Source organism: Passer montanus, unplaced genomic scaffold, assembly GCF_014805655.1.
Source record: "Passer montanus isolate IOZ18808 unplaced genomic scaffold, ASM1480565v1 scaffold39, whole genome shotgun sequence".
Lineage (NCBI taxonomy): Eukaryota > Metazoa > Chordata > Aves > Passeriformes > Passeridae > Passer > Passer montanus.
The window spans coordinates 1,288,862-1,360,950 of NW_024368707.1; the positions used below are offsets into that span (position 1 = coordinate 1,288,862).

The 72,089-nt window shown below is 41.0% G+C and overlaps 1 protein-coding gene across 1 annotated transcript; it reads right to left on the reverse strand.

The window, feature by feature from the left end:
- Nucleotides 1-7,606: 7,606 nt before the first annotated feature.
- DPT (dermatopontin) lies at nt 7,607-35,888 on the reverse strand. Its single transcript, XM_039717921.1, has 4 exons — nt 35,553-35,888; nt 25,946-26,071; nt 14,972-15,079; nt 7,607-8,957 (listed from the first exon to the last, which is right to left on the reverse strand). Exons 1-4 carry the CDS (start codon nt 35,849-35,851, stop codon nt 8,891-8,893), a joined length of 600 nt encoding a protein of 199 aa, XP_039573855.1. The 5' UTR covers nt 35,852-35,888; the 3' UTR covers nt 7,607-8,890.
- Nucleotides 35,889-72,089: the final 36,201 nt, after the last annotated feature.

Below are 72,089 nucleotides of genomic sequence, written 5' to 3' on the forward strand. Positions count from 1 at the left end.
TCAATATATTTATCAATGGTCTGGATACAGGAGTTAAATGTACAATTAACATGTTTGCCAGCAATACCAAACTGGGAGGTGCTGTTCACTCTCTTCAGGGACAAGAGACTTCCAGAGGGATCTAAATAGACTGGAGCATTGGACTGTGATTAATTGGATGAAATTTAAGAAGCTGAAACGCTGTATTCTGCATGCTGGGATGGAGGGATGAGTATAAATAGGAGATTTCACTGTTGATGCTAATGCTTTTACATTAATAATGTTTCATCTTTTTAGTTGTTACTGTGGTGTGAGGGGAAAGCAGATGAAATGACATCTTGGTGGGCTTGGCAGGAGCCTGGTCAAACTCATTCCCTTGGGTTTAGGCAGAGCACAGAGGCTGGATGGAACAGTGGCAGTGACAGCGGCAGGCCCTGAGCAAGCAGTGTGGCCATGTGCTCAGTTCACACCAAGGGGAAGGTGCTCTCCTGTTGCTGAGGAATTCTGTCCAGGGCACCAGGGGGTTGGTTGGGTTTAACAGAGAAAAGTAATAACCTGAACCCATGAGATGCATTTCTTGCTGGTGATCCTGAGACTGTGCTGTATGTGTATGAAGTGGGTGCAAAGCACCAAAGTACTCTCAGTCACCATTTAAAATTAATGTCACGGAGATCTACATATTTACTGTGCCTGCCAAACAGCACTTAATTACTCAGAGCCCTTTTCCTCTTGTCTGCTTTGTTAAATAATGCAGAAAGTAACTGCAAATGATGGCTCAGGTTATTGGGCTGTGAGTGCAATGTTTGCTGTGCTGCAGTGTTAAGTGCAGAGTCTGTGATGCATGTGCTGTAGCTTCCATCTGCATCAAAGGCAGATGTCAGAGGCACCTGGAAATCAGGTAATGTTAAACCAGCCAAAGAGCAAACTGCAAGTTTTCATGCTATAAAGGTTCAGGTTTAATGTTTCCAAGCAGTACAGAAGGGTGTTTACGTCAGTCTTGTCTCGTGTAATTCTCTTTCTGAATTGCAATTAAATATGTTGGAGTAGGTGACTTTGCCCAAACCACTGTGGCACATTCAGCAAATAATATCCTTGGGGAAAAAATTATTCTTGATGATGCTACACTTCAGTGTAAGAACTACAAGTCTGTTACAATTCAGTGACTATTTCATTGCCAATTTAAAGTTCGTTTTAAGGTCATAAGTCAGTTTTTAGAAGAGAAGTGATGGCGGCTAGAGTTACTTATGCCCTTTGTTGCTTGCCTCAGCAATACAGCTGTCATTGAGTAAGCCACAGACACTCAGCAGTTCTCCTAAACACCAAGGAGGTACCCTAGGACCCAGGGGAAGGCAGACATATGAGACAGAAAAATGCTTTGTTATACAGATAATAGTTTCTTCACGGCCACCTCAAATTCTCCATCAGGGTCAAATTCACTCTGAATAAATTAATAAAGATAAATAAAGGAGGAATTATTATTACATCTAACTTTCCAGGTAATATCATGGTCTGAATTTATTTATTTATTCTAGCAGGATCTTCTTTTGGTGATGAATATATCCATTTCCAAGTCAAAGCTTGTTCACTTTAACAGGGGTCTGAACCCAAGCCAGAGTCTTAAGTAACTTCAACCTTTAAAGAAATTTGAATAATATGTTTATATTAACTGATGCAAAACCTTGTATGCAGCGTCACACAACCATGGACAAATAGAATTTCAGTTCAGAGGCCACAGGTTGTGCCAAAGGCCCATTTTCATTAGTTTGTGAGAATTTATTTGCTTTTGTTCTTTTCTTGCCACTTTCTTAAACTGTGATCACATCTCCTCCTTCCACTTATGCTTCATTGTTAATTTATTTCTTCAGTTCTTATTTCTCTGATTTCTTTGGTCAAGGGTTAAGAGCTCTAAACACAAATTAAAATATTTATATCAACATTATCAGTTGGTTCTACTTCAATTGCCAACTCCTCTGCTTTTCAAGGATGATGTTTGATGTACTGTGCTGGCTTTTTTCTTTTCAAAGTTATTTGGGGAGCTTTCTCCAAATTCTTTGCTGGTATTAAACTATCCTAGTAATCTCATCTCCTAAGATAGAGGAGCATGCACTTATTTCAAGAAATTACATAATGGCATAGTCTTCAGGTGGCTTCATATCTCTTTCATTGTTTTCACTCTGGTTCTTCTCATTTCCCTCATTTTTCTCTAGATAGAACAATCTCTTCTGCACTTTCATGTGTTCTTCATGATTTGGGATGATCTCTTTGGGATCAGGTTATGCAGTGTGATGATTTGTCTTGTTCAGACAAGACCTGGAAAATTTGACCCTGCAGGTAAACCACAGCTACAAAAATGTAGCTGTGACCTTTTTTGGTATACTGAGATTTATCTATGACAAGATAATTTAATGTTAAGCTTAGCAAAACTTTTTTTACTTTTCTTAAATGATTGAAAGATAACATAAGGCAAAGTGAGTCATGGTCTTCATGAGGTTAAGTCAGATTTTCCAAGCAGGATAGAAGGGAATACACTGTTTGAATTGGAAGTGACCTACAATGACCATCCAGTGCAATGGCCTGACCAATTCCAGGCTTTTATGTCTTAAGAAAGTATGTACAGAATACGTGCTGCCTTGGCCATTGACATGTCTTTTGGCACACTCTTTGACTGATTCCCATTAACTTGCATTCTATTTTATCCAGTATTCCTTGCAGAGATATATCAGCTGAGATCCTGAAAAGTATTTATGTGCATGACTCTTAAGGCTGAATTCAGTTGAGTTTGGCCAAGCTGCACAAGCTGGTGAGATTGAAATGGTTTTTGTTCAGGTATGGAGCTCAGAAAGACAAAGACAAGCCTGTTGTCTCTGATCTGCAGGCACTTTTTTTAGTCTTTTATTTTCAGCATGTGGGCAGTCCTGTGCCTTTTCTAAATTTCTCTATCATAGGTCCAGCTTGCTATTCAGGACATCAGCTGAACACATATCAGAACCCTGAAAGGTGAGAAATAAAGTAGCAGTCCCCTGCGTAACTACTCTGTCTTGAAAAGTAAATCTAAGCACAAGCACTGTTTTATGTTTGATAATGTGTTATTAGCAGAACTCCTCCTGCCTACAGTTCACGCCAACAACTCTGGCACAAAGTGCTACTACTAGTGATGTTCATACTCTCTGATTGCAAACACTACTGTAGCTTTAAAGATGCAGGCCAGCACACTAACCTGTTGCTAATGCAATGGACTTGAAATCAAGTTTTAAAATAGAAAAAAATCAGTATCTGTGCATTAAGGGTCAAACCTAAGTAAGTTTTCCAAAGAGCCATCTGGTCTTCTGCCATATCTTCTGGTTCACCCACAGACTGGTTTCCCTTCACCTTGGTTGACATCTCTCTGCTTAGGTAATGCCATGACTCTCTGCCAGGTTATCTCATATTAAAAAAATCCTTATTACTGGACTAAAAGGTCTCTCTTGATCTTACAGGAAAGACGTATTTCAACATGGCTACAGGTTTGTTATTTCTTTTTTTCATCAGTGCTATGTTGCCGTGGTGTATTTATCATGACATCAAGGTGTATTTTTCAGGACATCAAATACATGATAGTATTTGATGTCCTGAAAAACAGGACCTAGAATATAAGATCTAATATAATAGAATATAAAAACAAAGTGCTGATGTCCCAGCTCTCATTTTCAGGTGGTTACACAAGAATCTCAGCCTTCACTAAAGAAACGCATTTCAAGGCTCAGCATTGTTGAGAAGTAATTGGAAACACTGTTTGAACACTTGAAAATTACTGAAAGTGAAAAATACTGGAAGGGCTTATATACTCTGCAAATTGAGAAATCAGAATATCTTTAAAAACAGAGGTAATTCTTTTTATTTTTTAACAGAAGTCCCATGGTTTTTAAGTTACTCTTGAGATTCAGGAACAAGAGTAGTCCTTCTCTTTGACTGTCTGTTTTCCCTAATTACGCTGTTCTGTTATTCAAACCTGTCCTCACATTGAGTGGATTCAATGGAGGATGTGGGTTTGTCTTAGCACCTGCCTTTGCTGAGTTTCAAGTTAAAGGAGACCCACCAAGGGAGTCTGGTGCCTGTTGGTGTTTCTCTTCCACAGCCAAGCCACCTTACTCCACCTTTTATATTTCCATTTAGAAAAGCTCAAAAGGTTCTATCTGTTTCTTGAAGTTTGCCGTGTTTCCCTTTGTGAATGCAAAGATTTTCCTGCCCTAGTTAATCTAAAACATATTGCTGACAAGTGTGCCATCTGCAGCCCTTGTAGAATGGCTAGGGCAATGCTCAGTATTTACAAGGGAATGTTTTTCTCTCAGATATTTGAATTCAATCCATACTGTTATTTATTAAATAGATGAAACTTTATTTCCTGATGTCTTATTTATTAAAGACTAAGGATTTATTTAAAATGTTAGGCTTTGTGTTTTTGCTCTCAGGTTAGGGATGACTTTTACTCCATATAGTACAAGTGCAGGTGTGGTGCTTCTGTGCCTTGGAGCACAGGAGAATGAAGAAGTGCAGTGAGCTCCCTGCACTTAGCATCTGTGCTGGGCTGTACTTGGTCTGACTGGGCACAACTCTTCATTTGACTGCAATGGCATCTGATTTGTGCCAGCAGGAGTGAAAAGTGGCTCAGGTTTGGTGTCCTAAGGTGTCCTAAGCAGGTTGAAAGGCTCGCTTTCCCAGAATGGCTTTAGGAAAGTTAAAGCAAACTTGATGAGGTTTTGAAGCAGGCAAACTTTTGTGAGACAGCCTTGTCATCACCTCACATTGTGCTAAGGAATTTGGGCTGGAATCTTAACAGCTTTGGAGCAGTGTTTTCCCATACAGAAGAGTTAAGTCAACATTAAAACTGGATACTGCAACTTAGATAAAAACTTATATAAGGGCTCAGTTTAGTTCCTAGTTTTGCTAACTAGTTGTCTTAGGACTTCATGGGAACCACTCTTTCTCTGCCTCTGTTCTGGTTTTGGGTTTTTTCTGGTCCATATCCCATTTCTGTCTTCCCCCAAGATACATTCCATTTCCCACCCACACCTTTCCTCATCTGAGAATTACTTAACTTTCTGAAGAGGAGTCCTGTGAAATGTATCCTACACAGATGCACTGCTAGGGTGGAGCTGGGAATAGAGCATGGGTAGAAACAAGGGACTGTGGGGAGATAGAATATAAGAAAATAAAGATATGATATATTTAAAAAAGTGCAGAAAGTAATCTCACCCCTAAGGAGTTGCAGCTGGGCTAATTACTAAAGATTAGGAACAGGCCTGACTTCAACAGGCCACAGCTGTAACCAATGAGAAGAAGAGTGTTATAAAAGAGTGGGTTGGCTAGGTGAGAGGGCAACTGGAGTTGCTTGTCTACTGTAAGGAAGAGTCAGTGCTCAGAAGAGCTGCCAGCGAAACCACACCAAGAAGGAATAAAACTTATTTGATAAGGAGACAACAATATGAAACTTTTGCAATAATATGACAACAATTGGTGACCCTGACATGATGCAGGGGAAAAAGGACTAAACACTAAACTATATGACCCCATGGATTTGGGAAAAATAGTAAATTATATGACCTGTGGATTTGGGAAAAAGGACTCAAATACTAAACTATATGATCCCATGAATTTAGGAAAAGGGACCTAAGTACTAAATAATATTACCCTGTGGTGATTTGGAAAAAGGACTTAAGTGTCAACCAATGTAATCCTGTGGTATTCAAGAAAAAAGACTTAAATATTAAGCAATGTGATCCCATGGCTAGGTGAGAGATAGAGCTGCAAGAGGAAAAGCAACAAAACTGAAAGAAGGATGGGACAATTTACTAAAGTAGTGTAAGAACTTGAAAAAGAAAAGTTCTATTATTCAGGACAATAAGTTTATTGATTAGTGGAACATATTAATTGCAGCTATTATTGTTTGTTAAGCATGAGCATAAAAGATTTTTAAAATAAGTACTTTGTAAACTGGAAAGCTGCAAAACTGAACCAACACTTAAAAATGTACATGTTCTTACTGTAATATGTTGTTTGCACATTTGTATAACTATTAGCTCTAAATGAAATATATGAATGTGTCATAATGTTAATATACTTGAACATGTCTTTCTAGAAATGCTGGTACTCTATAATTAAAAGAAAAAGGGGGAATTGTGGGGGAATAGAATGCAAGAAAATAAAGATAGGTGTGAGATTACTTTCTGCACTAAGGAGATGCAGCTGGGCCAATTACTAAAGATTAGGAACAGGCCACAGCTGTAACCAATGACAAGAGTGTTATAACCAATGAGAAGAAGAGTGCTATAAAAGAGTGGGTTGGCTAGGTGAGAGGGTAACTGGAGTCACTTGGCTACTGTGAGGAAGAGTCTGTGCTCGGAAGAGTTGCCAGTGAAACCACACCAAAAAGGTATGAAACTTGTGATAAAGAGACAACAATATGGAACTTTTGCGATAATATGACAACAAGGGACTGGGCCAGGGATGAAGGAGAACAGAGGCATGAGCCAGCAGTGTGCCTATGTGACCAAAAAGACCAGTGGCGTCCTGGTCTGTATAAAAAAATACTGTTTCAAGCAGTACTAAGGAAGTGACTGTCCCTCAGTACTCTATACCGGTGAAGTTGCACTTCAGATTCAGTGTCCAGCTCTGGGCCCCTCATGAGCAGAAATATGATGAGATCCTGGAGTCAGTCCAGAGAAGGGCAATGGAGCTGGTGATGGGTCTGGAGTACAAGTCCTATGAGGAGCAGCTGAGAGAATTGGAGATCTTCAACCTGGGAGAAGGGGAGGCACAAGGGAGACCTTATCACTCTCTACAATTACATGAAAGGAGAGCGTAGCAAGGTGAGGTCATGCTCCTCTTCCACACAACCAGAGACAAGGACAAGAGGAAGTGCCCTTGAGCTGTGCCAGGGGAGGTTTAGGCTGGTTATCAGCAAGACTCTTTCACTAAAAGGGTAATTAGACATTGGAGTGGGCTGTCCAGCGAGGTGATGGAGGCATCCTCCCTGGGCATGTTCACAAAACAACTGGGCATGGCACTTAGTGCTATGGTGTTGGTCTCGATGATCTTGGAAGTCTTTTCCAACCTTAATGATTCTATGACATAGGACAACATGACACTGGAGCTCCAGGACAAGAGACCAGAACTGCTCTTTTCTGTGGCTCTGTAAATTTAAACCAGCTTAAGATGATATTTTACTGTCCCATTAGAGGCCTTCATAAGCCTATGGTGTGCAAACAGAATGAAGAGCAGCCTAAGTAGTCAAGACAAAGTTGTGTGGGAGATGGGCTTCCATCTAGAGCAAGTATTATCGGGGATGATCCTCCTATGCCTAATTTTAGTGACAGCCTTTTCCACTGATTCCCTGGCATGAGTGCCTTCTCTTCTGGTGCTCTACTGTTCAGAGTTATTTGACTTCCTTTGCCTGTCGACTAGAGTCAGTGATGAAGCTTCTCCAGCTTCCCTAAGCTTATCAAAGCTGTCACCTAAATATCTCAGTAACTGGCTCTCACAGAATTCCCTAATAACCTTTATGGTTTCTCAGAGTGATGGAGGGTTTGTGTGCAAACTAAGGCACTGGTGAAAGCAAAATCAATAAAGAACAAGGCTACAACAAAGCAAATCCTAGCATTGCTTTATTGGACAAAAGGGTGTTCTTCTAAACATGCTAAAAATGCTTGGAATATGGAAACTCACTGGCAGACACCACTGTTTACTATGAAGCTTTGCAGCCTAAATTTGGCACGTGGAGTCATCATGGCCCTTGAGCCAGCAACACCAAAGCCACTGCTAAGTTCACCATTGAATTCATCCACTAAGAAACTGAACCCTGAATTCTGTGTTGTTCAAGAGTGAAAATCCTACCTCAGATCTTTCTGAAACAGATCAATATTCTTTGCTGTTGGACTGCAGATGCACAAGTGCTGTGCAGTTTTGAAACATGGTCAGTTTATACTTTGTAGGCAATAGGATCTGCAAACTGGAGGAACTAAGGTCACCTAAGTCACTAACTTTGTCTATTTTAAGCCAAGATTGTATTACCAAGGGAAGAGGTATGTTGTACAGGCATTCACAGTGGAAACCAAATCCACCTCAAATTCAGACTCCTGAAGAATGTCATATCTGTATTTACTGAGCGTGAATGGCGTGACCTACTGAGTTTGGCCAGACCAGGCTTCTTGGTTAGTTTTGTCATCAGAGATTAAGACAATATAAAAGAGACTCTCAGTAGAGCTGTGTTAGTCTTCTGTTTTTATTGATGGATCTACTCTCTTTTTTATCAGATACTGATGTCTTCTGGTTGTAAATACCTGGAATTCTCCTGTGTGGGCAGACCTTTGTTGCAGTGGAGTTATGCTGAGGACTGTAACAGGTAGTGCCAGATGCAGCCATCAGACACCTCCCAATGACATTTTCTGCACACTTCCAGCTGGGGTCTCTGGATTGGTTCCAAGTACAAAATAGAAGACAGGAAAGTCTAGTGCATGTTGGCAAGCATATAGTATGTTTCCACCTCATTTGGAGGGGCTATGGTGCTGGGAAGCCATTTCTATAGAGCTGCTATGTGAAAGGAAGTTGTATGTGTTGAGAATGGCTACATGTATATATAAGAAAGGTAACTGCATATGCCATAGATTTGTGTATCATAAAAAGGTATGTCATAAGCAAATTTAATTGTGGGATACAACTGTCAGTGCAGCTTGAAAGAATCCTCTGAATTCCCTGTTGCAAGCATGTGGGTTGGCAATTTATGTATTAGCTCCAGAGGGAAAGAATTATGTCTTCAGCAGACAGCTGATGAGTCTTGGTACATTTTTGTGAGCCTAATTGATTTTCTCCTGTAATCACTAATTTTATCCCACCCTGTTTGTCCCCAACATTTCCAGGTGGAGTACACTCAATATTTTTAAACATTTTGAAATGGGCAGTCATAGTCTGTCATCCTGCAGACAATAAATTTCCACTGACGATCCCTGCATGAAAGAGAGACAAGAGAGGTGTTAGTGAGCCAGAACTGCAAAAGATGCTATACAATTAAGAGTAACTTTATACCAGGCAAGAAAAACATCTGTCTGCGATTAACTGACTTTCGTCTGAGTGCTCTGTCTTTTCAAGAGCCAAAAGAACATTAAATATGTGTGATAGTTACAATTCCCTTACACTCCTTTACAAGATAAGAAAATCAGCTCTCTGAATAAGTAGGTCTCTGAAGACAATGAATCCTGATGGTGATCAGTCCTGAATTGACTTATAATCAGTGACCAAGAGGAAAAGGATAATTCTGTCAAAAGTTATTGTCATGTCATATATTGTTCAGTAATGTGTAAAAAGTACTTGGGTGATTGTAAGCTATGTCTAAGAGGGGAGTTATCCAAACAGCAAATATTGATTTCTCATCCTTGATCAAATCACATTTGAAGAAAAATAACATTTATGAATGTAAGGAGAGTTTATGCTCTTCTCAGTTTGTGATTGGTATTCTCTCTCAAGAGAGCAATAGGAAACCTAATTGTTAGTAGGAAGCCTGACTGCAGCAGTGGGATTAAACAGTGGAGGCCAGTGATTTAGTGTCCAATAGCTACAACAGGCTACAAATTTATATTTCTCTGTAGCATATTGTGCATTAAATTTTCCTTTGACCAATAGGCATGAGATCAGAGGATCAAATACTGTCCTGCTGTGAAGAGAATGTTGAATTTAGGCTGCTTGATACTGGCTAACTTGAATTTAAATCCAAACTACAGTTCTTGCAGATGGCAGTTGTCATTTATATTGGTAATGGCTAGTCCTCCGAGAGGTTTCTAAAAGCATGAATTCTGCTAAAAGTGATGTCCTAAAGCTGAGGCATAGGATGGGTAATGCTGGTAATGGGTGATTTAATAGGAGTTTGCATTTAAAGACCCCTGCTTTAAACTGGTGCCAGACTGTTGCCTCTTGGGAATGTGCTGAGAACCCTGCGCGCAGATTTTGGTATTAACTGTGCTTAAATGGTGTCATTGACTGGGTGGCTCTGTCCTAGAACAAGACTAATTTGACCCTTAAGCCCTGTAGTTATACATTTTGTACCTACCCTATAGGTATAAAATATCTCATTGTAGCTTTCATTAACTGAGGTTTTTTAATTGGAAATTTACTGTGCTGTTAAGCTACGAGTTTATCCTGAGTGTCATTTGGAACTGGGTCTGTGTTTTGCTCATCAGCAAGTATGATGTAACAGTTACGTATTTTGGCTTTCTTTAGATCTTTCCTAGATGTTTTAAATTGTAATTTCCTTGTAAAACTGTTACCAAAGGTTAACGAAATGCAAAATTCATTTTTAGGTTTATTTTAAGAATCCCTTATTTGGGCTATGTGCATGATTTTCAGAGACAGTTATTACTCTTTTGGTCGCAAAGTTACCAAGAGATATAAAAAATAAAGAGGATTTCTTTGTGGAAAGGAGGATTATATCCATCTGCTAAGATAGCACCCATTGTCAGAGAAACTTTTAGCTCAAAATCTTAGATCAAGTAGGTTTTCTAAAATAGGACATTGTGAAATGAAAAGTCAGGCTCTTTAAAAGAAATGTATTTTAGTCACCTGAATTATAAACATGCTTTAAAAAACTGGGACAGAATTATTTCTGAAGCTGTCATTTCAGCTTGGACTTGCAGACACTAGCATATATGTACATGCTTGACGCATTTATGGAATATTTTTTTTTTTTCCCCTGTTACTTTTGTTTGAACTCAAGCATACATGCCTAGTTCTCAGGATGCAGGGCAGTTACTTTGTACTATTGCTATTGTGTGCTTAATTCAGTAGTTATCAGCCTGTTTCAATTTGCAGATCTCTTACAAGTTTACTAGTGGGGATGCAGATGCCTTGTGAGGCGTACACTAGAATATATCTGAACTTGCCTTTGCAGATCTTAACACCAGTTTGTAGGTGTCATCCCCTCCCAGTTGCTAAATTAATGCATTTTCCTTGGCTTTGGGAATAAATATTGAACTGTCATTTTTGCTTTCCAGCTGTCATGTCCTGTCAGATTTGAATTTTTGATGTATGGAGAAATTTATCTCCAAATATTGTTGAATAATCTGTTTCCAGTTCAGTTAAAAAAAATCTATGAATTCCTATTCATATTGAGTTTGACAAAATCCTCTTTCATCAGTCATATGAAACATATTAGGGATCTTAAATACCCTATAATTTAGCACAGCTGAGCTTGGTGAACTCAAGCATACATGCCTAGCTTCTCAGGATGCAGGCAGTTACTTTGTACTATTGCTATTGTGTGCTTAATTCAGTAGTTATCAGCCTGTTTCAATTTGCAGATCTCTTACAAGTTTACTAGTGGGGATGCAGATGCCATCAGGAATTGCCTTGTGAGGCGTACACGAGAGGGAGACTGAACTTGCCTTTGCAGATCTTAACACCAGTTTGTAGGTGTCATCCCCTCCCAGTTGCTAAATTAATGCATTTTCCTTGGCTTTGGGAATAAATATTGAACTGTCATTTTTGCTTTCCAGCTGTCATGTCCTGTCAGATTTGAATTTTTGATGTATGGAGAAATTTATCTCCAAATATTGTTGAATAATCTGTTTCCAGTTCAGTTAAAAAAAATCTATGAATTCCTATTCATATTGAGTTTGACAAAATCCTCTTTCATCAGTCATATGAAACATATTAGGGATCTTAAATACCCTATAATTTAGCACAGCTGAGCTTGGTGGATGTCCAGCTTGTCTAGGCATTTCAAACATACTTTACTGTTGGGGTATCTGGCTGTTGATTTATTTTTCAGTGATGATGTGGGAGCAGTTAAAAAGTAACTGGCTATCCAGACGACCCAAACAATTGGAGCAGAGAAGAGTAAAAGAAAGGAGCTTATGACAGTCTGCATGTGCTATTTTTATACAACATATCAAAGGACAAGCTGTGGCTCTTACCGAGAACACCTAGTAATTCCCACCTGCCTGTCCAAGGTACTTGCTGCAGGTTGGGTTGTGAGTGTTCCAGTGGTGCTCTCTGGACTCAGGAGCGTGTCCCAACAAGATCACAGCTACCTAACAATGCTCCACCAGAAAGTCATACCATCATCACTTGGCACGTTTCAGAGCTCACGCTGAAGGTATTATGTTGTTTGGTTTGTGGGTTTAATTTTGGAAGCTCTTTTGCCAAGGGTTTGCAATGTGCATGTGTATGTGGGCAGTTTCAGTCGTTTATAGCCTGCTTCAGATAGCCCATGTCCTTCTCTGAAATTTGACTGTATCAGTCTGTCTGACACAGATACTGCCCTTCCCTGCAAATGTTCCCTTATTTATGTCCTTAGGTCATCCTGTCTGCATCAGTGTTATCACCACACTCCTGAATGGGCTCCTGGAGATACTTCAGGCCTTTTCTAATTCTTTCCAGCTGCTTTTGTCTTGCTTTATAGACAGTTGTTTTCTCCTTTTGACCTATTTAAAATAAGACTGGAAAATATAAATAGTAACCAGTTCTGAAGTCTGTTCTTCCCAAAAAAGCAGTTTGATGATCAACAATAACTGTTTCATTCATTTATTACACAGGCATGGAAACTCACTGACAGTGATTACAGAAGTGTTGGTGGGGATAGCATCATTCTAAATTTTCTCTGTCCTTTGCCACAAGCATCACACGCTGTCTCAAATATCCTTGTATCAACAGTGGCCTCACTGATGCAATGTCATAGGGAGTAGGAAGGGAAAATATGATCTCTGCAAGTTTATTGAAGAAGTCTAAAAATACCTACCTGTTTGAAGTGACTGGGAAGGTTTTAACTGAAATACCTTTGAGGCTTTTTCTTGCCTCTTGTTAGCTCAAGAACATTGTCCATATGAACTAAATAATAAGGACACAAGTTTAATGTGCTTGAAAATGAAGAGGAATTAAAAAGTGTTCACAAAAACAAGTGGAAATGTTCATGTTCCAGTCAGGCTGAGACTCAGAAGACCTTTTTCTGCACCTATTCTTCCTCACGAACGGCAAAAAATCATTAAAGATGACAAATTTGCTGACTTTTGTGATTCATCCTGCTCAGGAGGAGTGTTACAGCCTGAATCTGAATTTGGACCTAGCAAGATTTTTTTTTTCCACTTCATTCTCTTGGCAACACAATTTGTTTCTGGTTGTTCTGAAAGCTGAGAACCAGCTTCATTGGTGCAGAAAACTTTTCTACTTTGCAATTTATGAAATATTTTCTCTGTAGTTTCAACCTGCTATTGCAGGTGTATGACTGCCACCAGAGCAGAGATAGGACAAAGGTGTGCTGGTGACTTCTTCCTCTTCCAGGCACTGTGGTCCTGTGGGGACCTGTACTCCCAATGTACATTCCCATGACACTGCCTTTGCTCCTGACCAGTCACCCCACTGCAACCCTATTCTGAAGGCTGCCCTCAGCAGCCAGAGACAGCAATCTGCTCAGAGGCATAGGCTACCCTGGCTGCTTTGTTTTCCAGGCCTGTCCTTGTGATTCCAGACTTTACCCTGGTCCACATATGATAGAGTCTGGAATCCAGCTGCAGGGGAATGCACTGTCTGCATTATTTCCCCTACTCTCTGCTGCAACCATGAGGAACAAGGATTAAGGGTAGCACTGGGAAATATTTAAGATGAAAAGCCCAGAACGGGGCTGTCCCTTATGACCTTGTGATTTCTTTATCTAAAGCAATAAATAGATACCCTTGAGTCAAGTATCTATGAAATATGTTATTCTACTTGTAGGAAGAATTTGGAGACACAACTTCCATTTGGTAATAAACAGGATAATGTATTTTAGCCCGGAAATTATAGTTATAGACCTGCAGTGGTCTTACAATGTGCTGTCATTCTGGAAAAGCCTCCTTGTTTTAGTTGTGGGCTCCCTATGGTGAACTTTGGCAAGCTGAGAGCATTACAGTGACAAAAGCACTTTGGCTGCTTTGTGTGCTATTAGAGACAGCTTGAAATATTGATGTCTTTAAACTCCCACTTCTCTCTTCTCTTCCCCTTCTCATGTAGCCCATCTTGGCAGAGCAGTGCAGCACACCTTGCCTTGCTGTCTGTATTTTGCTTGATAACAAATGCTTTAATATACTGGACTGAGGTGCCTAGCAAAAGACATCAGCAAAGAAACAGCTCACAATTGATGTATTAGAGGGCAGCTTAAAAGAATCAGGATCCCTCTCCCACAATCAGGTTTCAGTGACTGCTTATACTCTTCTTAAACCTGCTCTGTTAGGATCTCTGTAGCCCTAGGCAGACAACAGTGTGGGATTTATGTTAAAGCCAAAGTCTAAAACTTTACAGTTGTGCATAGTAAAAAGGGAGAAACATTCCTTTTTAACTGAATGGAAAAATTGTGAATCCATTTGCATGACTACAACTTCACTAGACATAGGGCCTCTCCCAAGAGGACTAGCAAATGCCAAGAAATGACCAGGACTGATCAATAAAATGTAGTTAACTCATTTTCTGGAAAGGGATCAAGGTACACTGCCTGAATTCCTGGAGTGGCTTGAATCTGTAAATTGTGCTGAAATAGATTGGGCAGTTTAAAGCATTCACATCACAGTTTGTACGGTATAAACTTTGCATACTGGCAGATTCCCTGCTTCTCTGCAAAGAAAATTGGACCAAAATAGGTCCCTCATTCCCTGAAGGCACAGGGTGTTTTTACTGATGTCAATGAAATATGGTCCAAGTAGAGGTAGATGAGAAAGTATACAGAAGATCTGTTGCATTTGGTGAAGGTCAGATTCAGCCCAACCTACCACTGCTGTATTTTTCACTGCTCAGTTGGACATGACAAATTATCCCCATTAGCATGCTCTGCTCCTGGTGCACCATTCTGGACAATGAATCATAAGTACTGTGAACTTCAGTCCTCAGAATTCCTAGTGTGATACTGAGTACTACAGCAGAGGGTGTGTAGCCATGCACTGTTTGGGGGAAATAGAAAAGACAGGCATTTTAAAATTTTTAATGAAACAGGTGAAAAGCAAACCTGTGCACAGCAGAGAAAGTTGTGGTTGCCCCACGGATGTAATAGTCATAAGTGTACATCATCATGTCCATATCTTCGCCATAGTGTCCTGGATATTCTGTAGTTAACCTTTACATTAAAGAAAAAAGATAATATCATTTGCTGTCTTATAGAAGAGTCCAGTTGAATGATTACAACTCAATTAGTAGATTTCTCCTGCCTCTTTGAAAGTTCTTGTTTTTTCACAGCACTACAAGATACAGTCTCACAAGACTGCCTTTCTCCTCTATGCAACTAATTCAGGTAACTATTTGAATAAAATTCAGACCCTTAGAACAATTAAGAGCAAACTGCAATATTGGAATATATGTATATACATCTGCAGCTCTGGGATAAAACCCATCTGAACAAGAAGATAAAACTCATCTACTACTTATGTCTTTATTGCAGGGATTTGCTCCAGCAAATTTTCGTCTTGTGAATCTCTTTGGTTTGCAGCTGTAGACTGCAGTAAATGTTGCCAAATAAAAGGATTCTAAGCGTTTATCCATGTATTAATTTTATTAAGTGACTGTAACAATTAATCCATTGCTCTTTGTTCTTTCCTCTCTCTGCCTAATTTATAATGTAAAAATATGGGCCTGGACAGTATTTGTGTGGTGTATTTGATCAGAGGACCGCAAAGTGTTTCTTCAATTATTAACTAAATTATGATTGCTGCTTCCCTGGGAAATACTCACGTAATACTGTAATTCATTTTACAGATAATTAGCAGATTCAGGAAGGGCTGGAAGCTGGACCAGTACTTTCTGTCAACATTGTATTTGAAGTCTGAATGGAAGCCTGGCACTCTTTGTATTACACCATTTTACATGGGTGTTCCTACTGGAGTTGTCAGCCTCACAATGAAACAGCCAAGAGAAACCTCAGGTCCCCCATGAGGGAGATGCTGAACCTGTGGAAATAAACAGCCCAGCTTCTATTTAGACTAACAGAGTTAAGACACATTTACAGAAACCTTGGCAACCTTTTCCTGACTTAATCCAGCCCAGCAGTAGTACTTGAATGATGCTCGAAGGTGATTGAAGCACATTCCAGCCAGTACTCATGCATGTTTACATTTTGTTAAATCAGTGGAGTCTAAGCACAGGCTTAAATATTTTACTCACTAGGAATATAATTTTTGGGATGGGTTTGAGTTTTTATGAGGTGCTTTCGGTGTATTTGGAGCCCAAACCTATAACTGTTGGAGAACTCAGAAGCGGAAAGTTTACCTGAAAACTGTGGTACTCTGGGCCATTAGGTTGCTTTCCAGGTCATACTGAGCTTTTGAAAGATCATTCAGTTAGAACATCATTCCTATCAAATCATTTTTCCTTGACAAATGAAAAATGTGTCTGCATATGAAACTCAACCATGACCTTATAAGAGCCTCAAGGCTAATCAGTCAACTTCTTTGAAAATATCTTGTTCTCATGCTTCCTTTCCTTTGGCCATGGAAATCATCACACAGATTCTGACTTACAATACCAGGACACCCATCCCAAAGTGTGTTTAGAAAGCAGAAAGTCAGGCCTGGTCACAGTGTCTATTATCTGAGTTCTGACCAAGGACACATGGATATGCAAAGTCCTTGAGGTGCTCTGCCATTGGTAAGAAATAACAGCAGTATTTCACAGGTCATCCAGACAGATGCTGCAAACTAGGAGAAAGAGAAGAAACCATGAACACTGCCCACTCAGCCAGAAGAAAGTGCCCATATTTAGTTTAAATATTTAGTTTACTAATTTGAAGCCTGAATGTCTGATGGTGCATCTTCAGGGTCATAGAAGGTTTTAAAAATGAAGACCAGCTATGGACCAGCATTTAATTTTGCATTCTCCCATCAACGCCATGTTTTGACACTTTTTGTTTAGCTATTATTATGACAAACCACTAAGAAATGTGTTTCTATATGTTCTACCAAATATGTCTCAGAACATCTGTTTGGCACTTAACAAGGAAATTGTTCTGTAATCTTGACCAGCAGTGTGTGCTGGGCAGATGAGACTGTGCACCACACAAGGTTAAAAAGCTGCTTTTTCCTCTACTCAGAAACAGAACAGAGTCAGTTCTTTGAACTTCTTTCATGGGCCTCTCAGTTGAAAAATAAATCTGATGACAAACTTCTGAATTGCTGTGGTCTCACAGACCTTTTGCAGAGGCATGCAGTGTAATTCTGAAGTGCAGTGGGAGTCTTTAGTTTCTCTTTTCAGACTGCTGCCATCTTCCCCTCCCTCTCATTCTCCACATTACCATGCAGCCTCTTAAGGCTCCTCCACTAAGAAATGTTCAAAAAGCAAATCTATGCAATCACCAAAAAGAAATTATTTGGGAACTTGAGCTGCTCTGAAATGTGTCTTGTTTCATAGGCAGATGCCTAGTGACTCCTTTTGTTCTGGAGAGAAGAATTGCTGCAGTGTTCAAGTTCACAAGTCTGTGTGGTCTGTCTAATTCATTTCTCTTTGATTATTGCTGTACTCATTTCTGAAACTGTTCCCCTAAGCCCCTGCATTTCAAGGTTGTCTGGCTTGCACTGTGTCCTTTAGAATGAAATGGAATTGATCATCCATGTAGCAGGAGTGTGTGGTATGTCTCATTCCTTTTCTATTATCTCCATTTTTGGAATCCCGAGGGTAATTAACGCAAAATGTGTCTGCAGTTAGAGATGCCCTTGTGTTTAATGTATAGGGATAGTCAGTATGTGGTTTTCTCATCATGAAGGGGAGAATGAGGGTCTTCCCAAAGTGGTCTGCCTGGCACAGGACAGTGTTCCCTCAGGTTTTGTTGTAGCTTGGTCTGTACTCTTATTATCAAATATGTAACTGAAAATGTTAAATGTTTTAGTTACTAATGAATGAATACAAAGTGCATATCAACTTGTGAATCACCTACTATGACCCTACAGACACATAATTTATTTACAAACATGATAGCATTTGTGAGCCATGTGTGGCAAAGTATGGTTTGTACCCGAGTGGAGTCACAAAATGAGTGTGAGACACTTTTTGCCTTAGTTAGTGAGGATTTGCCTGCCCATGGGCTTTTCAGGTGGGAATAGCCATCCACAGTAACCTTCACAGCGCTCTGTAAGCACTTCTGGCATTGAACTCATGGCAAACAGGATTGGGCTAGGGGGAGCAGTGAGAAGCCTGGGAATTGCCAAGTGCCCAAAGTTGCTGCTGCTGTTTGGAGTGTTGTATGACCAAGCCAGGGTGCCTGTGGTGCCTGAGGGAATAGGTGACAGGAGGCCCTAGGAAAGAGGCTGGCAAAGCAGCTGTGAGAAGATGTGTGTTATAGCAATTCTGGGTTCTAGGCACTGAGTAATTTGTAACACTGAGGGGGAGGGGCCAGCAGGGTACATTTAGTGGAATTATTTGTTAAACCCAGATACACACAGGTGTTAAGTTTGTGGAAGGACTTGTAGGGCAGAAAAGAGTAATGTGAGATGATGGTAGACTTTTCAGTCTGTATGATCTGTTTGCAAGAAAATACAGAAAACAGGAATGCTGGTTCAGCTTTTCAAATCTACTTCTGTATAATACTGGGTGTCTGATGTCTGGGAGACTTGAAGCACCAGTGGCATTGTCGAGAGAGAAGAAGGTAATTCTGTATTCAGGACTGGGAAGGGAAATCTTGTGATAAGGGGTGTAAGTAGTTTGGCCTGTGTGTGAGCTGGAAAAGTTGACAGAAAAAGGTATTTTCATAATGGCATTTTTAGCTAGAATGGGGTTGATGTGGAATGGTTTATCTTTTCAGTGGTTACATTGCTCCAACCATCCACACATTTTTCTAATGTATTTCACTATAATCCTATAAATTTTGCTCAGGGTAGCATATGTACTCATAAAAGGCATTAAATCTTTCTCAGGGTTACTGTTGTTTTTATTTTAATCTGAAAACAGCTGTGTTGTTTATTTTCCATTGTGAAGAATTTCTATGGTAGAGATTAATAGAAAACACAGAGTTACTCATTTAGCACTGAGAAGAATGTTTTGTACTAATCTACAGTGATCTGTAGCACTCTTTTAACAATTGACCTCAGAAATAGTTATCATGAGTCCATTATTTACCAATAAGATGATCAAGTCACACCAGTGGCCTTAATATGTACAGCCTGCTGATTAGAGAAATAAATTAGAACTGTGGGTATGCCTTGCTTTCAGATGCCAAGCAGACAAAAGAAATTAGTCTTTTCAAATATGAGAAATAGTCAGTGGTAGAACAGTTTCTGGCTCCAGTTGTGGAATATATTTATTCCCTGATCATAAGTACATGGTTTTGGAATATCTTACGCTATTCACTTCTTGTGCAACTATAGTGCTGACAAGATGAATGGCTTCTCTTTAACCTTCATTTCCCTCTTTGTGGTTGAACTCTTTCTCTAACAATACCACAGCCAAAAGAAAGAGCTGTTTCATTTTAAGAGGAAGACATAAGCTTTAACATTAACTTTCTGACATTTGAGGACAAGGAATGTCTTTTGACACTCCTTACTTTATACACTTACCTTCAGATGTTGTTTACAAGTGCTTCAAGAGTATGTCTTTCCTAAAGGAGAAATTTTGTTCAAGAGCCACAAGCCTGCAAGTTACATTCAAAGAACATGGGAATTATATGACTCTTTAATCAATTTCAACTCTTCCTCCAGCTGGAAGACAGAGGTCATCTGCTTTAAAAAATGCATCCTATGTTGAAAAGCCAAAGAAGGTCTTAGTAAGCTGTCTACAGAAATTCCAGCAACTGCTCTGAGTATAGATCCTAGACTGCCAATCTGCCAGAGAACTAGAGGTGTCCTGGAGCTCCTCTAGAGATGAGATGCTCTCTTGTGTGGCCATGTCATGTGTTTTGGGATTGAGCTCAGGCTCCAGGCTCTGAGCCCATAGATTCACACAGACACATCACTGCTGCTGTGTTCCCACTGTGTTGCACTGAAAACCACAAGCCCTTCCAGGGCTGAGGAGCCACAAGGCTCGAGGCTGGCACAATGGGAGCAGAGTTCTTCCAGGCCTGCATGAGCTTGTGCATTGCAGGTACATGCAGCAGCAGAGAGCTCAAGGCAACTTGTGCCTGATCCTCAAGAAAGATATGTCCAAAACAACTTGGCCAGATTTCCAATGTCAGATCAAATGTGTTTCTCCTAAAATGTATCTGGAAGATGGTTCTGCAGATTGAACTGCAAGGTTGTATTTGATGGGTAATATTAAAAAAAAAAAATCAACTTCTCCCAACAGTTAAATACCTTTTAAAAAATTGAAAAAGAGGGGAGGGGAATTGGGTTGTCTAGAGCTGCATGTTTCCACGACATCTATTCTGAGTTCACCTCTTGGATTTGTACCTCTGCTACTGGTCATCTCTGAGAAACCTGCATAGGATCACATAATTTTCTATATGTCTTGTGTGGCAGGTTGACCCAGGAAAACAAATAAGTGCTTTAAACCCCATAACTCTTGGAAAATGTAATTGTTGCCTGGAGAGTGTCACCATGACAGAGAGCAGCCACAGCTCCAGACACACGTTCTGTCATCTAAACTGCTCATTGTTTTGAGAAGGAAAACAGTCATAAACAGTCTGCAGACTTGGGGCTACTCTGTGACATGTGTTTGCTTTTCAGAGTATGGAGTCAAGCTTTCATTTCCTGGCAAAGAGAAAAATTGGAGCTCTAATGGGACCACTTAGTGACACTGTCTCTGCATTTATGATAGATTTGCTTCCTTTATGGTGCAAATCAGCACACAGTTTATTTTACTGTGGTAGCATTCCCTAGCTAAAGTAAAGGGAACTTTTCTGCCTCCTGTGAGGAATGTTAATTATTTTCAGTATGTTAAAAATGTGCAGAATCCATGACAAGTCTTGGCATGATGAAGAAGGAAGCTAAGTACTTGTAAAAAAACTTAAAAAGCAAGTGCAAAACTATGAGTCTGGAAAAGATTAGTTAATTTGTTTTCAATATGAGCTTACTGCAGAAGAAATCTGGGAATTAATGGTGAGAGGATGAGCTGTGAAACAGAACTACTGGGTTCAAAGAGTAAGAATATATCTGCTAACATATAAAGTCCTTCTGCATGTATTTGACTTCAGTCATTCTTTTAAGCAAAGTGAAAGCAAAGCGTTGGTTTCACTCAGCATGATGATGTTATAAATTAGTATTACAACAAATACTAGCAGTTTTCAAAAAACACGGGGATATTCTAGGTGTAAAAGCCAGGGCAAATTCTAACAAACCTGTTGCATGGCTCATGCACATAAGAAAAACCTGTCATTATTTATTGTAGGGTCATCTCATTTCAGGAAGAATGTAGTCCTGAAGCAGAAGAGACAAGAGAAACCATGCATGAGGATCAGCTGGTTTACTGCTTTTATATGTACCAGAGAGGCCTGTATGGAGACAACTGGAAGAGGATGGAATCAAATACCCAAGGTGAGAGCTAATTTGAAACAGAGTTTTGTCACACTTCAATATTGTCAGTTTTCTTAAAAATGCATTTCTGCCCACATCTGGTTTCATACTTAAGGATACATTGCACATTAGAAGTCAAGGCTGCTGAGAAATTGTGCAGTGTGGATATTCTTTGAATATAGATTTTCCTATATAATGTATGATCCACAAAGTACCACCATCATAGCATACTTTCCTGGTATTACTTTTCCACATAGTCATATACTAATGAAATAGTATATTGTATGCCTTTGCATGAAAATAAGCGTCTCCAGCCAAACAATAGGAGTCAGCAGCATGTTGATTGCCAATTCTCCACGGTTACTTTATTTACAACAAGTTCCTGGAACAGAACAAATACTATTATTTTTTGGGGCAGAAACTGTAATAAATAATGATACACTATACACACACATTTTTGTTGTGTCTCACATGCCTATACAATGTGAGGTCTTACTCATGGTAGCCCAGAACTACTTTGCAGTTTGTTTGGAAAACATATTCTTCCTGTCAAGTGCCTGTTAACTAGTGCGGGATACAGACCAGAAGCATGATGTGTGAACAAAGTCTTGTGACAATAATTTGGAAATGCTAATGAAAGTTATGTTGTGAGTGAGATCTCCTGAGCTTAGGAGACAGGAAATTTGGTTTCAGTACACTGAAATTTAATAACTCAGACAAGTCATGTCTGTGACTTCATGAGTAAAAGTGAATCCAAACATGGGGTTTCACACTACCCTGGTGAAGTTAATGTTGGCTATATGTTGCCATAACAACCAGTACTTGCCCAGAGTCCTACTACACCATCTAAGCAGGGAAAGAGAGTGAACCAGAAAAGAAACCATTCCAAGCAGATGATAGAAAAGAGACCACTGTTTTGGAGGAGAGACTTCATCTGCATGGTGTGGGTCCTCCAGTAAAAAAGTCCTCCTATGTGGGACCCCAGGATAGTTCTGGTGGAAAAGGACTTCAAAAAGTCTCTGTGACAGCCCTCTGCTCCAAACAAGGTCAACCACAGGGTCAGACCAGGCTGCTCAGCTTTTATTTGGTTCAGTCTTGAAAGCCTCCAAGGAGCCTCAATGGGAAATCGATCCTCATAGAAGAAGCAGTTTTCTTTACATCACACTGAACTGGCAGTCCTGCCCTCAGGCATGTCAGCTGCACCCCCAAGTCTGGTGTCATATGCAAACTTGGCCAGCATGTGCTCTGTTGCCTCCTCAAGGTCATTGATAGAGATATTAAGCAGGACAGGCACCCAGGTGGGATATCACCCTTTAACCACTGCCCTCTGAGCCTGTTAAACTGTTATATTTTAACTCATCTAGTTGTCTGTCCATCCAGACCCTAACATACTAATTTAGATAACTGCATGTGGAAAGAGCTTATATACATACACCTTGCTAACTATAGAGGCAGAATTTTTTTAATGAACCCATAATTACAAACTATACACCAGAAGCTTTTCACAAGCCAGGTGACACAGCTTCCTACCAGTTTTACAGCTCTCTCCTCCCAGAAGAATATGAGTACATGGGATTTCTACCTGCTTACAGGGAAAAACACTTCACCAGCTTTTGAAATGCTGCCTTTTCTGCATGGAACCGCAGGTGAACTACGTAAGGCTTTCTTTCTAAGCACAAAAATGGTGTTGTCACTGTTGGAAATAGAAGGGCAGTATAGGAGTGTGTATGCAGCTGAGATTAAAACTAAAGACTCCAGTAACCCCAAACATTTACATCAGGATGTGCCTTACTCTGAATGCCAGCTTGTAAAGCAGACACAAAGCTGTTCCCAGTTGTCAAGACAACATCTGAGGGAAGTAGAGCTGTCAACAATAACAAAAAAAGTCAGAGATTTCTGTTGTCTCTCTGAAAATGTATGCAATATTAGAGTAGTACAAGAGATTGAAAGAACTGATTTAAAGTCTGAGTGAGTTTCCCTCAGAGGGAAGAGCCTGGGCAGGTGTGTAAATAAACCATCAGGTAGGGAACATACATAGCCAAAGTCTGCTGGAAAGGAGGAGAAGAAATTTCAGAAGAATGTTCAAAGACTTTGTTACAGAGATCCTGTAATTTAAAAGCATTAAAAATAATAATAATAAAAACATTTATTTGCCTCCTGGCTGCAAGGAGACTGAAGGATGAAGAGCAAGGCAGTGCTGTTGTGTTTGGCCAGTAGCCAGTGAGCCAAGTAAGACCAACAGGCACATAAACAGTTTGTATGCATCTCAGTAGGAAGCCTCCTTCAAAGCTGAGGTCTGGAAAAAAGGGTTAAGCACAGGTTTACTTTTTTCTTCCTCTACTTTCTTTTTTATTTATTTTTTTTCTTAAATGTAGGCAGGTTATTCTTTCTATCACTGAAAATAGCTAAATTTAAGCTGAATGCAACCCTGGAGCATAAAATGATGACTTCTCTTGAACAGAATGGACAGGAGAAATACAAGCTGCCTCTACAAAATCTGCTCCTGTCTTTGTTTTTAATTTAGAGAAACCACACCTATGGTGTGTTTTAGAGAAACTGGGAAGCTTGGGATGCGCAGCTCATTTTTTCACAGTCTCCATTAAGTTGCCAGTACTAGTTGTGATGCTCTGTTGAGACCACATTTTTCTTCTGGGTTTATGATCAGTAGCTCGTTTTGACTTTGATCTTTAAACATTTTTGAGAGAGAAAGCATAGTCATATGCACTACTGTTATGAATAAGGTGGTAATTCATGCTGGACATGGAAGATTATTAATGTAATATAAATTAAAGCTTTAAGATTATGCCAGCAAAGGGGAGAGGGAGATTGCCACACAGGGCAACTCACAGCCGAGGAGCAGGTGCATCATTAACATACTAAGAAAACCTAGCCCGCACAGGAGATGGGCACTCCCTGATAGCATGAATGAGAAAACGCCCAGCAATGATGGCCCATGTAGATGTCCACCTCAGATAGACAGGACCATCAAGGACATACATCTGAATGAAGGATTCAGGGAACTGGAGACAGATACACATCAATGCCCGGATGTGGCTTTGTCTAGCACAGGACAGAGAATAGACACTGCATGAATATGGAGGACTCCAGGAGGGGACAAAGGGACTCCGCTGCAGGCAAGAAAAAGAGTATAAAAATCAAACTGTGCCAGGCCTTGGTGGTGAATAGGAGGGTTATGGATATAGTTAGTAATTCATGCAGATAGAATTATATAAAAGGAATATGTATAAAAGTATCTCTAATTTATTATAAGCAGACAGAAAACAAAGTGGCATCCTTTCTTGCTGGTAATTGAATGGACATAAAACCATGATAAAACAGACTTGTAGTTTTTAAGAGAGAAGACTATGATTTTTACAATATATATAAAAACGAACCTACGGTACACAGGGGAAAGGAGAGGGAGGAATCTTTTATCCTCAGAATGGCGAAACCGCGGCAGGTGGACAAAGAAGCACCACAACATTTACACGGGAAGGAAACCTTGGCTGCACAGGAGATGGGCATTCACGAAAGCATGTGGCCAGTGACGCCCAAGAGATGATGGCCCGGACAAGATACCTATCTGAGATAACCAGAGCCATCAACACCCGCCATCTAAATGCCAGATTCCGGAAATCGGAAATCGAGGAAGTGTATTATTCAATTCCCGGACGAAGGCTTTGTGCAGCCCAGACCGAAGAAAGAAACCAAATTGAATATGAAGAACTCAGAACGAAAAAAAGGGACTCTGCCACTGGCAAATTAAAGAGTATAAGAACCGCTGCCTCGGAGTAGCCGATGTGGACGAGGGGGATTGGGTGCGATAGAGACCATTTTCCACGTTCACCCAGCTTACCCCCTGGGAGTGTTATGCTGTACGTTTGATTGTTGGCTGTCCGGACTGTATTACAGTCGCAAAATAAATTCTTTTTATATTTTTATTATAATTGGGCATATTTTCATTTTAACTTATAACAGGGGGATTCGGTGTGATAGAGGCTGGATCATAATTCACCCACTCCGATCCCGGGGTTGGCACTACTTTTTGATTGCTGGTGGTCAGGACTGTATATTGGTCATGAAGAAATTTAATTTTTATTTTTGATCTAATTGACTGGATCAATTTTTACCTATAACACTACTAATATTTTTTCTGAGGTAAGTGGTAAATGTTAAGTCTTGTAAGTCATTGTTGCACAAATATGTAGCACAGAGATGTTTCTGTAAATGTGCGGGATTTATAGTAGGAAAATGTCACTCCACTTTGGAGACTTCTGTCATGGTTTCCAGCACAGCCAGGCTGATGCTGATCCTCAGACCTGTTAATTGAGGGCCAGCTACTATGTTGTGCTGTTCAGTGTAACTGCAACCTTATTCTTTGCCCTAGCCTTGGATCCTTAATAATCCTGTGGCAGACTGGAAATAACAGGCTTAGCTCCATAAAGCACAGTTAACTCTTTTTCAGACAAGGTGTCTGACAGGTCAAGCAGCCAAAGGCATTTATAAGGACTGTTGGGAGAAAGAAGATCACAGGTTTGGTGTCTGCTTGAACTCACCAGCAGGAATATGGGCACCTCTGGCTATAGCGGCAGCAGTAAAATTGCCATTCACGGTCCAGCACTGATGGAAAATACTGACTCTGGAAACCAGCCACCAGCCCATTGTTTGAGCAGGTTTGATACCTAATAATGAGGGGAAAGAGAACACACAAGAAAGACATGGTATTAGATTCCTTCTAGATAGTTTCAAGCATTTCTCAAAACAGCATTAACATTTTTGATATAGAGTGTGTGTTGAGGGTTTGACTTTGTGCTGAGAAGCATGGTTTGCACTTGCTGTGTATAGAGTAATAATTTTCTATAAGAAAGCAGCAGTAGTTAACCAATGTCTTAACATCTATATTGCACTTAAAACTATTTAATCAGGCTAAAGTATTTAATCATTCTAGTATGCTAACCAGGAAATAAGATTGTTCTGGTGTTGATATTATTCTCAACTGTTTACAAATTATAAGACTGACTTCAAAAGAGTCCATAAAATAGTCCATTGATATTTTTGTTTATGACTGTTGGTATTTGAGGATTTGGGCTTTATTGAACTAACCTTTTCAACTACTTCTCTACCACAAAAAACCCCCCAAAAAACAAAAAAACAAACAAAAATAAAACAACAACAAAAAAAAGGCAAAAAAAAAAAAGCCACAAACCACAACACCAAACCTTGAGAAGCTGTTACAAAAGAAGTTCATTACCTTTTTTAATTGCTTGCTTTCACAACTATATGTCTCTAAGAGAAGGGATTTTTGATTCAAAACATTTAGGCTTATGATGAAATTATTATTTGATAGCAGTCACATAAGAAAAACTGTGATTCAGATGTTACATAATTTTAACAATCACAGAAAGTTTATTACTGGATTTTCAAAAGAAAAATCTGCTGCTTCATGCTTTCTGTGTGCTCGATAATTCTGTCTATGTGTGACTCACTGCCTCCAGGTAGAATAGACATAGTGTCAAAGCATGCATACCTCTGTCTGCACACCCTATAACACCTTAACACTCATACCCAAAGTAATTCAAGTGGTAATCAGTTTGGATAGCTTGCTTCTTGGAGACTAAAAACAAGGACCTCATGAAAACAGACAGGTCATTGGTTCAGCTATCAAGTGCCCATTCTCTCAAGCACCCTCCTGGTCTCACTGTTTCCCTATCCTGAAAATTATAGGAATGCTGTTTCTTCCATAACTTTTCTTTCTTTTCCTTTTATCAAAGAAAACCTGTAGCAAACTTTCTCTGCAATTTCATAAAATCAATTACAATGATCTATCTGAAAGACACTTTCAGAAGTAACTGTATGTATAACAGATACCAAAAATCTCCATTAGTTTCATTCAATGACCTCATTATTTGTCCTAAATGCCTGAAGTTCCCAGAAAGGAAAACATCATCTAGCAGAGTTTGGTGTTTGGAAAGGCATTCACTTATGCACTGGGGTGTTAGCGCTTGCAAAGACAGCGTGAGGCTGAAGTATGCAAAAGCTGGAAAACGGATCAATTTTGACCAGTGCTGTGATGAATTTCCCTGCCTAGTTTTCAGCATCCATTTCTGAACCCAAGGGTCTCTTCTCTGTCTCTTCCCCTGCGTTCTGTTGTTCAGACGAGTATTTACATTTGTTTGCGTCCCTATATCTCCCACGCTGATGGGGCCACAATACTTGTGTTTTGTGAGACTTTTTCAAGGACTTTCAGAGTTCAGTCGTGATGGGGACTCTGAGTTGCTGTGGTATCACACCAAGTATGGCAGTCTGGCTTTCACTCAGTGGATTTCAGCAGGGCTGTGATAGGAAGTTGTTCTGGTTTTCGCTCATAGGCCATAGGAACATATGGCTAAGACTGAGTAAATATATTGGATAGCTGCAGATGATTGGTGTTATCCTGATGGAAGAATGGTTGATACATAGCAGTATAGGGATTGGTTCTACCTGTTGCAAGATGAGCATTAAACTGTGTAAAATAGCAATAAACTTGTGCCTCATCTTCCATCTCTCACCCTTTTTATCTGCATTTGTACTGCTCAAGTCCTCGTGCCCCTGGGAGATTTTCTAGCTCTTTTGCATAGGTCCAATGTTGGGAGCACTTTGTTTCTCCATTTCCTTGGCATTTCCTCTCAGAAGCTCAACACTGCCCTGCAACTTCCCATCCCCACTGACCAGATCAGCGTCTGATATTCCTGCTCATTTGTCTTTGTGGGATGTTCTTCCTTCTTTTCTCTTCCCACCTGCTCACATTCAGTCTGTGAAGTCTTGTCCTCTTTGTCTTTGTCCTACAACAGTTTTTATTTTCCTGACACATTATTTTCTACTAGTATAGTCTGGTTGTGATAGAAATATTCATTTTGAAAGAGACGTTGCTCATGGAAACTTCTCCATAGTGAATTAAGGAACAAACCTAGCTAGCATAACACTCATATGTTTACATGCACTCATATTTGAGTACTGGATTTTAGGAAGGTGTGGTTGTTTTTTATTCTGATTCTATCTTCTCATTATAACTTTGATTAAAATATATAATATATAAATATATAATATATAAAATATATAAAAATTAGTTTCTTAGATGGAAAGTGTACCTGGACATAAATACTGTTTTATAATTAAATTGCAGTTTAAAAAAGTAAAATTTGAAATACATATTAATGGTCATGTTCAATTATTTGCTTCTGTCTCATACACAAGGACCTGTAATCATTAATTCAAGCTCAGTATTTGGTTTAGCAAAAAAAAAGGTAATAGTGATGTTGAAGTACTTTTCTTTAGCTTTGAGATAATGTAAGATTATTTGCCTTAATCTTTCTAGTTTTTAAGTAAAATCCAGACACTCCTTCAAAAATGAAGAGATGCTCTCAGAACTTGAAGTGCTTATTTGTAAGGTCATATGAAATATTTCTTTCCCTTTCCTTTTCCCAGCTGGCCACTTTCCTACAAGCAGAAAGTAATTCTTCAAGGGAAATGAACAACCCTCCCCACACACCTTTTCAGCCAGTTGCTCTATGAACTAATCTGAAAACAACACTTAATATATCAGAATTTTTTTCTTCTCTTTTGAATTCACTATTCTTGTCACAGCAAATCCTGAAGCAAGTAGGGTGAATAAAAACTAGTGATTCAGGAACTTGGATTTATAGCCAAGTCAAAACAATATTTTTTCACAAGACCCACTCTTCAGCACTTTTACTACAAAGGGTAGTTCAGTATTCAAAGTTAATGTGACTGGGTTCTCCTCACTTCTGAAATCCTGATATTGCTAAGAAGAGAGGAAAATGCCTCTTACAAGGTGAATGCAGAAGAATGTGAGAAACTGACTGGGACTGTGTGGGATTAAACTTGGCAGTGGGTAGGTTTTCTTTTTCTAGTTGGCTCAAGTTGCCAAGTGTGAAGAGTTGCCTTTTGGATCTGGTACTGGGAAAAGAGGAAGGCAAGCTGGTTGGTAGGGCGGGAGTGAGAAGATTGGTGGTGAAGATCAGCAGCTATTGGATGGGAAGTTGCCCTTGCCTTGGGTACAAGTGTGGGAACTGACTGCAGTGTTCCATAGAAAGCCTTTTTCTGGGAGGAGTTCTGTGTAGTAACAGGGATATAGTATCTGAGACTTTCCTGGCCTGCTGTGATTCCTGTGAAAAACCTCTCCTCTGCCAAATACTCTTCTGAACTGGTTAATGAGTGTTGTACAGCTGAGCTCTGTCATGGCAAGTAATCAAAGCATGCATCCATGTTACAGATTTAGTTCAGGTCAGAACTACTTTTATTCTTCACTGGAGCTTTCATCTGAGACCAAACAAGAGCTGATGTGAAACAAACCCACCCAAAATGCATATGTGATTTTTGGATCCATGCATGACTTGTTTCACCCTATAGATCCTCTTAAATTGTGCCACATTATTTGTGAACATCAGTAACAACCTCAGCAGCCAAGCATGTTCCTCATTGGCTCAACAGATGTCTGCCAGACTGAATACAAACATTGCTTACAACAATAGAATTGTTTTGAGCAATGGAATCAGCTTTGGTGACACTTCGGACTTATGCCTGCACACAAATTTTGCTCTTTGCTAAGCAAAGCCCCAGAATGTTGTGCCCCATCTAATGCTGGTGCTGTGTGGGAAGTCTCCCTCTGAGGCCCCCTGTTCCTCAGCTACATCAGCACCATGTTATCTTGAGGATGAGAACCCAAAGAGGAAGCCTGTTCATTGCAAATCTGCTCAGGGAAGCCCAAGTTAAGCTGCAGGAAGTAGTGCTGTTAGAGAATGCACTGAATTTCTGCTGCACTGACTGGGATTATGCTCCCTGAAGCCGTCTAGAGCCATGCAGAGGCTGACACACAGCTCAGTAGGCACTGGGTCATGCTGCATTGAGGGTGATTTGTTCCTAACAACAACAGGGTAACATGAGAGTGTCATTCCATGTCCCTGTGGAGGAGAGGCGCTATAGTGCTCTCCTGAGTTATCTCTGCGGAGTGCCTTCCCTCTGTGTAATTGGATTAATTGTGTGATTAGAGCTAATTCAATGGTCAGCTTGTTACAGGTGAATGGGCAGACATAGAGGCTGAGGGCAGGCTCGGAACACTTGCGAGTCTTGCCCCCAGACAGAGGGAAAACAACTTTTATGTGTTTGATTAGGCCACATCAATCTCCAAAAGCCAATTCTTCAAGGAGTGTTCCCTATCTGTTGCAGGGTGCTGAGATATGTTGTTACGCCACATGCCAAAGGCAACGTCTGTAATATCTTCAACAATATTTTCTTTCATTCAGGGGGCATTTATGACTTTCTTCTCCCTGACCAAGGGAGGGCAAGGCCCTTTTCACCCTAGTGATTTCTTCTTGACAGTAGCTGATGAGGCCTCCTTTTCTGCAGAAACATTCCTCTTCTCCTCAGATGCTCCCTCTGGACTCAGTCCATTGCAGCTGTGCTAAATGGACTTGTAGCACTAATCCTTTAACATAAACTTAGGGCTCTGGAGAAAATTAACTTGTTTGTGTACATAGTACAAACGGAAAAAATTTCAAAGAGCAGCTGGATTGTTGGGCTTGGGTAATACAGCCTCAGATCTGAAATTTGGGATTGGTCAGAGATTGGAAACAAAAATAGTTCCTACTGATATACCAAGGTGTGCTGCCAGAGCCTGAACAGGAGGATCCTTTGCTCAGCAGTCTGCCTTTGCACCTAGTTTGTGGGCAAAAGAGGGAGAGAATGGGAGTGGGGAGGGAGAATCTATACATCTGTTTTTTCCAAGTCCCATCTAAACACTTTCTCAGATGTCTAGACAAGAAAAAGAGGCAATAAACATGGAGTAAATTACTTTTGTCTGGAAATGCTTCTCCTTTTTTGCTTTACAGCTAACAGGGATTATAATGAGGGTATGGCATAGTTTCGTCTGTATCATGTGGTGTAAACCAAACTTATTTTACTGGAGGGAAGAATTGCTTGTCTTCACTTGCAAGAATTTGTTCCTTTGTTTGTGTGAACCCTGTCTTTTGATATGATCATTTTTGGCAAGAAAAATAGCTTTTCTTAAAACCGTTGTTCAGAGACTGGTCTGTAGAGACAACTCTGTAGTATTCAACAAAGCAGTGAAGAAAAGTCTCATCCTGAATCATTCAGACCTTAGGTGATGAAATATTTAAACAAGGTCAACATTTCTGCAGTACAAAAGGAGATAAGAACATAAAATTTGTGCTTCCTGAAAAGATAGGATTCTTTGAGAAACTGCAGCATAAAAGTTAGAGGGAGTAAAAGGACTCGAGGACTTCTGTAGTAGAATGACTGCAGAACCAGGTCATGCTATGGAGACTTTTTCCTACTCCAGACATGAGTATTTCCAAATTATCTAGGAACTGGTTCTTGCTCCCAGTTGCTCCCTCTATTTTAAATATCATCTTGGTTAGCAGATAGTTAACCTTACTCTGAAGGAGTAAGGTGTTGAAACAGATTCAACACAGTCTTTGTACACATACTTAACTTTAAAAATATTCACAGATTAATGAGGCTGGGAAGGCATACCTGATCATCTGATCCAATCTATTGCCACAATTTCCCCTTTGAGTCTTCTAACAGGTTCACAAACTTCTTATGTCCTTTCAGCAAAGCACAAAGGCACATAATCTCTTCAGAAGTGCATGAACATATATGATTAACTTCAGGGATGCATTTTTGCAGTGAAGCACCATAGTTACATATATTCTGAAATGCCACTAGGTAATTCTAGGTAGTGGTCAGAAGGGATTGGTCTTCATGAGTCTGCTTGTGAAAGAGATGGGGTGCACCAGAGAGCAGTTTTTATAGTACCTATTCTCTCCATTGACACTGGAAGGAGGCAAAGGTCATAAACTATTATTAGGCATTAGATGCCTAATGTGGATCCATGTCATTGTCCTCTTTCTGTTGGATAGATTTTTCATATCTGAAAGATTCTAAATTTTATGGTTTGATTCTCTAAGTCTACATAATCCCTAGTGTTAGTGAAGGAAGCAAACTTACCAGGAAGCTCTGCCAGTGGTTCTCTCTTGCTCCCAACTCTCCTATCCCTATGGTCTGCCCATCCATTTCTGTCATTTTGTCCCAAATACTGAAGGCCAAAGAAAACAATGAGTTGGAGACTCTTTCTTGTCTCTTTTATAATTCTTCTTCATTTTCTCTCCTAAGCTTTTCTTTGGTTATTGTCTTTTCTAAAGAAACCTCTCTTGAGTTTGGTTCTATTGTGCAGCTGTGCAGCAGTCAGGAATGGTCATTTGAAAATCACCATTTGAAATTTGACATGCCATAAACATAATATGTCAAAGGTGGGGGGTTTTTTTTGTGTTTCTGGCTGAGAAACCAGAGGGAATTCAGAGAAGAGCTGTAGGTATGATCAGTGCTTGCTTAGGACTGTTGGAATATAAAATCTCCAGAAGAGAACTAGAAGAATGGAGACATGTTCAGCCTGAAAGCAAAAGCATGGATGAAGGTGTGTGGGTGAGGGAAAGGCATAGCTGCTACCTATTATTAAGTAAAAAGGATTTTACAAAATATTCAGCAAGCTTGTTCTCATTGCTCAGTGAAGGTAGGGAAAAGAATAAAAAGCCTCAATTGCAGCAGAATAGCAATCTTTGACAATGGGTCCCACAGCATCCTCCTGGAAGAGCTGGCAGCCAACAGCCTGGACAGGTGGTGGAGCTTACCATCCCTGGAAGTGTGTAAGGACAGACCAGATGTGACACTCAGTTGACCTGGTAGTGTTCGGTCACAGGTTGGACTCAATGATTTCAAGTCTTTTCAGAACTAATTGATTCTGCAAAATTTAGCAAAAACTTGGCAGACTTGTACTTACTGGTGGTACAAGCAATTGAGTATCATGGGATGTGATGTGCAAGGTGAGACAAAATACTCTGTGAGACAGAGCTGAAGAAGGAATATCCTACAAGGATGGGAAAATGTACTAGCAAGTCCAGCAGAGTGCTGTGTCAGCTGACATGCGAATGACATATTGCTCACCAACAGATTAGTTTGTTAGGAGATCAGCAGGGAAGAGAGCTGGCCAAACAAGAGCCATTGGTACAGATGGTGACTCACATTTTTGGTCCCACTTGATTATTGAGTGAATCTTTTTAGAACTGGGGATGGCTTTTAGCACCAAGGTGGATGGGGAAGAGAGAGAGAAAAGGGACACCTCTGAGAAGTAAGAATGCCAAGAGAGAAGGCAGTTTCTCAAAGGTTCCCCAGGATATATCTGTGCCATCACATTAATTAGAGGCTACACTGGCCTACACTTTCACTCCAGTCACTGGGCTCTTGGGCAGCAGTGTTGGCATAACCAGGGATGTGCTTGCCTGCTGCAAGCCTCTCTCCATGAAGCACTGTAGATACAACTAGCTCAGCCCTGGGGGTAGAAAACTGAAGACTGCAAAATCTAACCAGGCACAGCCAGCTAGGATTCATGGGAATGGCCCAAGTAACTAGGAGCACAAGTTCACCTTTGGGAAGGAAGGAAGGAAGGAAGGAAGGAAGGAAGGAAGGAAGGAAGGAAGGAAGGAAGGAAGGAAGGAAGGTTGATCTATGCAGAGTAGGCAGAGAGATGTAAGGATGTTGGACTGGAAAGATAAGCTAGTGAAGAATTACTAAAATAACTCCAAAAACTAGTAAAGGGAGAGAAACTGAGATAACAATTGTTGAAAAATAAATGCATTTGGAGAAAATAAAGGGTTTGCTATAGGAAAAAAGTAGGCAACAAAGAGGACAAAGTGAAAAGATTTTTTTAAGAGGTGAAGGAAACAAGATTCAGATAATACACTGTGGATGTAGTCATGCTAAGTATACAGAGCACAGTGATGAATGGTTATATAGCAGAAGAAAATGTTCTGTATAGACTTACACACTATCCTGTTTGTGAGAAGTGAACTTGACAATTACTGCCAGGGATTTTTAGAAAGCAGAAAAATTAGTTTATTTTGAACAAAAAGAAATGTATAATTCAAAATTATTATGCAATATGTAGAAATTGCATCAGTGTATAAAAAATTAAGAAGTCATCCAGGATTATCACAATGTGTTCTTTCTGCCTGTTTTGCAGCGCTCCCCCTTTTTTTCAATTCTTATTCCAAAATTAAACATGGGGTCAATGATTTTTTCCCTAAGCAATTGCATCAGCCATAGGCATATATCACATGGTAAATGAAAGAGTATGAATAATTCAGAACAGAATTTTAAATCATTTAAAAAGCAGAAATTTCACATTTCATTGCTAACCTATTCCCATATAACAAAATTCAAAAAATCACATTGCAATTTCTGCGACAAAACTATTTCAAGTATTTGAAAATACTCATTCCTGCATGTATTTTGTTCTGTCCAAAGAATATTTCAATCCCAGAGTTGTCCAAAACTCTTTTTCCCATTTCATTAAAAAACCCAAAAAATAATCAAAAACTGGGTATTCTGCCCAAATATGAAATGCTATAAATATTTCCAGAAATTATTGTCTCCACATAATATGATCACTTTTGCCTCCAAGGTTGTTGGAAAATGCAACATTTAGTTAAGCAAACTGATGGTATTAGGGAATGCACATGATCTTCTGCTATCACCATGCAAATATATATGCCACCATCATCTCTTGTTAGTGTGGATTTTTGGCTCCTGTAATAACAGCACAACTAGAAAACAGCATTTGTTTATGCTTAAGCCAAAAAGCTTAGCAACAAAAACACAAAGCAAAGAGCCAGTGCAATACAGAGATTATTTTTTCTAGCGATAAGAGCGTGAGGATGGAGTGAGGAGTTTTGCAATTTGTTTCCCAGTTTAGTCACTGATTCAATGTGACTTTTCAAAAGGGACTTTATGCTCTCGTCACTGTAGGTGCTTGACTCATTTTCCTCATCATCAAAACAATAGCAACACCAAACCACTTCAGAGCTGAAGTTGTGAGTGACCCTTCCAGCAAGAAATTGCTACAGAGAAGACAAATGTGATGCTGATCAGCTCCAATGCATGGTGAATAAAGAGTCTTAAGGCAGTGAAACCTGCTGGTTATCATGGCATTCATATGCATTTGCATTTCTCTGACCACAATATTAGGAGCCACATTCCACAGGGTTTACCAGGGCTGTGCCCTACAGGGGTGGGTGGGGGTTATCCTACCATTCAGTTCCCGCCCTGTTGATCTCTTCCCACCAGCACTCTGTCGGCTCACCGAGGCTCTGGGATGCTGGCATGCAGGCATAGTTCCACAGTCTGTCAGAGCCTTCCTTCTTGCTGAAGACACTTCTGATGGCCACGATCACCTGCCCATGTGGGCACTGAAAGTTGAAACCTTGCCGGTACACATTGACCCATTCATCATTATCTCCATAATTATAGGGACCATAGTAATAGTCACTGTACTGGCCCCATGCTACAGTCACCAGAGGCAGGAACACACAGAGAAGGAAAATGTCCATCCTGAAGTTGTTCCTGGCTTACAAGTGCCCCTCTGGTTTGTTGGGCTGGCCCTTTTATATTGCCTCTAACATTTGGCTTCCAGATGTTATGTTTTCAGATCCAAGTGCAGTGTGTCATTGCTTAGCAAACCTTCTCTGAGCTAGAGAGATGTCCAATTACTTTTAAGGTGGAATTCTGCAAGTACAGTAAGACTGCCGTCCCTAAAAGCACAGTCTTCTCACCACTGCAAACTATCTGTGATCCTTCACTGCAGAGCTACTGTGCACAGCAAGCTACATGTCATAGTACAACTGTCACAGACATCCCACTTTCATCTTCCAGACAGCGATTAAGTTTGAAAACTACTTTATTTGAAATTAAAGCTCTATTTGAAGTTGCCATTTTCCAACATTAGTTACATGCAATCAAATGTGATCCTCTGTGTGTGTGTAGTCATTCTTTTTCCTAAATGTGTATGTCATGATTCTGCCAATGCCTAGAAAGAAGAGAATTGGCAAGGTGAGGGAATTCACTGCTCCTGTTGAAAAAACACCTTTAGAAATTTTAAGCTGGTTTGGTTGGAGGGAAGGTGGAGCCCAAATTACTGAGACTCTGTCTTGACGTGGAAACAGCCCACCCTGAGAAGTAAGGCATTGGCTTCCTCCAAGCAGAAGTGATTTTGCTATGACTGTCTGTGAGCTCTGTGAAACTGTGGACTCAGCAGATATTTTAATTTGAGGATAAAGCACATAAGCAAGTTACAATGAGAAAAGCTTCATGCGTGACCAGACCCTACTGAAATCTTTGAGTGAGGGCCTTGAAGCTACCTTGATTTTATCCTGGGCTAGGAATACAAGGCTGCTGCTGAGGAACTGCTGTGTTGCAAATTCAAAACGTGACTTGCCACTTGGAAAGTGTTTGTATGCAACACCCTTAGGCAATTTCTTTATCAGGAACTCACTCTTTTCAGGAAAGTCTGGAATGGTGTTCTTTACTTAACGGTGTACTTGACCTATTGAAAACTCTGGGACTTGAGCATGTTTTAATAGGTAAAACAGTCCAAAGTCAATCTAATATTAATCTACATATGCCTACGTTGCCTCTGCTGTGTTACTAATAAAATGTGTAACCCTTGGAACAGTTCCAGATTCAGATTCCGTCTCTTTTAATGAAATCCAAAGACTGTTTCTTGCTGCAAGGTTCTTCTCAAATCTTTTTACGACCTCTCTTCCACATTTGGACCATGCACAGAAAAAAAGGAAAAGAAAAGAAAAGAAAAGAAAAGAAAAGAAAAGAAAAGAAAAGAAAAGAAAAGAAAAGAAAAGAAAAGAAAGTTTATGAGCATTTATTCTGTTGCTGGTACTGACAGAAAGACCTGTGATAGTAACTGGACTTGTTCCTCTCTAGGGATCTCCAAATCCATCCTGTCTGGTCATTTTTTTGCAGGACCATAAGCATCCCAGGAGACAGGTGCATTTACTAAGAAACCTCAGGACTTATAACTGCCTCCAGCTTCATCAGCCAGATGCTTTTGTGCCTTTAGCTAATAGCTTTTCTTGTAGCAGAGCCTTGTTCACCAAAACTGTGGGTGGTGGTTGGCTCTTTTCCTGAGCGGTGCAGCAACATCTCAGTTGTCTGTGCTCATAGCCAGTGCAGATCCTCATGCACCAGACATGGTGAGAGCTGCTGGTGTGACTCAGTGCCTCATCTCCAGCTGCAGCAGCCCCAGATGCCTGGGGAGGGGACTATGGAGATGGCAGAGAAGACCCTTTTCCTTCAGCTGCCCTCCTCTAGATCTTAGGTACCAGTGGGGGAGACAGGTACACAATTCTCTTAAGAGAAAGGAAATTTAAGATTAAAAACCCTCATAGTTGTCTGATAAGCACCAGAGTGCATGAGCTGCACAATCTCACACGAGTTTTTCAGATAACTCAATAGTGTATTTTTTCCTCTCTTACTTCCTTAAACATACAGTCACATCAGGGAATGCTGCACACTGCTGTCGATGCCTAAGAGGCATTCTGGAAGAAGTTTTAGCATGAAGAACCACATTCTCATGTACATATGATCCTCACCTCACATAACCCTTTATAAGAACCATTGCTTGTAACAAAGTTCTTACACAATCCGCAAAATTACAGGCAAGAGGGAAGGAGAAGGTGGAAGGAAGGTTCTATGGAGACTAGGCAGTCTTTGCCTACCTTTGACATATGTGTGAAGCTTTGAGGTGTCCGTTTTCACTTCTAACATACAGTCTACCCTGCCTGATCCCAGTTAGTGGTAGAGGGGCACTTCCATGCTGCACTGTGATCAAGAAGTGGTTTGGCTGCTATGCAGGGAAGACAGTGAACACAGCAGATGTGGAACAACAACTCCCTGTAGCAGTTGTGGCAGTTTAGACATGTCCTGGCCAGTCTGATTCTGTTCTGGCCACTGAATCAAGCGCAACAGTTCAAGAGCCAGTGCTTTTGAGCTGCAAACTAACCTGCAGCTTGGTGTCTTTGGTTGTCTTCTGCTCCAGTTTGCACTGCAAGAAGAACCTGGTATTTAAAAATCAGTGTCTCTCTGAAATTACCTACCTTTTAATTTGACTTGAAAAATATCAGCCTTGCATATCCAGTCTGGAAAAGCAGAAAGTGTCAATGAAGTAGTAAATATGAGGTGCTAAGATCAATCTTTCATTATTAGTTCCTTGCTGTGTAATCTATATTGTGTAGTAATTGTTCCATCAGCTCTAAGGAACGTTACATTTAAACCACATAAAAAAATTAATTTCTGTCCTGCCCAGTGGTGACAGATATAAGTGATTATTCTTGATACCCTGCCCCCCTGGCCTAACTTTGGGGTTAACTCAGTTTTTAACACAGTTTTGACTAAAGAGGAATCTTCTTTCCAACTTGAATTATTCTGTGTTTCTGTCCTGCTTAAGGTACTAGATGCACCATTACTTAGTGATGCAGGTGTTATTAGTGCTTTGGAGCATTAGGAGAAATGCTGTAGTGTTCTCTTGCCATGCTGTGACACAGGCATGAAATGCAGAAAGATTTCAGTGCTTTGAACTAAAATCACAGATGCAGAAGTATTATTTGAATAAATAACAGTAGCCAGCCCAAGCTCTATACTAAAATAGGAGAAAGAATGGTAAAGCTTAATTTATTATTTGGCAAAAACAAAGATGCTAGAGCTGCAAAGAGAAAAGTGAGGGTTCATGCTTGGTCAGTGACAGTACAACTAGATCTGTTTCTACAAAACTGAGTTGCATGAAAGTAGTGTCATGTGGTTTTATTGCAGTATTTGTGCTGTTTAAGTTCCCGTGTCTGCAAAGGACTGGCTCATGGGTAGCCAGGTTTTACCCCACTTTGAGGGCAGAACGAGCATGTGAGGGTTTTATCTCACAGCAATCCACCATTTAGATGCATAGGAGAGATTCCATGTCATATTACTCAGGACTATGGCCAGAAGTAAAGCTTTGCATTTTGGGCTGGTGAAGGAAGCTGAGTGTGTAATACTGAGCCCTGAAATCCTCCATACAAAAAACAGGTATGGCAGAGGCAGTACCACTAGCAGCAGCAATATATGTCTGCTTCCAAGCTAATGAACTGCATCATGGCATTTCACCATGAGAAGTGTTTTTCATGACTGCTCATATCATCCCTGATGTCACACACTGTGAACATATTTACCATATTTTATTTCACACTGTCTCAGTGTGATGCTGGCAGTTCTGATACAACAGAGTGGCTTGGATGAGTCAGGGAGGCTGCATGATCTGGGAGCTGTAAATTGAATTCAATTGCAGATTTCTTTTCATCTGTGCAGCATGGGTTATAAATAAATAAATAAATAAATAAATAAATAAAGAAATATATATATATATATATATGTATATGTTCAGAAACATAATAAAGGCATCCCAAATCCTCAGACTTTGAAATGCAGGGAATTTATATATATATATATACATAAAAAAAAGTTTCTTACATTGTCAGTTATCATAAAAGTTTGAGGATGTGAGGCGTTTTCATTCTATTTTTATATTTATTTATATATTTTATATTATATTTACAGAGACCTTGGTATTGTGGATGACAAAGCTGCTGGAAAAACTGCTTCATAAGGGGTAAAGATACATCCTAGTCAACTTTTTAGCTCAGAGATACTATCTTCTTTCAGAATAATGTTTGTGGTGAAGGCTGGAGTTAATTTGTCAAGTTTTCCTGCTATTAATGATGTTTTGTGTAGCTCTATTCACTTGATGTTCTCAAAGTATTTTGATAGGCCTTTTGAACCACCTTTATGAAAAGCAGGAAAGGCTAAAACTCTTTCCACAGTGGGTCCAGTGATCTGCTCAATGTTCACCAGTACTTCAGGACTAGAAAGAGATTTTAAAATTCAGCATCTAGACTGGAATTTAAAATCCTACTCCAGTCCTGGGAAAGTATACATTTTCCCAACCTTTTCTTCCTGCTCCTTCCCTACAGAGATGTTGGTTTGCTTCTACTTTGTGTAGCTCCTTTTGTGTGAAAGGGAAGCTACTACTCAAGATACTGTGATACTGGAAGATATTGCAGAGCAGTTTTCTCCTTGGAAGTAGTTGTAGAAAATTCTGATATGATACCACCTGGAATATTGCTGTGGAGGGAAAAAAGTTCTTGCTGTTGTGCTGTTTTTCCAAGTTAACATAAGCCTTTGAATTGCTTTTGTAATAGCTTCCTTCCAGCATATGTATTATTAAATTATGGATTAAATAATAGAAGCAAACAGGAAAAGCAAAGCTAACATCACAAAGTCTCTGAGAAAAGGGTAAGAAAGCTGCACTGAAACATTAGTAAAGAAACAACTGAAACAAGTTTTCTCAGTTTGGGAAACCACCTAGATGCCATGATGACTATTTTCCTTCTGTGAGTCTGAGATCTGTTATTTTGAAAACTTAATTTTCAGATAATCAGCAAACAACTGCATCGTAGATTAATCACCATTGCTGGATCAAATGACTGCCCAAAACTGCTCAAAAGCAACAGTCACAAACCTTTGTGACAAACCTTCCCCATATTCCCTTTGAGTAGGGAAAAGTTGGATACTATAGAAAAGAGTTGAGTTTGCAAGAGGAGGCATCTTCATCAACAGTAGAGTCTGTACAAACATCTTAGAATGACTACCAGAATATTTTGCTGTTAAATAACCCAAGAACCAATTGCCATCATTACAGACTTCCACAGATCTCTCCACAGATGTAATGTCAAATAGATTTACTAAGGGTCATTTAACCAGTTCTGATACAGCCATTCATCAAATACAGGCATGAGAAACCTGGTAACCTGACTATTACATACATATTGTAAGAAGTCATGCACAGTTTATTAACAGAAATTGGTGCTTTTTTCATTGTTGTTCTTCCGACCCACTAAAACTGAGCAACTTCCTCTATGGTTTAATTCTAATCAAATTCAGGCTTTTGTCAGAGCAGAAGTATGACTGCTCCTCCCCAGCCTGGTCCATGTACTATAAAAGCTGCTCTGTTGTAGTAACTCTTACCATTTATGTTAAAATGCTCAATACCTGAAGTCGTGATTACAGTGACCCTTCCAGGATCCTTACAATAAGGAAAAGCCAAGTTGAGAAGTGTTTGCCATTACAGTTTCACATGTCAGGACAGGGCATGGTACCTTTTCAATCACATGTTACTGCTAAAAGTGAGGTGGTTTTTCTGAGTACTTTCTGCTAACAAAATCTGTTCTTATTGCTGTAGTTGCTTGTACCACTTTCTCTTTTAGCAGATAAGCTTGAGATCCATACCAAATCTTTAGCTTCAGTCCTGTATTAAGCCTAGATGCTCAGGATACAGTGTCTGAAGGTGAAGCTGCCAAAAGAAATCAAAAAAGCCTTGAGGATACAGGAAGTTCAGGGGGCATTGATTCAGGAAAGAGCCAGATGCTTCAGGCTGAGTCAGTGCTGAACCTCCTCACAGATTTGTAGGCAGCATTTTGCCATGACCTTTTTATAAGTTGAGCTGAGTAATCCCCTTTTCATCACTCATCCATCTTGCACACACACATCTGTGTGTGGGCTTTAATATAAAAATTTATATTAAATAATAATATAAAAGTTATATTTAGTCTTTGAGCTAAATTCACACCTTTCTATCTCTGTGCTTTTGTTGTTTCCCACCTGATACAGCAGGAGACCTTTCTTGCAAGAGCAGTCATCACCAGATCATCACAGAGAGAAATGTTCTAAAACTTTGTGACTCCTCCAGAAAGAGACTTTTTCTCCAGTGGTCTCATTAAACATTTGAGTGCAATTGCTACTAAACTTAATACATAAGGAATTTTGTATATGATAAATTACTATTTCTGTCTTTCAACTTGTTTTAAGTTTGGCCTCAAAATGTGTAGCTTCAGCTGATTCTTGAAGCATTGAGAAAGTCTACTGAAATAAAACAGGTAGGAAAAATGTTACAGTTAAAAATAGAAGTTACAAAAAGCAAAGTATTATTGAGGTTCTCTTCATAATCTGAGAAGAGATACAACACAGGCCTCAGCCCCATTTGTTTAATTTTGAAAGTCCAACACAAAGCTTGTTTCCATGTAAGGACTGGTTACTTTTGTTTCAGTTTAATTAATGGGATACCTTTTAGAAATGGCCACAGCAGACAGATGTAGCATTTTTTAAATCCATGAACTACTGACCTGGGGCTTAATATGGATGACATTTTCCAGGGGTGTGACTGTAGGTGTCCGACTGAGCCAAGTTAAGAGATCAGCTGTGATGCTTGTCATGCAAACTATCTGTTGTGGATGGAGAGTGAGTTTCACTTTCAGAGAATTTTGGTATCATTAGAAAGTTCTCATATGGCTTTCTTCAGCATAGTCTGTGACCAACAGCTCATAGCATCACTGTGAAATGCTGGAGGGGAAAATCGGAACTAATCACTCATAATAACTCTGCACAGACCCATGGAGTAAGTTTGAAGTCAGGACTGAACTGATCTTTTGTGTGAGAATGGCAGGAACCATTCACTTGCTGGTCATGGGAATGGGTTGAACCAAAGCCATTTTTTTTCTGAGGCAGATAAGGGGAAAAAGAGCTGACAATGTGACTTAGAAATATCTCAGTTTTACATGCAAAGGACCCTATCTATGCATGACCTTTCAGGCCTATGCAAAGTGAATGCTGAGTAGGAACACTCAGAGTTCATGGTGTTTTATTCCAGTTTTGTGCTTTTTTTTTTTTGTGTAGGCTTCTTTGTGTCAAAATAAAATCTTAAGAGTACATAATGATTTTGCTGTAACAGTCACTGAAGTCAGATGCTGTCTGGCAGCCCATGTTATGTGGGAAATTAAATGAGAAGCCTACTTGGTCCTTTTTGGCCATGTGCTTTGTGAATTTGGATAGCTGGAGTGACCCTGAAACCCAGCTCCCAGTACCGACCATCCATTTTGCATTCTAGTAATGAGAATTATTTCTCTTTAATGTTTTTCTTTTGAGATACTGCAGATTGTGGGGGGAAGAAGTGGGGAGAGAGGAAGAGAAAATCTGGGGAAGGGGCTTCTGCACGCTGCCACTATAATTCATTGTGATCTGACCCTCTGGATTTTCAGCCCTGCTCAGCCATCCATCACTCTTCATGTGACTGTCACCTCATATTATTGTAATTAGCCAGTCCCAGAGATTTGACAGTGGAAGTGAAAAAGTCCCAGAAGCTCTCTGGGAACCCTGTCATTATGGAACAGATTGTCCTGCTCCAGAAGTAGCTCCTTGGCACTTGCACTGAGATTATAGCATGGTCCTGCAGTGGTATCCAGCTCCTTGACTCCCTCTACTTTGTGTTATGAGTAGAAATGTTGTCCATTTTTTTTAAGTTGCAGAGTTAACAAGTTAAACCAATTGCTGCTAAGTTGGAGTTTTAACTAGTTGTTGTTAATAACTTCATGTTGTAATCACCTGTTGTTAATAGTTTTTCTTTAATTACCTGTTGTTGATGGTTAGAAATCCCTCTTCGTTGGGTATCCCCCTGCTGCTTCCTGGAAAATGATACCTGGGACTGTGAGGGGGAGGTAACATTGAAGCTGGTATGCATAAGAGGAAGCACCTCACCAAATCTAGCAAGAAAAACCCCTAAAACAACAAGCCGCCATGGAATTAAGAGATCTACGTGATCTAAGAGATCTAAGCTAGAGGTGAGGAACTGAATCCAGTGTCTGCTAAGATCCTTCTTACCTTTCACCCTAACTTAAGGATGTCAGCTAGAAAGAGGACCTCGAATGTCAAACTGAAAAACTGGCATCTCCTGGTGCTCTTGTGAGGATGGAACACCCAGCTCTGCCTGCATACCAGTGGACACAGCTGCTCTCATCCTCCTCCTCCATGACACTCCTGGGAGCAGTGATGGCATCTGCATGACCCGTCATTTCTCCCCACTCGAGCTGATTTTTAATAAAGGCATTAAAAAAGGAGAAAGATCTCCTGCCCTGTTTATTTCAGTTTGTTGTCCTTGTGTCCTCCCAGCTCTCATGCTGCTTCATTCTTCTTCCTCCCTACAAGCCACCCCTCTTTGCTGCCTATGAGAATGGAAGCTACTGATGAGGGTGCTCAAGCCAGCAGTCCCAGTCCGTGGGTGGATGATAAATTCAGCTTTCTGTGGTTGTGCCAATTGAGGACTGACTGCTCAGCCTCAGAAAAGACCCTGCTGTTCTGTCTCTGTTCTTCCCATCCTTCTGGGACTTATACCCCTGTGTCAGCACTGCAGAGTGGAGAGCCACCAGGGTCCCTGCCCGTTCGTGTGACCATTGGTTTGTTCTGCTGTCTAAGACTCTCTGTCTTTGTTGCTGGCGGTGTCTCAGCCAGGTGGACGAAAGCTAGGTCAGATCTTCCTTCTCATGCTACAGTTCCTCACCTTTGCTTATAAACTTTCTCCAAGTATGATTGGCAGATGCTGTTGTCAGGCGCCTTTTTACATGGCATTTACAGATCTTGCTTCATTGTCTTTTAAGCAGGGGGTGGCTGGAGGTCATCCTTGTTGTTACTTTCTTCAGCTAATGAGGTGCAACTCCTACTCTGCAGCTGTACAGAAGTGACAGCACTGACAGGTCACTGGAAGATTGCCTTTCCCTGGGAAATATCTGGGGTTGCAGACAAAAAATTGAGATATGGAGAGTGTGACAATATCTGATTCCCAGTCTTTGTGGTCATTCTATCTGTTCAAACAAATAGAACACAGTCAGGTAATGAAGGTCCTGATGGTCCTGCAGTTCAACTGGGTGATGAACTGTTTCAGTGAGTGTGACAGGCAGGTTTGACATGGCCTGGTCTCAGATACCATTCTGATAGAGTTGGCCTATAATCAAAAATGTATTTGCTTAACCCATTCTGCACCATTCTGTCAAGGCACAGCTTTTTTTTACTCTGATGTTCACAAAAGCTGGACCCCTAGTCCTTAAGGACAAGGTGATATCTATTTTTTTTGCAGTAGTTCTGCACTCCCTGAATGATCAGTTCTCATCCATGGTGTACTTTTCTCCATCGCCTTGCTCTTGCAAGCAGTTACAAAGATCAGTATTGCTACAAACTGTCTACTATTAATTTAACCTCTCTGGGAGGCTGGGCCAGAACAGCTTCTGCTCATCACCACAAGAAGTGTAACTGAGAGCCCCTGAAACATGATTTTGCTATATAGTCTATATATGCTTAAGCCATGAAGTTTCTGAGCCTGCTCTCAACCTTCAAACATTTGTCTTTACACCACACAGTTTACTGAGCCTTATGCCAACCCACATGGCAGGGCATGTTTATGTGAGCACTCTCATATTTTGTTGGTGTGCCTGACACCACACTAGATACCAGCAGTAGCTGTGCTCACTGAGAAGCAGATAAAAGCTGTTACTGCCTTAAGCTTTTCTAATCACATCAAATTCCCATGGTTTGCCAACTACATCCACAGAATAATGTATTCTTTTCTTTGTGCTACATTCTAGCTTTTTTTTTTTTTTTGCATTGAGAACTCCAACAACTTTATTAGGGCCACATGTTCTCTGTGTCTCTTCTCAAATGTACTAAACTACATTTACAACCGCTGCTCATCATGAGAAAAGGTTGCATGGAGGAGTAGCCTTGAGGGTGCATAACTTTGGTGTTATGTGGTTTATGTGCGTAAATGAAGAGAAAATACTTGCCAGTAAATGGAAAGATAGATATGGAAAGAACAAAAAAGAATTAGAAGAACTCTAAAAAAATCTCTGTAAGCAAAGATGTATGTTTGGAATATTCATAACGTGAGGCATGACGGGCACTAGGGAATAGTCTGTGTTGCACTTCATGACTGCCATCAAGGGAATATGACAAATTAGGAGGAATTTCTGCTCATCACTTAAATGCCCGGCTACATTTTATGTCTACACAGTGCAATGCGAAGTGTCAGCACTCACTGGTTTAGGAGCTCACAATTTAAGCTAACTGGAAATGTTTATGGATAAGTCTTGCACTATGGGATTGAGGTGCTTCTGTAGCCATACCCAAAGACTCTTCTGGGTGAAGCATGATAAATGGAAGAGTTTTGTTCAGCAGAGATCAGGTACTTGACTCTGGACAGGAAATCAAGGCCAGAAGTTGCTATTCTGCTAAGCATGGGAGGCAACATCACACCATCCTTAAGTTGCAACAGGTACAGCATAGTTCAGGTTGGAAGACACCTCTGGAAGTTTCCGAATCAGCTTCTTGTTCAAATGAGGGTTGGCTGAAGATCTGACCAGATTGCTCACAGCTTTATCTACTCTTGAATATCTCCAGGGATGGAGAATGTACACCTTGTCATTTTTCCACCTGCAGACAGAAAGCATGAGTTATACAAGTGTAATGTAATATCTTTGTGACCAGAGGAACGTGGTAACAGAATCAGAGCTGCTGTTACTCTGCTACTTGAGCACTCCTTGCTCTGTAGCTCTCTTTATCACTCTACTCTTCAAAGAATGATATTGAAAATAGTATATTTTTCACTTTAGGAGGCATGTCCTGTTTCTGTGCCCTTAGAATGCTTAGCAATATGGATGCAGATGCATGCCACACATGCAATGAAAGTCAGACTGTCTCTCAGCACATTAGATACATTTCCCAGCTCTCACGTAATAATTTTTTTGATGAATTCAAAACCCAGCAATTAAAAGGAGTACACTAGTGTTCTTTTATGTCAGCAATGGGTTAGACTAATTGCCTTTGAAACTATCAGAGTCCCTAGCCCAGCAGTGCTGCAGCTCTCCAGATGGCAACCTTGCACCCAGTAAAGTGCAAGGTTGAATTAGTCTGAATTGCCCAAAACCCTTTTTATATCATCCTTCCAACAACATTATTGTATATTTAAACCTAATCTTCAGAATATCAACAGTTCAGCAGGAGTTGCTGGTTTAGTAAATCCTGGAATCCTGGGATAATAAGTCTTGACACACTGGGTTTAGTCATAGCTCAAGATATCTCTGCCACTCTACTGGTCTGAATCCTTAAACAAATTACTTTGTCTCTTCATATTCCTGTTTGGCGTTCTGCTCATTTTTGGTATTTCTGACCTAATGCTGTAAACTCAGTTCTTAAGTTACTGTGTTATTATGGATTTGACAATTGACGTCTTGTGACCCCAAGCAAATACCCACGCTCTCCAGCTATTAATGATTATTGCTTGCTTCTTGCTCTCTGTCTTTTCACAGGTGAGCTCACAGTTTTGTGCTATTGTGGGAGAAAATGGGGGAAAAACCTACCAACTATTCAGCAGAAAACAAAAAGTTGTTTCTTAGCCAGTGCCTATTAATAATTGCTATGAACCAATCTCTCTTAATATACAATTTCCTGACATTAACTGAATTTAGCATTTACATTTGCTTTTATTTCTTCCAAAAGCCCTGTATCATTTTTTCCCAATTTAAAGTGCTGTTGCACTCTGAAAATTGTTTTTAATATTGGCACTATGGGGCTCTCTATTTATTCTGTCAAGTTTACTCACAGCAAAAACATGTGTCTTGACAGCAAGAAACTCTCTCTCTGGCTTTTGTGGTCTCTGGATTATGGTGGAAAAGGCCTTTGCTAACTCATAACACTGTGGACCCAGATGCCAGAATCTGTGCAGAAGTGATGGAGAGTGATGAAGGAGAGTATGACGCACAGTGCTGAGAACAGAGAGCGCAGGAAAAGCAGAGACAGCAGTCTTCTCTCACTTCTCCCTCTCTCCCTGCTACAGAGAATTTATGACATAACAAACTTTGCCGTGAGTTGAATATGAAAATAATTTCTCCCAGACTGTAGTACAATCATCATTTGTGCTGCATTGGCTTCATTGCTTTGCTGCAGTACTTTAGTGAGCTGACTGGCAAAATCCAAAGCTGCATGCTAAGATTCCTGCAGCACTGCAGGCAAAAGAGTGCCCAAGCTACAGAAATAATGAAATTATGTAACTCATAAGTGCCCTTCACTTAGTCAGAAGATTCCCTGAGGAACAGCAAAATCCTGGAGAGGATGTTGCCAAAATTCCTTTGCTGTCATCCACTGCAGAGCCAATAATTTGCTATGCTATTTGTTACTGCTCAACAAATTCCCTGATACAGTCTCTGCCCTACACACCAGAGCACTGCTGGCTGCTTTCATACACAACACAGAGATCCAGATTCCTATAAACATGAGGCCAGGATGATGGGATCACTTATCTTTTCACTAAGATGAAACCCAATCAGAAAAAGCAATTTCATTGCGGTATTTACATTTCTTACCAGCTTACTCTATCCTTTACTGTCTTTTCCTTGCAGTCTGGATATGAGGCTCTCAAATAAAGTTATTAGGTGTTCACAGTGCTGAAGACAATGATAGGATCAAGGATCTTGATCTTCCTTCATCAATCACTATCACAATCACATCAGCATTTATTTGTTTACGGTGTGTTCTTTCTGTGGGAAGGTCTGCTTGGACCTCAGTGGTAATACGAAGAGAGTGCTGCTTTTCTCAGCCATGCTTCCTTTTAAGAATATAAAGGGCATAGCTCTTTATGGCACCCAAAATGACATTTTTCCACAGACACCAGTGAATATTTTTTGAGTTGGCTTTTTCCTTTTATGCCTAATTGATACTTTTTTACACTGTATATTTAATAGCTTTCTGGCACTTTCCTTGTAAGAATTTTGAGGTACAGAATTATTGTATCTATTTTACAGACATGGGAATCTGAGGAAAAGCGTGGAAAGGTTTAGCTGTCATCAAGGTCATACACTGAGTTTATAACAAAACTGACATTTAAAAAAATCCTACCAGTTCACCACCATTTCTTTCCCTCTTTTTAGCCATTGCCATTCTCTGTACCTTCTCTCCTTCCTGTCTTTCCTTTTCTGCTACCATTTTGCCAATGTCATGTCCTCTCAGAAGGCCTTATCCCTGAAAGTGGAGTTTGTTTTCCATATTTCTGAATCTGCATCTGATACTGAAACATTTCATATGCCATGCAGACTCATTTGCTGCCAGTCCTGCTTCTCTTTCAGATGCTAACAGCTAGGAAATTCCATAGGAAACTCCCAGCTATTACAGGGACCTTGGACACTGCCAGTAATGCTCCTTTCTCCTGTTATTTTTTCTGTGGCCGTTTATGGTGTTGGATTTTAACTTTGTTATGGGCCATTAGTATTTTTTTTTATAAACAGGCCATTATGAAATGTTGTGGAGCATGCAGTGTGTACAGACTCGAGAACAGTTTTCCATGGGACTTTCTGGACTCGGTATCTTTTGTATGACTGTGTGCAATAGTATGTGGTGATGCAGCCCCTCTTTTCTCAGCCTCTATTTCAAACAGGATTCCTAATACAAATTTTCTTTCAGTATTCTTACATTGAAAATGTCCCCAGATTTCTTCCTGGATGAAATCTTCAGTGTTGGCCCTACAGTGCACCCCAAAAAAAGACCGTCATCTGTGTATACAACAGCTGGTTAAAGGACTTGTTTAGGCTTTGAATGAGGTTTTCTGGTCAGTATTTTTTCCTCTTTACTTTTCCAAAAAATAACACAAATTCTGCACGTGGTTATTTTAAAAACTTCTGGGCAATATACTCTGTGAAGTCAGAATAATCAATTCAAAATTCTGATTTGTATTGATGTGGGCCCTCTTTATATTTTAGACACTCTGTAAATGTCTTTTCTGGATAGATTTATTATCTTGTTTTTAATACATTGAAACAAGGGGCAGCTGCTAAGGAGGAGGGGAGGTGCTCTGCCAATGTGAGGACACCAGGGGAGCTGTCTGCCAATTTCAATAAGAGATGAACAATTTTTCCTTTGCTTTCCACTCCTCCCTCCTTCCTAGTGCTCCTACTCCCTTACATTCACTCCTGGAGAGAGGTAGGAGTTCAGTCTCCAAGCTGAATCAATTCTTGCTGCCTTCGCTGAGGCTGCCATCAGAGCAAGGTTAAGTATCACAACAATGTTTTTGTGCTGTGAATAGCTTTTCTGTCTGCACTTGCTTGATATAAGCAGGCTTATAACCCCTTTCCCCTTTATCCTGCTCAATGCAACATACACACTGCAGATCACTAAAGCTGGAATTACTTGGCTTTACAAAGCTTCCCTAAAACAACTTGTCTGTCCCTGTCTCTCTCCTAAAAGCACCACAAGATCTCAGAAACCCTGTCTTTTGTCTGAGTGTGCTCAGAGGAAAAAAATCTTTATTTTAAAGACTTATTTTTCTTCTCACTCGTTTTACATCTACCACCAGTTATCTGTTTGAACAAGGCATGGCAAAACAGCAATAAGAAAGAGTAACTCCATACTGATAAGATGGCTACTAGTTGATCTGCCTTTACAGCATGTTCCAACTAGCTCTACGCAAGAAAACCATCAGTGAGAGGAGTAACAACATGGCTGGGAGAGTCTCAAGGGATTTAGCCAATTCCAAGTGGATCAGCAGCCTCATATAAGATGGTCTGGTACTGGTGGAAATTACAGTTTTCAGGTGGGACAAGAAATGAACTCCCTACTCTGCTATTTTCCACAAGAGTAGAGACTGTAACAGTGTCTGTGCTACTTCTTGCAAGATGCTAGTAACATTATGTCCTACTCAGAATTTCCCAAGTACTCTTCATTTGTAGAAACAACCCTCTCTTCTTTCTGTCCTGAGCTCCTGCTAAGTAAATAGTAGTTAGTCTCCTGGGAGGAAATTTACCCTGTGTGTGAAACAGAGAGTATACTGGAAATAGCAAGTGCCAGCCATGCTGTTTGATGGAATGATAAAACTTGCTCCTGTTGCTTAAATGCCATCATTCCTATGAAGAAAATCGTAGCCTAATGGTGGAACATTAATCTGATGAGAAGAACTTCTCATCAGCTTGGAAATCCATGTATAGTTGACAAAGCATCATCTAAATTTGGCCCCTTGTTCCCCCTTAAAGCTTTAAGTGCACTTCAACTTTTGAAGCTAACCCCTTCTGCTGGAGAACTGCCCAGTCTTGCTTTGGCTTGCCTCTTTGGATCCCTGCCACAGAAGAGATGTTAGCTACTTTGCTTGTGTTTTAGAAACATGGGAAATGTGGCTCATATAAGCTTATGATAATGGATTGCTGGATTTTCAAGCTGATGTTGTGTTTTGTATTCTGCATTTCATGCTCAAGAATTTCCCTTGTGTAAACTTCACCAGTTTTTTTCTTTGCAAAAAAAGAAGTCTTTTGGAGAGGGGACAGGATTTACCAAGAATAGGAAGGGAAAGTCGTTTGCCATGAAATGTGTGACATGTTCTGTACTTCACTGGAGCTTTGCAGCAGAATCCTGTTTTGCTGCTCTCTGATATCCTCTTTTGCTCTACATTTGACTGATGTTTGTAAATGCTTAATTACCAGTCTGCACTGCTGTTTGAACCATCTCATGACTTGTTGAGGTTCACTGGCCATCACATTGTCACCCACAGCCACCTTGGTTTTGTATCATCAGAGAGAAGAAAGCTGTCTGACAGAAGCACTTCTTACTGGAGCTTCCAAACAGACAGCCACCACAACACTGTACCTAAAGATATGCTCATGAGGTAAAAGGTGAGAAAAAGGTTATTTATTTAGTAAAATAATGTATGCATTTATGTATCCTGCTGCCTATTTAGATTTATATTGAGGTGTCCCTTCAAAAATTATAGACCATCAAGGATTATGTACAGAGCAGATATTAAAGTGCATGATTTTATTGTAAGGCCCTTGGGCATGGGGAAAGTTTCTCTCCATATCTCAAGAAGGGGCTCCCCACCACCCCAGCACACACCTGCATGAGTGTGGTTGTGCTAAGGCAATGTATGGCTTCACACTTTCACTTCTTTCTTCAGATGTCTGCCAAAGGTATGGCAATATCTTGGCATCAGACTGACTGCAGGGAAGAAGGGTTGGCTTAAGAGCTGCAGAGCTGACTTGTGAGACTGTTTTTTGTTTGGCCTTCGCTTCCTTCAAATGCTTTGGCCATTTTTTGTTAGTTGAGCAATGTCAAACTTCTCAAGAGGACATTAAGATATGAGCACAGGCAAGAGTGGTGAAATGCACAGCTCCTGTCCCATGATGGGTCTCTAATTGCTCTAAAGAATTACACACTTTGTCGACTCCTGTTTGTAAGTCCTCTCTTGGTTCAGCCTGTTTTCCAAAAGGGGGAAGTGGAGGTGAACTGCTTAATTTGCATAGCACTTGGAGACAAAAATTTTCAGAAAAATTAAGGTCTTGACATGGTGATTTTTATATGCATGTGGATGTCTTGTCAGCCCATGGCTGTCCTACAAAGACAGCATTTCCCTGAATGGCTAGGTTATGCCCATGTGCACAGAGTGTATGAAGTGCTTTTCATTTCTGATAAGATGAAATGCCCTTAAAATAAGACCTGTCCCCACAAAAATAAAGAGCAAAGCTCCCAGTGACATCTGAGGGTGCAACGTATTACAAAACCTAACCTTCTAAAAATGACTGAAGTCTGGACAGACCAGATTTTTCTAAGGTGCTAGTAATCTGCTGTACAGAAGAATTTCATTTCTTAGCCTTGTGTTTTGTGCAAACACTTTTTGTTTTAGGAACAGGCTTCCCATGCTGATCAGGTCAAGAACTGAGCATTTGATAAGAGAATTTACAGCTCTATGAAATGAGACCACAATGCTCCTGTTTGGGTACCGGAGTGTCTCATGGAAAAATCCTGAAACATCTGTCTGAAAAGATTAGGGAGAATCCCAGTTCCAGGTATGGAATTCAACTACCCTGATAGTTTTTCAGGGTTCATATTCCAGGCCTAAACTGGGATCCAGACAGAGGCATATGGTCATTCTGCCACTACAGAAGATCTGAAATTGCAGGCTGGCATTACCCTGACCTCAGTCAGAGTTGTTTCTACTGCTGTGTTTTATGGCACCAGTCCATTTCAGCAGGAGCATTAAGTTAAAGGATACCCAGAGGCCTCCTTCTCAATCACAAAGGAGTTCAGCTTTACTCCCAGACACATAATTCCTGCCCACAGCCAAGGTCTGAAATAAAGCTGGCCGAGGAGAATTGCTCAGACATGCAGGTCATGGGCAGGCCAGAGTTTGTGCTTGGAGTGAGTCAGCCCCAGAACCTCTATGAGGCTGACATTTGAAGATGAGGGCAGAGGAAGACAGGCCATGAGTGTGTCAGTAACACTTGTGTGTGTGCACATCTAAGCTAGTCTGTGAGTGAAGTCCTTGCAGCTGGGTAAATATTTTGCAGCCGTGCTTGGCAAACAATGGAGGGTAGCTAGACTGGCCCTGAGGGTGGGAGGAAAGGGTAAAGGTAACTTCCCACCTGAGAAGTGCCATGACAGGGACTAGATCATGCCCTTCCACTGATTTCTGTGCCAGGCAGCCATGGTGACTGTGGCCATACTAAAACTAAGTATTTCCTCTTCCTCCAGGGGAAAAGAGAGGCCAGAAAAGAACGACATACCTCACCTACCTTTGGAACTGTGCTATGGCTGCTGCTCAGCTGAGGACCTCTGGACTGAGTTTTTCTCTGCAGTGTGACCAGGTGGCTTTTGGTACCTGCTGCACATGGCTGCGTGGGATTTGCTTGTGGGAATGAGAGGAAATGGCTCACTCTGTGCCAGGCAGGGTAGCATCAACAGGAATTAGAGGAAAACTTGTGCATAAGGAGGCAGGACCAAAAAGTGCATTTCTTAGGAAACGCATTAGTCGCAGTTAACAGGATCAAGATGAGTCATGTGGACAAAAGGCAGTAATTCTACTACTGTTTCAAATTTCCCTGTAGCTGCTTCACAGATCAAGAGATCTGTGAAGGATTTGTTCCTGGGAACAATAATGTGGAGTCCTTCTCCTCTTGATTGTAGCAGTGTGAATCAGGAGCAAGTCTTTGGAAGTGAGTGCACATGGCATAGTAAAACAGAGGATGAAGGTGTATAAATCCAAGAGCTAGGAAAGGCAAGTCTTAAACATAAATTGAAATGATTGACACAAGAGGCAGTAAGAGTGCAATTCCTTCCCACACTACTATTCACCTGACCTTAAACTTTAGGAAGAATTATTACATAAGGACTGCTCTGCCCTGTATCCATTTTGGCTTCTGGCTGCTCTGCACCATCAGCCAGTGGGAGAACTGCTGTGAAGTGCCTGGAATCAGGCCACCCAGCAAGGCACGCTGCTCTTGTCCCAGCATATACCAAAGGATACTTATGGCAGCATGAACAGCTCTGAAGCAGCAGTCAGCAGCAGGGATTGGTGAAACCCTTTCCTTACTAAGCCTGAGGACAGGCAAGGACTTGCAGGGATATGTACTGTTTAGTCCCAATTGCTAGTTCCCATTTCTCTCAGTCCTGGATAACTGGCTGCTGAAGTTAAGACTATTTCTAACGTCTTGGAAAACATTTTACTTTAGCTTTCTACCTGATCATATTGGTACTGATTTTTTCCATTGTTGTGGAAAAAGGCTGGCTGGACAGTGCAGCCCAGAGCAGAACTACATGTTCACAGAGCACCTAGGAGCAAGCCCAGGACAGCTAAGCCAGCTGGTTCTGCTTCTGTGTGCAACATATGCCATTGCAAAGAGAGGGTTTGGGATGTTTGTAAGCTCTTTTTGATGAGGCAATATCGTCTTTTCCACCAAATATATGCTGTCCTATTCTTTAGCTTTGCCTAATTTCCTATCAACAGCTTCTAGGAGGCTTGGATATAAGGTGTTCACTTTTAATCCTCTGCCTGCAGGAGTTGGAGATAGGGCTTGGAGGACAGGCAAAGATATAAAAATTGCTCAAAATACTTGTTCTCCATTTCCAGTTGCCACTTCCTTCTCTTACCAGATCAGGAGATGTCTGTATTTCCTTTCCAGTTCTAAAGGAGAACGTCTGCTAGTACTTTCTCATTGACTGCATTCATTTTAGAGAGCAATCTAGTAATTTTGTCATTCATTGCAAGCTTCTGTTCCCTCTAGTGGTGGCTGGGCTCGGTGTAAGCCATAATATATAGGAAGTTTGTTTTAGGTCTGAACCTATATTTAAGATCTGATTTACCCTCAGTCTTTGTTGTTCATCACAGATATTCACTAAGAGAATAGGAGACGTTTAATCCAAGCTCTGGAGTTTGGAAATAGTCTTTGTGTGGGCCTGAACTTCTCAGGATGTTTTGTGTCAAGCACCAGTCCACCAGCAGGTGTCCCAGAAGCCCAATGGTTTTCGGCACAGCAGGCACAGATCTCTCGTACCTGGTCCTGGATCTTCTGAAGAGCTGTACGGATGCTCTGCCATAAGCAGGACGCAGTGCCAAATCAAAAGCACAACGTGCAAATTAAAAGTGTGTGGCTTGCAGGACTGGGTGTGTTGGAGCCAGGATCTTCACCTCACCACGTGGATATGCTCTGAGTAGCCTGCTGTTGCCTTGGTGGCTGGAGTCGACTCTATCAGCACAGCCAGGAGTGCTTAATCCACTATAGTCCAGAGGATTAAGAATGAGTTTCTGCAGCACAGCACAAGAAGGGGTGAGTTAAGGGATGACGTCAGGCAGATATCATATTTTGTGTCATGTTTAGCCAACACGGGACTACTGGGTTGAGACAGCTGCTTATCATTCCCCAGTGCTGCAAAGAGAGAATTGTCTTTCTCGTACTCCAAAAGCCTTTCATCTTTGACACGAACAAGAGATCCATTGGGGACTTCCAGTTCTCTATTAGCAATACCATCAACAGACAGTAGTTTCTCCAGCTCTTGCAATGGAAATGAAATCTCTGTCTAAAGGAAAAGCAGAAATAATGTTGTACTATTTCATGATAAAAGCACAGGAGCACGTACTAGCACCATCTAGCCAATATCCCCATCATTACAGCACCAACTACTCTCTTTTTTCCATCACTGAGCTCGATGCAAGTAGTCCTCTCTTTTCAACTACAACTCTTACTGTCTTGTATCCTTCGTCCTCTGGCATTACTGCACATCCTCCCCCACTTATTGTCTTTCAGGGAGAGGCTGAAAATTTGCAGGAAAGCTATTGATTATGCCCCAGTATGCGGGAGAGAGGATGAGATGTTCTGGTAGTATCCCAAACCTGAGATCCTCTGACAAGGGTGAAGCCATTCCTGAATTCTGCTTCCAATATGGGCCTGAAATAATGTGAAAATGGCTACAGTGCCTGCACTGGGGAAGCTCTGCCTCAACCCAAGGTGCAGCCCTAAAAGCAGGGAGTGGTGAAGTCACCTCTGCTGCCTGCTGTCTCCTGTTGTGGCAGCCCCAGGTATGGGTCAGCTGGACCCACCTGTCTCATTTCAAATCCATGTGACCAAAGCAGTGTGTGAGGAGCCAGAGATGAGCAGCAATTAATTACCTGGGGCAAGTAATCCCTGAGGACTAGACAGTGCTGTGGGGACAGACATTCTTGCGCACTATGGAGAGCAGTACCCTGTTTCATGCCATGGAGCCTGTCCTGGCAGCCCACCCTGTCTTGGAGCTGATCTCTTGGTCTGCTTTTCCAGGCTGTGCTCTGCCTGGAGGCAGTGCAGCAGTGTGTGAGCAGGATTTCCCTCGCTCACACACATCAGTCCTCGTCCCCAGTGTGTGAAGGTCGCTGGCTCCTGGGTAAATTTCCATCGGATGCGGCACTCTCCCGTTGCGACTCAGCATTTCTGATACCCAACTGCAGCTCCTCTTTCTCATTTGATCATTTTCTTCATAAGGGGAGCTAACAGCCGTTACTAGAGTGATTTGGCCACCATCCAACAGTGTGTATATTACTCACACATTTCCCTGCTAGCAAAAGGGGTTTTTTTTCCACTGTCTGGTTACAGCCTCTTCCTATCTTCATCATTAGATAGCTTAGAAGGTCAGTGCTAAAAGAGAAATCTTGGAGGCTTTCTTTATAACCCAGAGTAAGGAAGGGCCAGTGCTGAGGGAGAGGAAAGGTGTAAGAATAAAAAGGAATTAAGGGTATGCCTGACTGAATTAATTCTTCTCTAGGATTGCCTCTGGTACAGCTGAAAACACGATCCTGGAAAATGTAATTATAGAAACTGTACTGCCCTGGTTGGATAAATCTCAAGGTCATCTGATGATCACTGCAAAAGGACTGGCCAGATACTGCTGCTGTTGCCCTGGCATCATGAGACCGTGAGACCTTCAATTCAGCACTGAAATATGCATACAAAATGGGGTCATACTACCTCTCCTTAACAACCATCTCTCCTGAAACTGCCTTAAGAAGGAAATGCACAGCCCAGCAGTGAGGAGGTTCAAAATGCCTGCACTGCTTCTTTTTTTTTTTTTTTTTCTTCATTTTCATTGAGAACATTAAGCTATTAACTCTAATTCCCTCAGAGGCAGAAGTCTGCAGTTAATCTCACATATAAGACTTCTCAGAAGTTTGCCTGAAGGACCAAGTGTTGGCCTGAAGCCAGTTCTTTCATTTCTGAGTCCTTTCCATTCCTTGAGGGAATTCTGCATGGACAAGCTGGATGCCAAAGTCCCCAGAGAGAAAAGAAGAGCAGAGGATTTGTGTTTTTCACTACATCTGCTATATTCCTGCACAAAGACAAGTCCTGGCCTTATCATCAGGTGGACACAATCCTTCCACTGCCCCCAAAAGTACTAACTGTCAAAGAAATTGGTGGTCATGGGGAAAGGTGAGAGCAAGGTCATGACTGCAGCTATTTCACTCTGGTCCAAACAGCTGTGCAGATCTAATGAGTGAAGGGTCTCCATTGGAGAAAATGGAGTCAAGGAGGCACTGTCCTGAGGCAAGTACAGGAGGAGGCACCTTCCTGAGCACAGAGCAGCATCTTCCCTAACATTTTGCTTCTGAAGTGTTTTCTCCAGTGGGGGTGCTTGCAAGTCTTTAAATTTTGTGTGTGGGATTAATAGAGTAAATTAGGATAATTATTTGTGTCTTCAAGCATTTATTCAGCTGTTAACCAAAATTCTTGATTGCAGTAGCAGTATTTTAACCAATGCAGCAATGCAAAGCAGTAATAAAAAAAAAAAAGAAAAAAGTCAGACTGTGACACAGTGGTCTGTAATAATAATAATCATGTTGCAACTGAAACAAGGAACATGCAAAACATACAGTAAAGGTGAAATCTCAGAAGAGTAAAAAGCATGAGAGATACCTTTCTGCTGTTCATGACCTTGGGCCTGATTCAGCTAGGCCACACAAATGTGTGTGCCCAGCTGTACTGGAGCATGTCCTTTGGTGCTCACTCAGGTGAGGCTGGAGGGCTTCTGTGAGCACCTCCCTGGTTCTCAGCCCTGCAGCACTCCAGAGAACCATTCCCTTCTGGGTAACTGGAACCTGGTCTGCTTGTCTCCATGGAAATACTACAAATATCTCCTGTCTGTCAAGCTGTTCTGAGGTGGATTTAAGCCTAGTATGTACTGTTTTGGTGAGGAGTCAGTTATGATGTAGAGTTCATGAGCAGGTAGCTGGCCAAGAATACACAGCTCAAGGGAAATTATGGGAAAGCACTGGAAGACTAACAGTTTTGAACACAGTGTCTAACAACCTGAACCTAAGCCAAGTTCAATGGTTCATTAAATTCAGGTGACAGGATTTTGTGGGTCAAGGAGAAATGGATGAGAAAAATGCTGTGGAAAAGCATTAATTTAATGATGCAGGTGAAGACTGTATGTGAACAAGCAGTGCTGTACATAAACATGTTCAAACATGAAAGGGAGATATAGAATAAGACAGTTTAAAGCATTTGACCTCCAAATTCCCAGATCGAACCTCCCCGTTCGAGGGAGGAAAAATTATGTATAGATTTAAAGGTGGGTGCTATAGGGAGAGCAGTGGTTTCTTGTCTCTCTGAAGATTAAAGGCTGTGAATGGTATGAATTCCTAGCCTAGGATGGTCTGTCTTGCTAGGACTTGTGTGAAATTGAATCCACTCTGGAGAATTCATACCAGAAAGGCTGCAGCTATACACATGACATTCTCAGGGATTAGAAAGATGAATTTTCATGGGCCAAATTACTTTAGAGATTCTGGCACTGTCATATCAAGGTGAATCCTATTATCCATCCGGGGTATCCAGGACTATATGAAAACACCACTGGGGTATGGAATGGAGAGGCAGCTAACTTGCATGGGAAGAGATAGTTGAATGCATCAGTGGGACAGAGGTCTGTGTGTACACTGTTTTTATAAACTTCAAAATTTAGGGCAGAGAACATAGGCTGAGCACAGTCTCTTCCTTGTCTTCAGTGTTGTCTTAGCTATATTCTGGAGAATATAAGGTTGGCTTTTAATCAGTGAGGTCCAGCTCAAAGAGGCAACATTTGCACGATGCATTCAAAATAAGCCTCCATTAGGAATCCTACGCTGTTCCTCAACAGATGTTTTTAACTTTTCTTTGAATTCTTTCAAAAGGAAAATACATTGCCTGGATTTGCCAGCTACCTTGATGATTAATGGAATGTTGAGGCATCAGGTGTCATCAGATGGCCTCACACAGGGGTCTGGTAAACAAGAAAGACAAAGCTGTAGCTCAGACATTGTGGAGGCCTTTATCTGCTTGGGGTTTTTTTCTCTTAGTTTTTAATGCTTCTTGTTGAAAAACTGTAGTGTAATAATTATTATATTTATGTACCAACACATGTAAAGGAGGCATGAATAAAATTCTCTTCTTAGGTCTTGTTCTTTCGTTATAGCACCAACTCCACAGTCATTTTCTCCTGCTGGATGTAGGATCAATAATAAATATATACATTTTTAACATATAAATATATACATTTTACTAGAGCAACCATGACAAACAGTGCCAAAGAGGCCCTACAGAGAGTGCACAGGTTAGGGGTGTGTCAGGTAAGAGGAACATAATTTATTCATTCACTCCCTCTGTTTCATGCCTTTTAAATTATGAAAAAGTCACAAAAGTCTCCGCCTCCTTGCACATTTTTGAAAGAACTACAAGCAGAATGACCTCCTTCTCTGTTCTCTTGGTGAGAGGACACCCTTCTGCCTACAGTGAAAGGAAGAAAATACTAGCATCTGCTAGTCCAGCAGACATATCAGCAGTGGAAGTTTACAGGTTTTGTCTGGTATTTTCCCTCTTCCTAAGGCACATGTTAACAATTTTGACCTTTCCACTAATTTGATTCCAAAAACGGTGTTGGAGCAGCTGAGCCCTATGATGCCATTTGGAAGATTATTATCGCTCTGAAATCAAAGCAAGCAGCTGCTTGTTCAAGCCTGTATGGAGATCCCCTCACTCATGCAGATCCTCCTCTCCATTTCTCAGTGTCCTCAGCCCTGGGCCTGCTGTCAAAAAGTTCCAGTCTTCTTGGCCAATGTAAACAACAAATATGCTGCCAGTTCTCTGCATTTGTGTAGTACAAAAAAGCTGTAGGAGAGCCAAGCTGGTTGAATATACTAAAGGCATCCTTGCACCCAGGTACCTAGGATAGAGGGGGCAGGGTCTGTAAAAACTTTTGTTCATGGTGTGCAATTAGTTGAAAGGACACCTAGGCTATTTAAAGATAGATCAGAAAGTGTTCTCTTCTTGCCTTAAGCAGAAGCTGGCTCATGCAAAAGTTCTCCTTCCAGATCTGTATTTCCTTGGCTCCTCCCACAGTGTGAATAATCCCTAACACTTCCGTGACTCAGTGGATTTGCTATGGAAATCATGGCAATATTTTCAGAGTCATAGTCTAATACCTGAGCCCCGACAGGATTCGTGCCCCCACATCTCTGGCATTTTGCATAGTTATGTAACGCCTCTTACTCATGGCACTGAAGTCAGGAGTATGTCCGAGTTGTGAGGAACAAGTGAAATTTGGAGTAAAAATCCAAACCTCCCTTTCCCTCACTCTTGAAAACCTTATCATTCATGTTTGAGTATGCAACATTTTTTTAAAATGTGATTTGCAGATATCTTGCTCTGTTGATGACAGCAACAGGGTTACAACTTTAAATTTCTTATGCATGGCAAAATTCAAGTTTCTGTATAGAAAGAAAATCTGATCAGCTACTTCACGAGACCAACATGAGCATCTGGCATTTCATCCCCTTTTCTCCTGGTCCCCTCCCTGTTTTTCCCTAAATGCTCAATAAGAACAGTAGCTGGGAGACCAGGCGTGTAAAAAAAGAGAACGTAATCTCATTCATATAACCCCTTAAGCCCACAGCTCTGTTTCTTATATCAACTGAATATATAGCTGTTCTCAGAAAACTGATAATAAAAATAATTTTAGAGGTTCACTGTTCCGTGCGGAACAGTAGCTTTCCTCAATGCAGTTTCTGGTTGCTCCTTTATGCAAATTATCCTTTCTGCTGTGTGTGACACAGATTGTTCTCCCAGGTTAAATGGAACACTCACAATGAGTGCAGAGGCCACAGAGCCTTGTCAGGGGGTGGCTCCACTGGGGAGTGGTCACAAAAGAACTATTCAGATATTTTTATGGGATATTCAGAGAGGGTATTTAACCTGGCTAACTGAAAAGTAGGAGTAAATCACCTTGCAGTGAATTCACATTTATGAATACAAATAGGATTTGAAAGTGGTAGGTGTGCATGGCTTCCATATCAGCCACAGCTGCCTTCTCTAGGCCATAATCATATTTTCTGAGAAGTTGTATAAGCCACTACTGCTGTCTGTAATAATAACAGTAGCACTGACTGCTCTGCTCATATATTCATATAGCCATGGTCTTTTACAGCAAGAGCTACCTCCCTTGGGGCTACAGAAAGCAGATCCACCTGCAGACTGCCATGCCGCAGCTGTTGAGCATGTGGGGAAGACAGAGCCAGAAAAGCAGTCATACATTGCAAAGCCACTCTCAGGTTCTGTTTCACAGGTGAAGAAACTGAGACAGATGGAGGGCAAGTGATTTTCTCAAAGTGATATGAGTAATATCACTGCTAGTGCCAGGTCTTGAAACTAATCCTGGCTTAGGCCATATTCTGGGAAGTGTACAGTAAACTGAACGGCAACATCCCTGGGCTTCTTGCTCTTGCCCCAGGGAGACTCACTGCAGACATGTGGCACAACTGGCACTGTGGGTGCACCACTGTGTTGGCTCTGGTCCAACAGTACTGCTGTGGGACCTTCCCCTTTCTTTCTCCCGTGGTGAGCAAGTAGTGATTATTTACATAGTAGGCACTCTTTCTTAAATTAAAATGATCCCTTCTGGGTTTTGGTCCTGTTCAGATTGGTCTTCCCTTTTTTGACACATTATGTAGTTGGGTGACAGAATTATCTATAGGTAGCACTTGGCACTGGCAAAGACACTGACATTTAACAAATCAGTAGGGATGAAACAAAGGATTTGTTGTTTGCTGCTGCTCCAAGAATAGGCTGCACTGAGAGCAAGCACACCTTCTATTTCCCCTCTGCTCCTTGTCCCTTCAGTATCCTTTATCCTTCCCCAGTGCACTCTGAGCAGTAATTCCCACTTCTTTTCGTTCTCCATCAGTCCCTACAATTGGCTGCCCTGGGAGCACATTAAGCTCGGGTGCTCCATGACCTGATTGCACCAAAGTTTCAGTAGACCATGGGCAAAAGCTGAAACAATCACCTTTTTTTTCTGTCAGAGGTATTGCAGTGTGAAGGATCATGACTCTCACCAACCTCTCTAACTGTGAGTCTGGGGTGCACCAATCTGCCCCGTTCCTAGATCTTTTCTCTGCCATTCTGAAAAAATTCCATATTTTTATTTGCCGAGTTCTAAGGTTCTGCTAGACTCTTGTCTCTGACTAAAGAGCTTGCTACCCATGAGTCCTGTTTTGGACTTTGATCTTCCTCCTGTTCCTCCAGCTTGGCCAAGTCCTGACCTTGAGCAGATAGTCAGGTAGGCAGTACTGTCTGCAGAGAGAGTGAGGGCTGCAAAGGAGAAACACAAAGGAAATAATCCTAAACAATGCTTTTGGCAGTAGTTTATTTGCACATGATGTGATATCACAGAATCACAGAATCACTAGGTTGGAAGAGACCTTCAAGATCATTAAGTCCAACCCAGCCCTAGTACCTCAACTAAACCATGGCACTGACCACCACATCCAGTCTTTTTTTTAAACACATCTAGGGATGGTGACTCCACCACATCCCCAGGCAGACCATTCCAGCAGTTTTTCTCTCTTTCAGTAAAAAAACTTTTTCCTAACATCCAACCTAAATTTTCCTTGGTGAAGCTTATGTATCCATCCAGGGCCACATCTAATCTTGTCTTCTTGTCTTTTATTGTCTTGTTATTCTTGTCTTTCAGGAAAGGTGGTGAGGCTGGAAAACAGCCAAACAGACTAGCTTGTCTTAGGGCTAGGAGTTCTATGACTTGTATGACTTGTATGGGTCTTTGATGGCACCCATGGATTCCAGGCTAACCCAGGATTCATTGTCTTTTCTAGTTATTCAGACTTTCCCTAGCAGTCCATCATCCTAGGAACCAGCTAGTTTCCTGAAAACTAACACTGTCATTTCAACCCAGTATCTTTGGCAGTCCTAGGACACTTCCCTTACTGTTTGGTATGCTTGGATCTGACCTAGATAACCCAGACAACTTTCCCATTGTTCTTTGAACAGCATAACCCTCTTTGCACTGGTTAGTTGTTAGGCCAAAATATAGAAATGCTCTAGGTGATGTGTTTCACTTTTAAAAGAGAAAGAGAAGAGCACAAATATACACATAGAAACTACCAAATTATGAAAAACAAGTGGTTTCTTAAGTTCTCTTTTCAGGTGGCTGACTTGAAATCCAGTGTTAATTCTTTATTGCTCCTGTCTCCTGAAAAGATATTTAGAAGGGAGAGGGAGTAGCACATTTCCAGAGCTAGATATTGGAAAGGATCAGTAGCTCCATCTCGTAGTAACACTCGTCAGTCAGGCGTGTGCTGTGTATCACTCAGTGGAGGAGTGCCTGCTCTACGGTGCAGCATCTCTGCTGTCACTGACAGCTTCAGTCCTGTATTCCTCACTTAACTTCCCACTGTGACTCTCCTCTGCACCTTCCATCCTCTAGTATCAGACTGCTCCCTGCTTCTGGGTCATCCCCTTTCTTGACTGTGCCATGGGTTTTGTACCTCTATGCCTTTTGCAGTGTCTCATGCTGACTGCTTTTCACACTTTCAATCTCTTTTATTTCTCCTATTTACCCCTCCCTTCCTGGTGTTTTCAGCATTACAATAATATTTGGCATGTCTTTGAAAAACATTTTTAAGCCAGAATCATATTTTCTTCAGGTTTTTATAGTTTTATCCATCTCACAGTGCCAGAGGGAAAAGTGAAACTAAGCACACTTAGTGATCACCCTACAAAATATTAATGTCAGAAGCTGACTTCAAGGTATCTCAGTTTCAGTACATGGTTCTCTGGCAGGGCATGAGCACTGCACTTTCCTCAACACCACTTAAAACATGGGAACTCCTGCCATCACAGATCAGCCAGTGGGTGGCCTGTGCCAGCCCCTTTGGAACCTGCTCTGGTGCAAAGTCAGCCAGAAAGGCAGGCTGGTGAGCTGTGTACAGGTGGGAGTCACGTGCAGGATTCCAGCACCAGTTTTGGGCATATCAGCAAGCAGCTGGAATATTGCAGTGTAAATCTTTTTCAGATGCTTAAAATATGCACAAAAGTCATGGATTTGGCAAGAGGGGAGGATGTGATAAAGTAGATAGATCTTTTCTTTGTCCTTTCTGATCTGTAGGATACTACAGTTATCTGATGCTGTGCTTTCAGAGCAGGAGCAGACTCTGTGTCAGCATCAACACAGAGCTGAGTGTAACTTGTCTACCTGGAAATATACACATGCTTTAATTTATTGTAATAGAAGTGTAATAGAAGGAAATAAACCAAAACATTTCCCCCATTTATGAGGGCAATCTGTGTGTCTGCTGAGTATTGCTCCCCCTTGGACAGAGCTGTTGGATGGCTGTCAGCACACTGAAGGCTTTTACATGCAAGAGAAGGCCAACCTAAACTCCCCTCATCTGGTCTGGATAATCTGACTGATCTCACCCTTTCTGCCGAACAATGGAAAATTGCCTGAATATTTAAACATGTATTGTTCTTAGGGAAACAAAATGTTCAGCTAGTTTGGTTGCCTTAGCAACATTCACTTCTAAAAATACAAAAGACACAATCTACAAAATAAGTGAACGTGCGGAACAGGCAAGGAAAGAAAAATGCTTCTTTCTTCCTGACCCAGAGCGACTTTGTGGTTGGCAGAAATGCCTTCATTTAAATCTCAATGAAGGATTTAGGGCGTATCTTCACACACTTGTTGAATACATTTAATTCTTAATAGTTTATAACATGGCTGATGTTCTAAAGGCAAGTCCCTGTGACATCTCTTTCCCAATGGCTCCAAACCGATTCTGTCAGTGGCCCTTTAAAGAGATGTAGCTCAGAACGCAGAGATTGCACCAGAAGAAAATAACAGGTCACTGCAAGGGTTGCTGTGTGCTGTGGAGCAGGAGGGTTAAAACAGTAAAAGTTGATCAAGAATGATTAAAGGCCAGCCCAAGATGCATCTTGCAAAGGCAAGTAAGAGAAAAAACAAATGATTCCCTTGTGACATGATGTGGAAAGGACCTGTGCATGCTTGGGGGAAAAAGTGAGGGGATCCTAGGTGTGACCCAAGGACAACAAAAATTAAATTAGTAAAACTCCAATTTTCAGTAATTCTGACAAAGGAGAATATGGAGCAAACACTGTGTCTACAAAAAAGGAAATTACTGTATTTGAGATGAAACAGGAACATAAGCATCTTGATCAGCTCCAGTCACAGGGACCAGAATATCTCAGAATATTGAGATAACTGGCATATGAAATGGCAAATCTTACAGGGCGGATTTTTAATTAATCTGTCAAGTTGGTGGTGGCACTGTCTGACTGCACAATAACAGATGCAGTGCTTCTGTTATCTCTAAGAAAATGAAAAGGATGTAATCTAGGGAAATGCAGACCCATTCTTCTGACCCCCACAGTACCTACAGGTTTAGAGCCAATCTGTAGGAGGGAATAATTTAAAAAAAACACAGAGGCAAATGAACAGTGAGGAACAATGCAATATTAGTTTGTCAAAGGCAGAGCATGCCAGAATAGCTCGATATTTCTCTTTGATAAAACAACTATTTTGGATTGGGGAAATTATAGAGATCTTACCTGTCCAGACTACAATAAGGAATTTGACATAGTGCCATAAGTGAAATTAATATCTAAAATAGAAGTTATGAAAACGTTAGAAGTTAGATAAAGACCTGGCTGATGGGGAAACAGTCAGGTTATACAGAAAGGGAAGGCATCAGTTTGGAAGAGTGGAATTCAGTTGCCGGCTTTCCTAGTACCTTAGCTTTAATATGCAGAAATGTATCAGCATCTGTAGCACAACACTGTTGTGGCTCAACAGCTGGAAATGCCAGAGAATGACAAAAACTTGCTCTAAATAATATACCACACTGTCATTGCACAGTGACTGCAAGCCCCAAAAAGCTGCAATTGTGTAAAGACAAATAATACCCTACAAAGTATCCAGAAAGAGAAGGAAGAGTGATTAATGGTATGCAGGACTCAGGAGAGATCTCATCTGAAAAATGGAGTACAATTCTTGTTGCCCACTTCCTAGAAAAATGAGTTTCAATGGGGGCTGGTGAAGAGAAGAGTGAGCACATGTGACCAGGGCAAGGCAGGCTCATAGCCTATGTAGAGAGACTAAGGGAAACTGCCTTTTGCAGCCAGGAAAGTGAAGGATGAGAGTGGCTAGGTTTCCTCTCTATAAATCTATTGGAGTGTAAAAATCAGATACTACAGCTGAAAGACATCCCAAGAACAACTGAGTCTAAACTGACCATAAAGGAATTTACTCTAGAAATTAAAAGAAAGCTTCTAGCCATCAGAGCAATCAGGTTTAGAAACAGTCTCTAATAGGAGAGGCAAGGAAAGAGGCCAGATGCTTTAAAAATATTTCACTCAAATGAAAGACATTTTGTTCTTTGGCATCCTGTCATAGCACTCAGTGACTGAGAGGCTTCCAGGGCTATATTTGCCTAATCACAAATCAGTTTGTTACCATCCATATCAAAGAGGTCTTTTCCACTTTACCTAAATTAAAGTCTGTGCTTTCAGCCACATCAGTAGAACTTAGGGTGCAAAGCAATGATTCACAGAAAACACCTGGTGGGAGGAGAATGACAGCAGGGAAAGGAAAACACAATTTCAGCAGAAAGCTGTTGTCCTTCCCTGATGCTGAGGGACATGCGATAACACCACGTTTGCCAACTGGGGATAAGCCCTGCAATGCTGATGCCAACAAATGAATACAAGAGCTTCCTGAAAGTATAGCAACTGCATATATTGGGTATAGATCCATCATGGAGACAAGCAGAAATGGATTCAACTTTCTCACTGTCTGTTTCTGTTTGCTTTCCTCCATGAACTGTGACTTTGTTGAGAATGTTCAGATAAAAGCTTTTCTTTTTCTCTGTTGTTGTTCAGCCTGGTTTTTATCACTTAGAAGGTAGTTGCCATTCTGTTTTATATTCACCATGGCCCATGATACTTTGTGACTGTTCCTTTATCAGAAACTTTTTACAGAAGATAAACTGATGTTCAAACCAGTAGGATGACTTGGCTAGAGCTGTTTGGGCAGTCTGGGGTAAAACAAATACCAAGTCACTACTCCCTGCCTCACCATAAAGTCAATGTCTCTGCATCCCTTCTTCTGTGTTTCATTTTCCCCTTCCATTTCAGCCTGTTTCATTCAAGATCATTCATGTCCTCTTCACTCCCTTCTTCTCCTTGCCAGCTGAAGCACATGGCTGAGGTGCCCTGCTGCAAGCCTCTGCCCTCTGATTTCCCATTATTTTCCTGTTGCTCCATCCATCACTCTCATGGCTGTCACAGTTGTACATCACCACAGCAACAATGCAGTGGTGCTAGGATGAACACAGAAAAAATTAGTTACTACAACTCCAGCTGAGACAATACACATGTAGAAATGGAAAGAGGGCCTTGGGAGTGCCCTGGGCAAAATTTTTGGTTTATACGGTGGATAGAAGCTGATATGACACACTTGGAAGATCTTGCTCATCACAGCAAAACTCTCGCAATTAATTCCTACCTCCTGGTTCCTTCAGCCAGCAGCTTTTGCTCTGTGTTTTTTCTGCAGCATTTCATTTGCTGTCTACCCTTTGCCACCCCTCCCATGCCAGGCACAGCTGGTGAGTGTAATCTGTGATCTACTGCAGACCATCTGGCAAACAGTGGCACCACAGAGGTTAGGACACAAATCTCTGATGCTGTTACACAAGCCAATGAGCCACATTCAACTCCCATCAGTGCAATGTACAGAGGAGAAAAAAGAGTTGTCAGAGAAGAAGGCAGTCCTCAGAATTAAAATTTATGTGCAGTGTGGAAGGTGTTTGTCAATGCTGCTGCAGCCCTTTGGGTGAGCTGTGTTTTTTTCTCTGAACTATCAGAACTTTTATGTGTTTCAGTTGTGATGAGAATGGAGACCTTTCTCATAATATATATGTTTTTCCAAGTAGGGAGTCTCAAAACCAACTGTGATATAGTGAAAATGATATCTGACTATAGAGCTAGGCACAGATTCTTGCCTTCCACAATCATTGTGTTACTATCCCACTTATATGGATGTAATTTTAGTGCACTTGCAGCAATTGTGTACAAGGAAAATTACTTAATTACACATAAATGTAGTCAGTGCTGTTATATATTTTGATATATTATTAATCAGCCAGATCTACAGATGAATCAAGTAAATATTTGTCTCAGAAAAGTGTGAGGGCAAGGTGACATGGGTTAACATTTTATCCAGCTAACATCACCCTGCAAAAAGATTGAAATTGATCCCAAAGTAATGTTATTAAAAGGAGTTTAGCGTTTGTGCTACTGTGCCACAGATATATCTCCCTTGGACACTGATATAGTGGCCAGAGATTAAGGTGTGCTCTCCCCTCTTGTGCTTCTAAATAACAAGAGAAGCAAGAGACATAAAGCTGGATGTTTCATGTCAGTGCTTATGAACTTGCTGTCAAAGATGACGGGTGCTTGGTAAGGCATTAAAGGTTTTCTACAAAATACTGTGAAAATACACACCAAATGATGCATACATTCCTCCTTGCAAGAAATGAGAAAAAGTAGAAGGAGAAAGAAAATGCTATTTAATTTATATAAACAGGAGGGAAAATAAAAGCACATACAAATTTTTAGTCTATTTTTTAGTTGATTATAAAGGAAAAGCAGTGAGCTGTGTCTGGTTTTTTTGGTTTTTTTTTTTTATAAAGACTGAATTGCTGAGGAACACTGCTACACTCTGCCTCAGTGCAATTCTTTTGGTCAGTTTTCTGCCTGCTTTACACCACAGACTCTGTGACAAAGCTGGGACCAAAGATCTGTCCCACTCTATCCATTTTCTCTCCATCCTCTCTTCCAGCTAAAGAGCTCACACACTAAGGTGAACTTGAGGGTTCATACCTCATTATCTCTACCACCACACCTCAGTCTTACCATTTGGAGAGTTATCTTTTTTTTATTGGCAAGATGATTAAAGGGCAGGCTACTTCATATATACCGGCTGCTCATTTGCAACACTTTTTGCTTTGTTCAGGGAGGTTCTTCTTCCCTGGTATCTGAATGACTGACGTGGACTCATGCCCTCTTTTCTGAGGCATCACATCATGGTAACAAGAGAGTTTAACCCTGTGGTCGAGTGGTCACAAGCAATGTTCCTGTCATGTGATCCCCACTCCCCTGCATGTGTGTTCCTGCTTGGTCTCTGTCATCAGGCTGCGTAATTGTCACATCTCCTTCTCCATCAACCATCTCCAGTTACTTGTTTCCTGCTACCGTTTCTTTGGCCTGTGATTAAAGTATCTGTGGGAATTCACTGGCTCGGGGACTGTCATGACAGGCTTTAATAAGTATGTGGTGTTGTAGCAATGCATCACTTTACAGTATGGGGATACAGCATAAGAAAAAGGAAGGGAAAGTGGTGAAATGAACTGCAGCAAAGGTTGTGTCAGCTCAAGGCAGATACAACATCTGTACACATTCGTCTGTAGTCATGCTCTGTTGTGCTCTTCTCCTCTGCTTCTCACCAGGTGGAAGAACCTGCAAGGGTGAAAGAGAATCTTAGTGGGGAGACCCCACAGAGATTTTGCTATGTCAATTACAAAAAACTACCCAGCTGTCACCAGCTTTTTCTTGTAGCTTTGATTGCAGTTACTGATTTATTCCTATACCTGGGGGCAGATGTGAGTAAGAAAGTAATAATGTCTTTACTCCTCTTCCCTCTTTAAAAAAGAAAAATGGTCACGAACTTGGAGCTCTTATTTGACAAGGACAGGAACTGTGTAGGGTTCCTTGTTAAAAAAAACCAAAAAACTGTCTTTCTATGTGGCTGCTTCTGCTCTCTCACTGTCAGAAAATGTCCTGAGCCCAGGAACATCTCTGCAGATTGACACTGGTTAGAATCATAGAATTGCTTAGGCTGGATACAACTTTTGTGATCATCAAGCCCAACCATTAACCTCAAACTGCCAAGTACAACACTAAACCAAGACCCTAAGCACCACATCTACATGTATTTTAAATACCTCCACGGATGAAGACTCAAGCAATTCCATGGCAAGCCTGTTCCAATACTTGACAACCCTTTTAGTGAAGAGATTTTTCCTAATATCCAATCTAAAACTCCCCTGTTGCAACTTGAGGCCATTTCCTCTTGTCGTATTGCTGGTTACTTGGGAGAAGAGTTTTGGTCTCCCTTCAGGCAGTTGTAGAGAGCGATAAGGTCCCCTCTGAGCCTCCTTTTCTCCAGGCTAAACAGGCCCAGCTCCCTGAGCTGCTCCTCACAGACCTCCATCAGCTCCCCCACTCTTCTCTGGACACACTCCAGCACTTCAATGTTTTTCTCGTAGTGAGAAGCCCAAAACTGAACACAGGATATGAGCTGCAGCCTTACCAGGAGGGTACTCTCGGTTGAGGGGGACAGTTCCTACCCTGGTCCTCCTGGCCACACTATTGTTGATACAAGCCAGGATGCTGTTGGTGTTATTGGCCACCTGGGCACACACTGGTTTATGTTCAGCCCCTGTCAACCAACAAGTCTGGGTCCTTTTCCACCAGGCATCTTTCCAGCCACTCTGCCCCATGCCGTAGTACCCAAACTATTGCTTCTACTGCACAGTGTCTGCCTGGGACCTGGTAGGAATGAGAAGTGAAACTGCCACTACAGTTGAAATGTAGATCATGAAACTTGGTCTTGAATGGACCAGGTTTCATGCAGAAAAACAACTTTGTTTCAAGATATAAACCATTCATGGGACCATATGGAGGGACAGGGAAATTTTTGCTTGCTCAGCTTTCCTGCCTGAAGCCAAGAACTCCCCCAAGGTTTGAAAGGTTTTGAAGATAGGGTGTGTGATATAACTAGAAGTTTGTACTTTGTAACCAGCAGTTTTCCTCATAAACTGGCCGAGAAGGCATTCAAGTACATGGCAGGACCACACATGCACCATGCTGTGACTGTGAGCAAAAACAATTCCTGCAGGCTTGCAAGCATAGCAAATCTCCCTAACCAAACCTAGACTCCCCTGAAGTCTTTCTCTGTCTTGGATTTCAACGGAGCTGGAATATTACCCCTGTATCTACTTTCATTAGATAACCTTTTTTAATCCTCCACACTGTTTCTTAGCCAGCAGGCATCCCATAACATCCATCTGACCAGTACCTTCTTCCCATTTAGAATCCTGACCATCTTCTGCAAGAAATCACTTAATATGAGTTACTGCTTTTTCATTATGTGATTATTTTAGGTATTTCTAGGGCTTTTCCTAATCTGTCA

Bases quoted from the DNA above. Each gene is read 5' to 3' on its own strand.
- DPT (XM_039717921.1), bottom strand. From the start codon at position 35,851: ATGGACATTTTCCTTCTCTGTGTGTTCCTGCCTCTGGTGACTGTAGCA. The intron at 26,072-35,552 runs GTAGGATAACCC...CCTCATTATTAG, and splicing joins AACAGGGCGGGAACTGAATG to GTATCAAACCTGCTCAAACA. The intron at 8,958-14,971 runs GTTTGCTTTTCA...TCTTTCATGCAG, and splicing joins ACTTTCTCTGCTGTGCACAG to GGATCGTCAGTGGAAATTTA.